The sequence below is a fragment of the Solenopsis invicta genome, chromosome 3 (assembly GCF_016802725.1).
Source record: "Solenopsis invicta isolate M01_SB chromosome 3, UNIL_Sinv_3.0, whole genome shotgun sequence".
Classification (NCBI taxonomy): domain Eukaryota; kingdom Metazoa; phylum Arthropoda; class Insecta; order Hymenoptera; family Formicidae; genus Solenopsis; species Solenopsis invicta.
In genome coordinates, this window is record NC_052666.1 from 3,767,310 (window position 1) to 3,839,398 (window position 72,089).

The window sequence follows — 72,089 nt, forward strand, 5'->3', positions numbered from 1 at the left end:
TGCGTTTCACAGGAATGGGCGATGGAGGAGCCCATTCCATATTGCCTACAAAATAATATGATTATCCTAGTTATTTTTAATTTATTGCCAGAGGCAATAGTAAGTTGACTGATTACAACAAAATATTAAAAGCGTTTGGTGCGAGTTGGCTAGTTATAACAAAATGCTGCAGGCATTCATCATACGTACATACTTTTGAAAAAACTCTGATTTCCAGTGTATATTGCTATGAATTATATGGGTGGACGCATGCGTGCGTGTGTGTGTGTGTGTGTGTGTGTGTGTGTGTGTGTGCGTACACACACATGCACACACACACACACACACACACGCAATATACATAACGGTAATTTGAATATTGCGTACAAATGTAACCATATTTATGTTCGGCGTACGTATGATTTCAGTATTATGTACATACATAATTTTCTCATAAAATGGCAATAAATGTGCTAAACATATTTTAGTCTGAGTTACATCAATCTCTTTTTCTTACATACAGCGAAAAGAGATAGCGTGTCTATGTGCAATGTATTCATATATTGCCAACACAAGTTACGTCTTAGTGTAAAATGACACTTGACGTAAGAAAAAATGGCTACAACATTGCATAATTTTATAAAATACTAGATGTCTCATTACAATTGCTCCATGTAAATATCTTGAAAAATATGAAAAAAATGGAAAGGCGTTTCAAACAAAAGTTATATGATCTCAAACGAAACATAATTGTAAAATACATTTTTGACGAAGTCTATTTTTCAAAATCACATAAAAATCTCACCTTTTTTTAAAATTATATGTATTCATTTTAATTTTTTTAGTTATTCTGCATAAGAAAAGAATTCTATAAAGGTAAAGATTTTAAAAAATCAATAATCTAATATATTAACACAAAATATTTCATAAATTACTTATTTTTATAGCCGTATATTGTTATGCACAAAATAATAAGGTGAATCAATTGTTGGAACGAAAACATAATAGCTTTGAAAAAATATAAATTTTGTACATTGTAAATTGCATAATTTTTTTAAAAGCACTGTATGACATCAATTGATTCACCTTATTATTCGGTACATAAAACATTCGATATATTTATTGAAAAATTAATAGTTTATGAGATATTTTATATTCTATAAAAATGCCAAAATAAATTATAAAATCTAAAATATTGATTTTTTGGTATTGCTATCTTTACAAATTTTTATTTAGAACAATCAGATTTAAATTATATAAAAGAATTCCTATAACCTTCATGTGGCTTTGAAAAATGGATTTCTTCAAAAATTTATTGTACTATTATTTGTCCCTCTTTAGCTCATACAACTTTTATCTGAAATGTTTTTCCGTATTTTTAATATTTTTCGAGATCATTACTTGGGGTATTTCAAATGAGACACCCTGTATCTCTAATGTACATATGTCCTATTCAATGAGAGAAACCCAACAGGCCGGACGAAAACTTTTTTCGCGCATACTCCATCTACAAGATGGCCCGAGCGTGGCTATCTAATTGTAAGTACTGATTTGGATAGTTTCTCTTGTAGAAAATATACGTAATAAATGGATTCCTCGGCGCTTGTGCTCTGCTGTTGCACACACGCAAAGCCGAGCACCTATATGTCTCGCTACGATGTTCGTTGATTGGAACACTATGATAATGCAGGAGCTCATATGATAATGGAATTAAAAATGCCGATATTGTCGACATTTTTAGTTCCACTTAGAAGATGGCGCAGGACCGTCGGAGTTCGGCCGTCACTCCAGCATCGCCTTAAAACTTGGTGAAAATTTTTTTTTTGTAAACGATTAAAGAATGACGTATGATAAATCTATTTTTGGGTGGAGAGTTTTCATGTATAAATTCGGCTACCGTTTATTACATTTTAGAGGTCTAGAAATGCCAGTTTTTTTTATACTATAACGGGTATAGTCGGATTCGTATGTGAAATTTGCCCCCACGCCAAAGTACACTTATCATACGTTAATCATTAGTTCTTTACTCTTATTATTGCGATAATAGCAAATAAAAACATAATTATTCAGTTATATTTTTTCTCAAATCTAATTCTCAAAAAATTAAAAAAAAAATTAGTAACTTTCTAGTTATTAAACTACATATTTAAAAATTGTAAAACATTTTTAAGATAGATATTTAAATTTAAAAAATTTAAGAAATTAAAAATCGTTTATTTTTAACTAGTTTCATTGAAATTATTAAGAGACTAACTTCATATTTTTCTGTTGCATCTTTCCAACATTATTTACTCAAATTTTTTAAAATGTTTTAAAAATATATTCATTTCATGCGGTACACATATTTATATTTCTTTACAACTCTTTTTGCTTAGTTTTAAATTCTCTACAATTTTTACGGCACACCGATTGTGTAACATTTTACTAATATATTGTTTCATAATTTTGTTTCAGGAAATACTACATTGGAAACATGGACTGCCAATTCATTGCGTCGTGCTGGTCTATGTGAAGATCATTTTGATCCAAGTTCCTTCAAGATAGGACCAACAAGCAAGAAAAATTTTAAAACATTGAAACGAGATGCTGTTCCAATAAAGTTTAAGGGATACTCACAACAAGAATCGGAAACAAAAAATACAGGTACAAATCAAAATTTAACATTATTAGAAATACCGGTTGAAATAGGTGTAGGAAAATTAAACAATGGCATTCAAATAATGTCAGAAAAAATTAATAATAACATTAATGTAAAAGAAATAAATGTACCAAGTAACCGATATATTAAAACGTACCAACGTGAAAAAATAATGCATTTTGGTATTTTGGATAAAGTAGAAAATTTAACATTAAAAGAAATACCGACAAAAATAGATATAGGAGAAATAAACATTGACACACAAATAGTGTCAGAAAAAATTAACAATAACGTTAGAGATAACAATAACGTAGAAGAAATAGATGTTCCGTGTAATCAATATATTAAAACGTACCAACGTGCAAAAAAGATTCATTTTGATACTTCGGATGAAGAAGAAAATTTAATGGAATGGATTAATGGGGAACCATCAGAGATAAAAGACGCGTGTAACGCGGCACCTATAATTAAAAAAACAAACATATGTAATGCAAACGAGAAATCGCAATCAGAAGTGAATATTTTAAAGCAAGAAATTGCTCGTTTGCATAAAATAATAAAACATTTAAAATATCGTTTGCGTAAACGAAAAGTTCCCAGAAAACCAACAATTAAAAGGAGCAAGAAAAGAATTCTACAAAATCTGATAGAGAAAGAAAATTTACAGCCTGTTGCACAGGCAATGATAAATTTGCAATTGCATACACCAAATGCGTCATACACGCAAGAAGAGAAAAGTCTTGCGCAACAGTTTTTTTATTATTCAGCTTCTGCGTTGCGCCGCTTACGACAGGCAGGTTGTACGTTCCCTTCTGAACGAACCATTAGAAGATGGCATGAAGAATATAATATCATGCCAGGATTTTGTGATTTTGTTTTTTTAAAACTACAAGAGAAACTTGCAGACTTGCCTGTGGAAGAGAGAGTATGTGCCCTAAAATGGGACGAAATGGCAATAAAATCTTATCAAGAATACTCACGTCATTTAGATTAAATTGACTTCAGAAGGACTTGTAGATCTTGGGCCTTTGGGAAAAAGAAACGAAAATGCTAAATGTGTTTTTGTCTTTTGCTTAGACAGTATTAACGCGCGTAACCCGTGGCGTCAACCATTGGCATATTTTCTTCCTGGAAAATGCATGAAAGCGGAAGAAATAATATATTTATTAAAAGAATGTTTAGACAGACTGAGCAATACAGATGCTGATGTACGAATTTTGACATGTGATCAAGGTTCATCAAATCAAAGTGCTTATAATCAACTAGGTGTAAGCACAGATAATCCATACTTAATTCACAAAGGAAAAAAATATTACGCGTCGTTTGATTTTCCACATTTAGTAAAACGATTAGTGAGTTTATTAAGAACACACAAATATTTATATTGCGGTAAAGAAGTTGTGGCATCTTTTAGCGATTATGAAGAAACATGGCGCATTGATAATGCTGCACAAGGAGGATCAAATTTATTATCACACATTACAGAGGCACATCTTTACCCTAATAAATTTCAATCAATGAACGTCAAAAGATCATTCCAAGTATTGAGTAATAGGTTTACAGCCGCAATGAGAACAGGGGGCTATGGAGGAGAATTGCAAAGTGATACATGGGAAGCGACGGCAAATTTTACAGAATGCATGAACAATGTAATTGATGCTTGCAATTCATACAGTTATAATATGAAGTTTGGTGGAAAACGATTAGTTTCTGATAAAAATCCTGATATTGTAAATTTGTTAAAAGAATTTGTCACATGGTGTTCGGAATGGTCGACGTCACCTGAAAAATTCTTAAAAATTCCATGTTTAAAAGGATTTATTGTGACCGTACAAGCTCTCTTAGGAATATATAATGATATAAAAATGGAAAATAAAACATTTGAACTTGCGACAGGATTGTGTAACCAAGATTCTGTTGAACACTTATTTTCAAAATTCAGACAACGTGGTGGATTTAATAATAATCCAACTGCAAGAGTAATTCGATGTAATGTAAGACACATTATATGCGTAGGATATATCCATACAAGTGACAAAGGCAATGTACAGTGTCCAGAAGCCGAGTGTCTTATTAATTCACCGACAAAGTTAATTAAGTCAATAGAGACTTTAATGACTGACAGTAATATTTCTGTACAACACGAAATCGATCCTGAGGACGAGTTACTTAATGACGATGTTAATATTCTGGAAGAATATGATAATATTAGAAATCAAAGTTTATTAAGTAGTTACGATTACAATGCTATTGCATATTTTGCTGGATACGTAGCACGGAAAAGCATTGCAGAAACTAAATGCGATAATTGTCGTAATATTATGACGAAAACGCCAATGGATGACGCCACAGCAAACGAAATATATATAGAGCTGCGAGAATTTGCAAATCCTGATGAAGATGCTCCTACAGTTACAAAGTTATTACGACCGACAAGTCTTTTTGCAAAAGTGATCGAAATTCAATTACATGCAATTGATTGTAACTGGGAACGCTATTGGGCGTCTACATCTATTTTACAAAATATTACAAAGGAATGCATAAATGTCACGAATAAAACGTATACAGAATGGTTTTATGAAAATAATTCAGGTTATAAACATCGATTAAAAGCACTGCAACTTTTAATCCGTGTAAAACTATATTCACGTACACGATACAATAATCGTGCTGAAAAAACAGACAAAGTATCCCATAAAAAAATGCAGAAATTATTGAACAAATAAAATGACGTAAAACGCAAAAATGAAAAATAAATAATTTTTATATATCTCAAAGTATTTCCTTCCATTTCTCTTTATTCTTAGTTTCTTCATAGTTTCATCATTGTAGAAAATAAATTTCTGCACGTGTATTATGAGATTGTATTTATATAACAGCTCGATAGAGTGGAATATATTTACAAATTATATTACTGTGCAGCAAGTATTATTTTCGAGTAATGTGTAAAATAAATATGTATTTTTTAATCTCGTAGAAGATCGCAATCACAATTGAAATAATTGCATAAATCTTAGATTAGCAGATGTTATCACAACATCTGCTAATAAAAGATTAATAAAAGGACAAATAAAAGATTAATGTGATCATGCTACGAAATTGTAAAATCATACATTTACTTATTACTAATGATGTAATGCAAGACGCAAAGTAAAAAAGAATGAAAGGAAATACATTAAATTCATTCTATGTTGGTAATAAATTATACATACAAGTACATACATATGTTAATATGTTGATATGTATGTATTATGTATATACATATATTATATACCGTGATTTTTACAAATCACAGTATTTAATAATAAGATACAAAAATATTTTAATACACATGTGTATTAAATATACAAAATATTTCAGAAAAACAAACACAAAAAACTGATATCATTATATCAGTTATTTCAAAGAAGTTTACATAGTAAACTTCTCTGTGATAACATCTGCTAGTCTTAGATTTATGCAATTATTTCAATTGTGATTGCGATCTTTATAACATGCTTAATAACAAAAATACCAACATTAAGTAGAATTTTATGATTTTAAAGAAATTCGTATTTCTGTAAACATGCGTTCTACGTTGAAAATAGATATATAGGTTATATTTGACAAACCAAGAGAGGGGTACGCTCTTTCTAACTTCTTACGTCTTTTTTCTCTATTTTTATATTTTAAAGAAAATACAAATTTAATTTCTAGCTGATGTTGCTTCCCATTTTTTCCCCTTCATGAGAATCACCTTGACGTGGTGAAGGGGCTCAGCTATTTAAGCTGCTAAGATTCTCATGTACGAGTATGATGCAAACATAATTTAATTCGCATGTGTGTATATCAGTTTTATGACGAATTATGTAAATTATTACAATTAAATGAATATTATTACAATTAAATCGTAACTATATTAATTTCAATTTGTGCATCATACACGTGCCGTGTGTTTGTGTGTATGTGTGTGTGCTGTGTGTGACACAAAGAATTTTTTTTTTAAAGATGAATGTAAAAGAATATTTTCTATATATATTTTATTGCATGTTAATATGTGCTTTATACTTTGTATACAAGGTGCGTATACTAATGGTGTGTATACTATGTGTATACTAGTGATAATGAGCGAGTATAAATAAAAACATGCATATTTATAATTGCAAATTCAAGATGAATTGTAACTTTACTTTTAAAAAGAAAAAAAGAAACATTTTTGAAGAGAAAGAGATTAAAATTATGTAAAAATAAACGTTACAATAAAAAATAAATACATGTAGAAAGAAACTTATTTATTTATTTTTATTTCTAACACTTTTAGCTCTATACTTAGATATCTATTTGTACTTATATCTATTCTGTATTCTGTATTCTATATTCTATTTTATTCTATACGCTTATGTACAACCTACACCTTACATCCTATCTTTTATTCTATAATTTTATGTAAAGTACAACGTAATAAAATAAATATTATATTTTTAAAATAAATTTTTTATTGTTTTCTAAGTAGATTAGTATAACAATTCAGATTTTTAAATTACAGGAACAACAGCAAACATTATACACACAAAAGCTTGCCGAAAACCTGGCAAACTTGTACGTGTATAATGCTCGCGAGTCAAAGCACTTGTCCGTCGCCGCGGTAGCGTGACGGAAAGTAAATAAAAAAGCATAGAGCTTCCAATTCAGGCACGTTAGCGTCTATCCTTTTTCGTTTACTCTCTGTCTTGCTGTATCGTGATTATGAAGAGATGACACTGGATTCTGGCCACGTACACACACACACACACACGCGCGCGCGCGTGTATACATATGATTATAATAAAAATAATTTTTTAATTACATTACATATTGTACACTGCGGGTACTGACAAGGAGAGACCACGCGGTGATCAAAGCTGATGATTTTTCACCTGTCGTCGTACGGAAAGATTGACAAAATACGTCATCACTTGGACGACGAAGTCAATGAATTTTTTTCTTTTCAAATCAAAATGTGCAACTTTACATAAAATAATTGTAAAAATCACACGGGTTTATATATATTTGTTATCATTTGCCTTAAAAAAACATTTCCAAAAAATTACTGCGTATATCATATAAATAAAATTAAATATTTTTACATATGTGAAAATGTAAGACTTATGAATAATTTGTTCAAAGTGAAATTATTCGTGATATTCTTACGTTTCTAGATGTAAACATTTTTACATAGTTTTATCTTAAATATACAGCAATTCACAGAAAAAGAATTTTTAAAGCAATGGATACCTAAAGGAAAATGTATAAGTTTTTTTAAATAGAAAAAAAAAATATATATATATAATGTATAAACTTGTTTGATTCATTATGATTACAATTATTTTGTGTAAGAATTGTACGCATATGCCATTATAACAAAATATAAGACATGTATAAAAAGTGGGCGCTTTCTGGCCTCTCTACGTCCCTGTCCAGAAATCGTCCGAAATCCTCTCTCTGAATTTTACGGCCAAAACGTAGCGCGGAAAACGAGATGGGCGAGAGGGGAGTGGAGAGGAAGGTATCCGTAGAGATAACATCGCCGCTCGCTCCGTGTTTGCCACCATGATGCTTTCTCTCTCGAACCGATGGTCTAAACAGACGACGGACAGAGACCGATTGTCCGTCTTTATCTAACTAACGCATCTCTCACTCCTGCACATAGCACGGAGGAGAACCGTAATATCGACATAGCGCTGCTGAGAACCACGAAAACGTGAACATTACCGACGTGGAAAATGGACCTTGGCTACGTAGTTCAAGGTCCATTTTTCGTGAATCACAAAGGCCCTCTCAAAACAAAGTCGCACCTAAAATCGAAGCATGACCGCTCTCAGGTTCCTCTCTGCTATTGGTGCGCGGTGGGCGGAGCTCTCGGCACGGCGTTTATGGTTCGTGGATTGGCGGGACGGCCGGGCGGCCTTGTGCGTGCCGGGAGTGATGGCGGTCTGAAAACAGCAGAACGTGTCGAGAACCTTGACCGAAACCTCGCAGCGGCGATTCTGTTTTTTTTGCGTTCCGCGGAGGAGCGGAGAAGTCCGCTGTTCGGGAGCTGGTCGGGAGTCTTCCCCTCGTCAAGGACCTTGGCGAGAGTCGGACGTCCGTGCTCGCGAGAATGCGGGAGAAGAAAGGATGAGACGGAAATGCGAAGTACCTTTGTCGTGGCCAAGACGCTTTGACCACTTGATTTTCCGTATTGTCAGGCTCAGCGGATCAGGCGGTGATGCTGGCTGACGGAAAAGGCCACTTTACCGGAGCACGCGGCCCTATAGGTATATACCTGGCGACTCCGTTCCCCTCCGTCATTTTCGGCGTTTGACGGCGGAGTCGCCGGAGTGAGAAAAACGCGCGCTCTTTCGTGTGCGCGCGCGCGATGGCTCGACACGGTTTTGCCGCGCGTAGCTTGTGGTATCTTTATAATTGGGTGCCCGAAGCACCCTCGGTTATAGCCCGACGGCTCTTTCTCCGGCTGTTGGTGACCGGGGACGATGCACATTATTTCTCGGGAATGTGCATCGTTACAGGTTGACAAAAAAAAATATTAAAGTAAACTGAACGATTTAGAACCGGTGCACATATATGGTAGTCGCATTGATTGACGCGGATATACAAGAATCAGATCCTTTCTTTTTTTTCTAACAGGCGAGTAAATGTGTATTTTTAATTCGCTTCCTGATCATTACGCTACGGATGTCAGAATTAATTTGGACTTAACAAAATGTATACTCTGTAGGCATACATATCATGTAATCCGATTTTTAAATCGCTATATATTATGATTGTAGACTTATAGGCTATCTATCATTGATTACATTTCTACACTCGTGAATAGACTTAAATTCTCAATACATCGTTTTCTTCTTATATTATTTGTATTACTGACGACTTCTGTAAAGTACCCACACGAGTACTTCGGCAAAAAAGTATGGAACAGTTTGAGCGTGTACTTGTAACGGAACACGAAAAATGTGAGAAGAGAAAGAGAGAAAGAAAGACTTGTCTCCTGATAATCTTTGCCTGATTAATACAGATGAATATCGGGTGCCTTCTGGAACATACTCTGTGTCTTTTGCAACTCTTCAAACTGCGTGAAAAGGGCATATGACCCTCCTTAATATTACGCATATAGCTTTCATTATTATTATTATTATCGCTATTAATTATAATCTATACACATAAAAAGGAGAAAGAGAAAAACATAATACATCACTACTCAAGCCACTCGTAAAAAAAATAAAAAAACTCTTCGCGCTTTTGTTACCGTCTGACCACCGTCCGTGCGCGAAGCGAGGTTGTTAGATGGCGGCCGAACAGGGACCGATCACGTCCGGAAGGAATTAGACCGCGCAAGGAATGCCGAGAAGATTTATCGCCTAGGCTGCGAAGCGTTAATCCGCCAGCTTGCACAGCTTGAGCTTGACACCGCCGGTACTGTCGATTAACTCCGCCGCCGCATAAGCGAGTATTGTGTTTTACATCCGGAGTTCCGCCACGAACTAGACATGCCAAATCCGCCCGAAATACACGTTAACCTGCCCGACGCCGAACTGACCGAGGAAAACCGCGCCAAGACGATTAATTAAATTTGGAAGTGGGGATGCCATTTCGACGGGAGGGACCCGATAACTTTTCTCGAGCGCGTCGAGAAACTCCAGAGCGCGTACGGTTTTACGGGCCTTTAGCTTCTCCGCGATCTGGCCGAGATGTTGCTCAGCAACGCGCTGTTGTGGTATCGCAACAACCGGTCCGCATGAGATGACTGGGACGCATTTGCGGAGGACTTCCGCGGCTATTACCTGTCGCGACGGTACACCGCAAAGTTACGGCGAGACATTCAATCACGCACGCAAGGTGTCGAAAAAGCATATCGTAAATACGCAACCGATATGCTCACGATGATGCGCCGCGCCGAAAGGCGGAGATTATTTGTCTGTTTTTGTTCCCTCTTAAATATTGACAATATATATTCTCTATTTGACTTTCAATGTTTCAGATCTCCAACGCTCAGTCACTTGTAAGCAGCGTTGTCAGTAACATCGAATTTACGATCGATATTTAATTTAATTTTTGGTTGTCTTTGTTTTGATTTGGAGGTGAGTCATTGCGTTAAATAATTTTGTCAATTGTTAAGATACTATGTAGAATTTTGCATATAGCTACAGAGAGAGCTTGCCATCTCCTCTATCATACACGGTAGAAAAGCTACACTTCAACTTGTGCAAATCGTGACTCAGCTGAATATCGGATCGACGATGGCTGGACAATTAATTGTTACGATTATATTATGCTAGTCGAAAAATGTGCTATGTTGAGAATGACTCCAAAGAGAGTTGAAACGTTCATATGTTTGTAAATTGACAATATAGAATAAACTTTTTCTTGTGCACACTGATAACAGCGCTGATTCTCATTAGCCTTTTTAATATTTTTCGTTTGAATCTTTTTGTAATTTAGCAAACTCTAACTTTTTTTCCATTAATTGTTGAGGTTAACATATTTTTTAGATGGTTGGATGTTATCAACAAATGTTTTGAACAAATTTTTTTCGTTTAATAAGATTTGCTGCCTGAAAAAAAAATGTATGTGTGTGTTTGTGCGTGCATGTGTGTGTGTATTGGGCCAGAATCCAGTGTCATCTCTTCATTGTCACGCTACAGCAAAACGGAAAGTAAACGAAAAAGGATAGACCCTATCAACGTGCCTAAATTTGAAGCTCTATGCTTTTTTGTTTATTTTTCGTGACGCTCTGTCGAGGCGACGGACAAGTTCTTTGACTCGCGAACCGGATTTTTGGCAAGCTTGTGTAATGTATAATGTATGGCGATTGTTCCTAACAGAGGCATACAAGGTGTGTTCAAAAAATACCGGGAATTTTCGTTTTTTGAAAGAAATATTTATTTATTCGTCTACATTAATGTTGTCGCCTTCAAAATAGTCACCATTAGATATTATGCACTTATGCCAGCGCTTCTTCCAATCCCCGAAACACTTCTCAAACTCGATCTTTGGGATAGCCTTTAGCTCTTTCAGCGATGCGCTTTTTCGTCTCCACTGGGACGATTGAGCCTTAGTTTCGACGTCATATTCGTAAATCCATGTTTCATCACCTGTTATAACACGTTTCAGTAATTGTGCATCGTCGTTGACTTCATTTAATGACTCCTGAGCAGTTTCCATTTGCCGCTGTTTTTGTTCAAAATTCAACAACTTTGGAATAAATTTTGCTGCCACGCGTTTCATACCCAAAACATTCAAAATAATGTTATGGCATGAGCCAATTGATATGCCAACATCATCAGCGACTTCTCTGATTGTGATTCGGCGATTGTTCATAACCATTTCTTTCACTTTTTCGACGTTTTCATCGGTTCTTGATGTGCTGGGGCGTCCTTGGCGTTCGTCATCTTCAACGTCTTCACGGCCATCTTGGAAACGATTATACCACTCGTAAACTCTTGTTTTACTCATAGCAGACTCACCATAGGCCTTTGTTAACATTTCACACACTTTGTTACACTTTATGTTATTTTTTACGCAAAATTTGATACAAATTCTTTGATGCATTTTTTTTCAGAAACGAAAATCGCCGAGCTCATAAAAACACGTGTAACCTTAGCGGCTGCCACAGACAAAGTAAACAATGAATACAGCTTAACATTTCAGCATACTTCAGGAGCATGTATACCAACATAAACAAAAAAAATTTGACTGTCAGACTCTCCAAACCCGCGAAATTTAAAAATTTCCGTTACTTTTTGAACACACCTCGTAAATATAACTAACTTTGTGCCGATGAAAATTGGTTTATTACTTTTTTCTGTAGTTCAACATTCAGAATAAACAATTCTTTCTTCTCTGCCCGCTCGTTTTCCAATGATTGTCAGAGTTGAGCATTGAGTTGTTCCAATTCTTAATTTTTTTATCTGCCTTCTTCATTTTTTCAACATTGTGAGGATCTTCGCAATAAGTCTGTAAATTATGAAAGAAATAAAATATATGTAGGATATATTGAAATAGTACTTTGGATATAAATATCATTCATCTCTATTTGTATATACACTCTATTTTAAATTGTACAAAGATTCAAGTTTAAGAAAGTTTTGTACATATAGTTGGAAACAGAGATGGACATTTTTTAATCACTAAATATGTAATTACTAATTACATTTTTAAAAGTAATTAAAATATTTGTAATTACTAATTACTGTTGACATTTGTAATTACAAATTTAATTAATGATTACATTGAATTTAATCACAAAAATAATAAGTATTAAAAATAATTAATTAGTATTTTTGTAATTAATACTATTGCCTGGTTGGAAAATAGAATTTCAATAATATAAAAATATATTCTACATTTACCTTCTTATTAGCGTCATTTTCATCGTCAATTGTTTTTCTCTTTTTCTGTAACTGAAAATGTTATAAACATTAGATAATTTAAATATGCCTGCAAATATTTGTAGTGATATTTACCAGTTCATATCTTTTCATCTTTACAGATACATTATTCATAGAGTTGATAAGATTTTCAGTTTCCATTACAACTTTGCCTGGAGATACTTTTTTCTGCAAGATATTTCTTAGATTTTTTTGGCGTTCCATTTCGTCTTTCCCTAATTCTCCATTTTTTGTTTTACTTGATAACTGCCGAGCATTTTCGTTTTCGATGTCTGTCGTATCTTCCATAAAATGCTTAGGAATATTTTTTTAATCTTTCTTTTGACATTCGCTCTTTAACTGTATGCAGCGTCTAAAAATTGAACGTTTGCCAATGTACGATAATAAATATTACTGAAAAAACTCGAGCTTAAGAGATCCTGGAACTCAAGTTTCTAATATTAAAATTGAGTCCAACCCAGAGAGTGTGAGCAAACATCTCTAAGATTGAAATGTTTTGCACGCACCTCTACGTTATACATACCTTCAACAAAGTGCATTCTTGCAGTCCATATTCCTCTTTCAGTTGCATTACAAATTACTTTGTATTTCTTTCTTTGTTCAATATATCCACTAAAATTTTTTAGCAAAGTTATCTCGATAACTTCTGTAATATCATGACGTGAACACAATTTTAAAAATGTAACACACGCGAATTTCATGTTTTATATTCTGAGATTTAGGTTAGTTTGAGACTTATTTCATCTTTTTAAGATTTGTGTTTCTCAATGGACACGCGTATTGAACAGAACCGAAACGGTTACTGCGGTTATACAACGCGAGTTTGAGACTTATATAGTTTATAGGTTAATGTGAGACAATTATTCTAAATTATTATAAAAACAAAATACGAAACATGATTAAAACCGATTAAGCACGATCGACACACACTGCTCATGCTAATACTGCTATTTATCTTTTTTTTTCGCAGAGCTAAAATCACTTTCACTTTGCTGTTCAGTCCAGTTCAGCCACCTTTTTGCAATTACTTTGATCGCAAAATATTTTCAAATGTTTTCCAAGCATCGGTAGCTGTACGCTGATAGGCCTGTTCTTTTTAGCATTGGATACATTCAGATACTACGCGCAGTCTCATTGAATCAGCTAGATAATAGATGAATGTGATTGGTACCTTACCTTTACATTCAACTAATCACATTCAACTGCTACTTAGCTTCTCAGTGAGCGGCCCGGTAGGGCCAGTAAAGTATTTAAATCGTTCGTGAAACTAGCGTCTTTAGTCTCCTCAAACAAAAATAGAATTATAGACATAATATATAGAGACATAACTCTTAGCAATATAATCTAATTAAATTAAAATAACTAATTGTGTGGCTACATTATAATAAAAGGATAGGTGCTAAAGTAATTTTACAAACAAAACACATTTCTTAAATAAAAAATAAATAAATTATCTATAGCTATAGTACTGCTCTCTTAGCTGTAAACCAACGTGCATGCGCGAGTGCGGGGCATTGCAGGGCATCTCTGGTATCCACTGATCTTGGTGATGTTTTTATAAGAAAAACATCATTAATATGATGGCTTTAGAGATCACAAATTTTATGCCAACAAAAGACGGGATAAATTAATCTTTGTAAATCATAAATCTTCAGGTGAGTAATTGTGTTTATGTATTGTGCATATTTTTATGTAAATATTCAATGAGTTAAAATAAATCGTGAAATTTCCAAGTAAGAGGGGAGGGTTGGAGGGATACATCATATAGTACATTTTTAATTATTATAAGTGTTTGTAAGTCCCTGCGCACAGTAGAGAAACTATTATAGATATTAGGAATAGAAATTAAAATTTTAGGATTAACTTTTTTAATGAATATATTAAACGTAACGTATAATGGATACGAACTCTAACAACACGGATCTCCCAGGGTTGTCCATGGGACGTCCATTAGACGTACGGACAATCTACCGTGCGTCCTAAAGACGTCCTTGGGACGTCCCCTAGATGAAGTGTGTTGTTAGGGAATAAACCGTATAAAACATAAGTCGCAATTACGCAGTCAAGCTTGCGCATTTTTATAACATATTTTTAAATGTAAATAACAGTTTTTGTTTTTAATTATTAACGTTAAATCAATTTTTCTTATTGTTTTAGAGCATTAGAGCCAGAAATAGCATTGCTTAACACAGAAGCACCATCTGCATCTGATATACACACACAAACGCACGCGCGCACACACACACACACACACACACACACACACACACACACACACACATATATGCCACTTATAAAGACCATCAGCCTGTTCCTGCCAATTTAAAACGAGACGTGTGGCTGGCTTGCCTCTAATATGCTACTAATTGAGATGATTAATTAAGCCAGTTTAACAAAGTTTATGATTTACTTGAGCAAAATATAATTAGCGAAGACCGTCAACAGTTGGTTAATTGGTAAGTACTCGAAAAACTATGTATATATATATATATATATATATATATATATATATATATATATATATATGTATATATAGCTACAATATTGTAGAGTCCCATGTTTACTAACAGGTTTTATCAAACATGTAGCAAAACTTGGGAACGATGATGAAGATAAAGTCTCTGTAATTTCCAATCTTGAATCTATATTAACGTTTTATTGCAAAAATAAATGTAAACGATACGAAAGAAGAAATAGATGATTTGAACTATTGTTACGTCCAGAATTCTCGAAATAAGTCTCTCGGGTCGACTGGCAGGTAGAAACTTATGGAAATGATTTGAGTGAGATAGGAAGAACGGAGAATCGAATGGGTCAGGTGAGTTAGAATGTAGGTCAGGTGTCGAGAATGATGGCCTATGACTCTCATTCAAACTCTTGCATTCGTGTAGTCCTTATTTTGCGTAAACGAATTAAATCACTTTTACGCGGGATCGGACCAAGTGCAATTTTATCGGAGCGGGAATTAGAGGTGGTAAAAATAAACGAAAATGGTTAAAATTAAAGATTACAATTTATTTTAACATAATAGAAGAAATAAACGATTACAATGATAGGTGGTGATTACTAAAATAATAATAATTAATTCATGAATAACATTTTTGTTTGCAGAGAACATATGTGATAAAAGAAAGAAAAATCTTGTGATCGGTTTAAGAAATCTTAACAAAGAATGTAATTATAAACTTAAATTCTAATTGGTTATATTTATGATTAATGAAATTTATATAAATGTGCGTGTGTGGGTGTGTATATTGTGGTCAGGGAATTTTTAGTTATTCAGGTAGTTCTTGGACCGAGTTAAAGATTTCTTCAATTCATTAGCTACTTTTTCGATTCGCTCTATTGGGATTTCGTTTACGATATTTTCTATTCTTTGTTCGGGAGTAAATGGTGAGAAGGAACGTTGGTTTTCTACGTGAGGTTCAAAGGGGGCAAGAGGGGGAAGGATGACGAAAGGGGGAAAGAGAGAATGATTCGACGGACGGATTTGTGACTGGTGGAGATGAATTGGTCGATTCGTCGGAAGTCCTTAAATTAGTTAGAGCGCTAGACAAAACAGAATTTTCTCCTCGCAGGTTTTCGGAGAGCAACAACGATACGCTAAGCTTGCGGACTTTCTTATTTTGACGATTCCGACAGTTCTTAATAGCTTTTTGCGACTTCCGCTCCGGGACTCGATTACGCACTAGAATAAATTTAAGAATTAAGGCTAGGTTCTCTCTTTAAGGTTCTCTCTTTCTAATAAAGGAAAATAAAATCTAGATTGTGACTGCTTGAAAGGAGGAAAAAGAAAGAGTTTTAATTATGAAAAGAAAGGAATTCTTTGTTTCTGATGGAAGCAACAAAAGTTGCGAATTCAATCGGATGAGCTCGATTGTATCCAGTAGAAAGTGAGGGAAATTGCGGATTCAATCGAAAGAGAGTTCAATTGTATACTGCAGGAAGTAAAAGAGAGTTATGGATTCAATCAAAAGAGCTTGATTGAATCCTGCGGAAAGTAAAGGAGAGTTGCGGATTCAATCGAAAGAGCTCGATTATATCCTGCGGAAAGTAGAAGAGAGTTGCGGATTCAATCGAAAGACCTCGATTGTATCCTGCGGAAAGTAAAGAATAGTTGCGGATTCAATCGAATAAGCACGTTTGTATTTTGCAGAAAGTAAAGAGAGTTGCGAATTTAATCGAAAGAGTTCGATTGTATCCTGCGGAAAGTAAAGAGAGTTGCGGATTCAATCGAAGGAGAGTTTGATTGTATCCTGCAGGAAGTGAAAGAGAGTTGCGGATTCAATCGAAAGAGCTCGATTGTATCTTGCAGGAAGTAAAAGAGAGTTGCGGATTCAATCGAAAGAATTCGATTGTATCCTGCGGAAAGTAAAGGAGAGTTGCGGATTCAATCGAAAGAATTCAATTGTATCCTGCGGAAAGTAAAGGAGAGTTGCGGATTCAATCGAAAGAATTCGATTGTATCCTGCGGAAAGTAAAGGAGAGTTGCGGATTCAATCGAAAGAATTCAATTGTATCCTGCGGAAAGTAAAGGAGAGTTGCGGATTCAATCGAAAAAATTCGATTGTATCCTGCGGAAAGTAAAGGAGAGTTGCGGATTCAATCGAAAGAGCTCGATTGTTTCCTGCGGAAAGTAAAGAGAGTTGCGGATTTAATCGAAAGAGCTCGATTGTATCCTGCAGGAAGTAAAAGAGAGTTGCGGATTCAATCGAAAGAGCTCTATTGTATCCTGCGGAAAGTAAACGAGATTAATAGAGGGAGGAAAGGAGGGATAGTGAAATAATACTGCACTGAAAAAAAAATATCTTAAATCCAAAAAAATTTTAATTGTTCTAAATAAATAATTTATTTGAATACTTGCAAAGACATTATTTATTTGAATATTGCAATGAATATTATGTGAGTTAAAAAAAATAAATTTAAAAATAAAGCAAAGATTTTTTCTATATGAGAATATTTCAAATTAAATTAAAATAATATTTATTTAATTAAAGAGTATCAGTATTTATTTTAAAAAGTTGTAACTCTTAATTAAAACAATTTCTATTAATTTAAAATAAGTAATAGTTTTAATGAAAAAAAATAATTTCTCTAAAAGAAAAAAATCACTTTTTATTCTAAAATATATTTATTCATTTTTAAAAATATTGATACTTATTTTAATAATTCTAGATGTTAATGTAGCAAAAAATTTTCTTTAATACAAATAAACTATTATTTTAATAACAAAACGTCTTTTTAAAATAAATAGCATTTTTTTATTAATAAATAAGTATATTTGTTTGCTTCAATAAATATATTATTAATGTTAAAAACTGTTTGTTTAATTTAAACACATAAATTTTTTCTTTTATATTATATTTTTTAAATTACTAGATAATATTCTTTGTGTTTTCATATTCGTACTATTGTCTAATGGGGTAATTTAACAAACCTAAGAGAGAACCGCCAATTGATTACGTTATTATTACAGTATGCATTATTTCGACCAATCACAGAATTATGTGATTGATCAGAGTTATTCATACTGCAATGGTCACGTGATTAGTCAGCAACTCTCTTCTAAACTTGCTAAATTACTCAATTGCAATAATACGAATTTCTAAGCATAAAAAATCTTTTTAAGTTCTCGAGATGATATTCTTATCAAAATAATGAATCAACCTTTTATATAAAATAAAGAGAACATTTGAGTTGTATAAAACATTTTATTATATTGCATACTTGTTACTAACAAAACATTTTATAATGCATATTTTGTTACTAATAAGTAACAAAAAGTATCGCAATCGTGAATTACAATACTAAAAAGTAATATTAATACAAAAAGAGGAGGAAGTAAATTATAATGAATTAAAAAACTGTACTTATATTTTATTTTAATTAAATAACAAAAAATATCAAAATTGTGAACATACAATACTAAAAAAATAATATTAATACAGAAAGAGGAGAGAGTACATTATAATGAATCTAAAAACTTTATATTTATATATTAAAGCATTCAACATATAATAGTTATAAAAAAGAAGGAATATAATATTTATTATTTGACATAATGTGAGCACTGTAAACTTTGTAATCTACGAGATTATTTTGAGCAATAAATCCCCATTCGTTATTTTCTTTTACATTATGTGCTCCATAGTTCTCGCAATAACATAAATTGATGTACTTATTAAATAAGAAAAATACATTTTTAGATTTATTAATTATAATGTACTTAATTCGACCAAAAAACTGGAGACGCATATGTTTCTATATTTATAAAATTATTGATTTCATAACGAGTTCCTTGTAATCTTGCCCATAGAACACAATAATAATCGTCAAAATGTGCTGGTAATAAAAATTTAAAATTATCATAATCATTTATAAATTTTAATTTTGAAATAGAAGACCCATGGGAAAGTCGTATTGGGAACCCTTCGTTACAAATAAATCTGTGACAAAGTTGCATTTGATGTTTCAATGATAAGGAATATGCAGGACATTTTCTAGAACTAATAATTTTACTGTATTCTTTAATTTGTTTATGCTTTGCTTCAAATCTCATTGTAGAAAAATTTTTTAAAGGTCCGAATTCACGCATAATCCTTTCATAATGTATTAAATAATGATGTTTCGGTTTAAAAGAACATTTAAAAGTCTTCAAATATAATTCTAAATATTGAGATACCAACATTGCAAAAGAGTTCATAATATCGTCAGTAATAGATTCCAGCATAGAAATATTTACTATTTTACGTAGCATCACGTATTTCCATACTGAGCTTTTAATAGGAACTAAGTCGCCTATAAATAGGTCAAGATTAAAAATTAAATAATACATTTCTGATGCGGATAGGATAATCATTCTGTTAATTATATATTCTAATTTTATAATAGGAATATTTTTATCAAATGAATGAGAAAAATTCTTAATTCTTTCATTAAGTATCTCTACAGAGAATGCTTTCTTATTACATATCAGATCATATAAAATTTTAGCAATGTCGTATCTACAAATACCCTCCAATAGATCGTGCATAGGATCTACTAATATATTTTTAGTTACGTGAAAGTTTATAATTTTATGAAAAACGCAGTTTTCTACAATTCCATGACTTTTCTCGACAAAATGTTTATTATAGTTTCCAACATTTCTTAATAAATTGCTGTTTTCAATCATTGTACTCTGCATTTCTTCTTTGGAAATGTAACATATACGACAACAGTGAGAAGAGTTAAAGCTTTTGGTAAAGCCCAGAATTGTATTGAGACCTAAGTTATTACCAACAATATGAGATAAAATAAAATAAACTTGTTTTGTCTCTCCTTCTACATTAATGGAAATTCCGTTAGTATAAAGTTCATTAATTTGGTTAATGACATAAATAAAAATTTTTTTATTTCCTAAAACTTTATGATCTTGATAATTATGTAATTGCACTAAAAAGATATTTTCCAATAAACTAGAGAATTCATTTGGTAAACTATCAATACGACAATAAACTGTACCAATTTTATTTTTATTCTTACAAGAACCCAAAAGGCTATTAATTTCTAAATCATCAAAGTAGAGTATGAGTGATAAAATAAATTTACCATTTGCATTCTTTTCAACAGACCTCCAAAAATCAGTTTGAAATATAGAAACTAAATATTCATTTTTTTTACTTTTTTCAATGTGCGACATTATTTGTTGATATACATTTGGAAACTCTAAAAATTTTTTTAGTATCAACTTTAGAGATATACTTAATTTTTTATGTTGTAGATGCGATTGATATTTTTTCTTAACTTTACCAAATGATAAAATAGAGTTTATACGTATTAATTTTGGCATAAACAAGCAATCTCTTTCTTGTAAATACTGTAATGTTTTATAATCTGATTTAAATAATTTAAAGCCATTTTTTATAATATTTAAAAAAACATCAAAATCTTTTATATCTTTAAATTTCTTAGATAAAACATCTAAACAAATAAAAATGTAATTTATTTCTATATTTTTTATTATTTCATGAATACATTTTCTATTTAAATTTCCAGTAGCATACAATTTTGTTACAAACCGAACAGAATATTCGGATACTATATTTTTGAAAAATTCAGTATTAATTTCGTCAGTATTATCAATCACATCAAATAACATTTCAGTACTAAAAAATTGCAAATTATTTTTGACATTGCATTTTGGTACATTATTTTGAAAAGTTTCAACATTAGTTTTTAATGTTCTATTATTTGTTAATGTTTCATTTTGCTTTACACAAGCATTCTGTTGAGATAATATTTTACAATGCGTATTTAAAACATGTTTCCGCAATGAATAAATATTATTAAAACTACCTATGCAGTCTTCGAAATTACATTTCACTGTAGAATTCATAAGCAACTTGTGTCTCAGTTTTATATGTAACATTAAAGTATCTATCGATGAAAATGTGTGTTCACAAAAAAAACAAAGAATCATTGTAAAAAATTAGACTACCATATAACTAGTAAATATACTTATACAAAACGAGACAATTTTTAACTTATAATAGCTTAAACTTATAGATTAAAAGTTTTACAAAAAATCTAATTTTAATAATAAAAATTTAAAAATACGTTTTAAACATTAGTACTTTTAGAGTTAATAGCTTTTTCAAAACACTTTGTTACTTTACTTAATATATACTCTATATTAGAAATTATAAAATCCCACTTTGTAGTAAAGTGATAAATACCTTTTTGGATTAGCATCCAAAGGTATTCGCTCATTATAGGATAGCTTACTTGAAAAACATGGTATATTTTGAAGCATACATCAATTGCCTCTAAAGTACTATTTGCTTTATATAAAATGTCGTCCACTTGAATGTATGTCTCTTTTACTTCGTCAAGAGAACCTAAAATGACTATATACGGTTGTAACATCAAATTTAACATTTCAGCACGTTTTCTTGCTTCTTGTCTGATTAGAATCATGTCTCCAGGAATCTAAAAATTATATTATAATATATAATAAAAATAAAACAATTTTACATAAAACTTTAATTTTTATAAAGTTTTATTAATTTTGAATTTTACTAACGCTTGCATGTTTTATCAGGCTTTCTTTGGCGTTAGCTATTGAGGGTTTATAATATTTGCCTTTATACTTCTTCAGGCCTTTTGGCGGAATTAAATGAGGAAGTAACATAAGACCTATAGCCACTTTTGTATCTAAAAAGTAACATATTTTTAAATGTATTTATATTAGCAATTTGTTTATGTTAATAATTTTATATGTGTGTATATATATATGTATATATATATATATATATATGTCCAGAGGCAGTTATCAGGACGTTTTATGAGACAAGATGGCAGTTTCCAGGACTTTTTGTGGTTTCCAGGACTGTCCCGAAATAATTTACATATCTAACGGTAGTTTTCAGGACGTCCCGAAAACTGCCATTGAACATAAAAAGATAGTGTCCTGAAATGTACCACTTCATCCATGATATATATATAAATTCTTTTGTACAATATGGTACTTTTCGGGACATTTAATAATATTAAGAAATTAATATAAACTGGTTATATATAACATAAAGCACAATATATATTTTCAAACAAGCACCTCTAGTAATAATTGTGATAAATATAAACTTTATATACATACTTTTTATTTAATATACTATCACGTAAAAACATAAGTCCTGAAAAATGCCATTTTACCAATTAGAAAATTAAAAATTATATTTCTTTTGGTGTCTATATATTTCGTCATAAATACTCTGAAATTTTATCTTGTATTACCCTATAGGATTCTACTTTTCCCAAATTTTCTAAAATATTACATAATTATATATTGACAAATGTCACATTATAGACTACGTTTACACGGCACGATTTATGCCGAAGTTATAACATCGATGTTATAACTACCAACGTTAGATGCCGTGTAAACGCTATTTTACGCCGAAGTTATAACATCGATGTAGTAACTCAAAGTCAGTTGGTAAAGAGGGTTAGAGTTATAACTTCGACGTAAAAAGGACGTGTAAACGGTCGCAATATAACGACGGTTATAATGCCAACCCATAAAAATTGAACTTTATTTTCCATTGTTTATAGAGTTGGTATTAAGTTTCCAAATCTTAATACAGAAGGCAAAGAAAATTAAAGCAAGTGAAAAAAAATAAAAACGATGGAAACCAAAAAGCGTGAAAGTTGGGAAACCGAAGAAACTCAAGCATCTAATTTTTCGTTATTTTATGTTGGTATTAATGAAAATCCTTGACTCACTTCACTCGAAAATTCTTAAGCTGCTTTAGCTTGATGGGAATAAGATAAGCCTGAACGTGTAAACGCACTTCACTTTAAGTAGGAGTTACAACATTAACGTTACTAAATCGAAGTTAGAAGCCGTGTAAACGTAGTCATAGTAGAAAAGGTCCTGAAAACTGCCTTACTGATAAAATGCAAATGTGCCGTTATCATAGAAAAGGGCCTATTTCCTTGTTATGTTGCTTATATCTAATGTTTATGTATAATTAACGCTCGCTCATTATCATGCAGTTTGAAAGGTGTAAGGTTATGAGGTTATGTCACATGGTTTAATTAATGAAATAAATGATAAAATACCAACCAATTACTAAACATGAAACAAACGTTCTGGTAACATTCGTTTTATGTTGTTTTAACATTTATTTCATTAATTAAACCATGTGACATAACTTCATAACCTTACACCTGTCAAACTGCACGAGAATGAGCGAGCGTGAATTATACATATACATTAGATATAAGCAATATGACAATGTTGTCATTACAATTGGGAGATTCCATTTAATGTTTATGTATAAATATTCAGTACTCTGAGGCTGGTAGTCATAGTCGATTTTTATTTTAAAATCACGTAAGTAATGTCTTAAGATGCTAATATGGCTTTCTGATTGGTTAATAACATCTTAAGATTGCACTTTGGATAATCTTAATAATAAGAATTGATTATGAATACCTCGTATTAGAATGTGATTTGTCAATTTTTAAGGGCTCTCTACAAATATTGCACAGTAGTATTTTTTTACAAGGGTACCGTTTATTGATTCAAAATAACCACCATAAAAGTGTTATGTGAAACAAAATATTTGTACATTAGACATATCTTCAACTTATATACAAGTTTTTATAAAATAATTCCTAAAACTATTAATAAGTAATCGCAATGGAAAATGTATTTTACGCGTAATCGCACGAAATAGTAGGAATCACTTTACATTTATGTAAAGTAACATATAAATAGTTTAATAAATCTATAACACTAAATACAGTTAATAATACGAACATCAAAATAGTTTTCGTACCTTACAACTTTTATTATCTTAACAAATTCTCGCAATAACGTACTACAAGGAGAAATAGCTGAGCTAGATCAACGGTTTAAAGTGTGTACATAACATATCAGCGCTTAAGCTTATTTTTTATTTGTTATTTATAATTCACGTGATTTTTTTCAGTAGGGTACAGCCACCTTTAGAGAATAATAAGAACGATTCTTAACATATTCAGTTTCGGATTCCAAAACATCCTCTCCGAGAAAAATTTTACTCGAAATATATAGTGCATTGAACGTATACTATATTATAACATGTACTATATTATATTATAATTATATTATATTATAATATATTATAACATATATTATATTTAGTCAAATTTTCCTCGGAGAGGATATTCTGAAATGTACTTAGGTCATTAGGCAAGAGTTTCATATAAGATACCTTTTTGTTTATTGAAATATTCATATAAAAAGCAGTGCGAAGGCATGACTACGTTCACACATCGCCATTAATAGAGTTTAGTAACATCCGTGGTTATGAAATTGGCCAATCACAGACATTCCATTCTTCAGAGGTATACTTAATATTGGCCAAAGTGATCCTGGTCACTTTTTTGGCTTGAACTTGTCCTGTAATTGGCCTGTTGCTTTCTATCTAATGGCAAATGTTTCTGCGTTTCATGAACGGTAGTCATTAAAAAAACAACGCGTTTGAAAAAATACTGCGCGCGGGATACCACTGAACGGAATTAGTACTTCAATTGTTTTTGTCCATGGGAGCCTAATTTCTGGCTAACGGCTAACTTAAAGCTTCATTGAATAATTTTATTATATTCGTACATTTCGACTGGTCTACAAGTGAAAAATGTCACAATACATATTATTATTATGTCATCATAATAAATATTATGTGACAAGCAATACATATAGAAAGTTAAACGTTAAATGTGTTGTTGATGAGAATCGCAAAGAAAAATGTATTTTACGTGTAATCGCACGAAATAGTAAATATTACTTTATATTTACGGAAAGTAATATAAATATTTTAACAAATCTATAACCCTAAATACAGATAATGAACATCAAAATAGTTTTTGTAGCTTATAACTTTTTTTATCTTAATAAATTCCCGCAATAATGTGTTAACTTGTGATTTTCGAAATAATTAAATCTGAAAATTTATTTTACAGAAAATAAAGATCACCTTATTAAAATTGCTAAAAAGTGAAACACAAATACGCTAAGAATTCTTTACAAAATGTAAAATTAGTGTCTAATGCTAAAAGTAGTAATTATTCTTATGTTAAATGCTAGCTAATATTAAATATATTAAATTCCTATTTTTTAATAAAGTGAATGAGTGTAGATTAGTGAAAGTTTATATGTATGATTTCATTTCTTGCAGATGCAATATTATCTTGTCACTAAAGAAGTACAACAGCATGTCAGTAGTGTTAATAAGCATATCAGTAGTTCGATTAACTGCATAGACTTTGAGAAGAATACGACATCTTTTGATAATAGATCTGATCACAATACAGTAAACGATGGTGAGAGTAACATTAGTAATCCTGTGATACGTACTGACTCTGATAAGATAGTATTTATCAATAACTGTGATAATAAAGATAGTAGAGAAAAGACTGGAAAGCTGAACGTAACATTTTCCATTGATATTATTATCATTTAAAAATTTACAGCCTTTGTCATTCTCATAAGACAATACATCATCAAAATTGATATTCGTAGAATTGTTGATATCGATAATATTATCTAGTATACTAAGATCATTGCCATTGCATATGTTATCATTAACGTTCATGGAATAGTTAACATCTCTCACTTCACAACTATTTGGTTCAACATTAGCTACAAAATCAATGCTAGAATTTTTCTCATTGTCCATCATGATATGATTACCATTGTTGTAGAAAGATGTATTATCAGAAATGTTTCCATTCATGGAATTTGTGGTATTAATATCATCAACCCTTTCTAAATTATTGCCCTTATCAAAGGAAAATGTTCAGATTTCCAGGCTTTTCTCTACTATCTTTATTATCACAGTTATTGATAAATGCTATATTTGATAAATGCTATGTTATCAGAGTCAGTATGTATATGGCAGTGGCAATAATTCTGAGACAGGTATTGTTATCAACGTTGACCTTATAGTTTTCTTTGACATTAACTCTAATATATTGGATGATAATAATGCTACTGCCAAAACTTCTGCGAGTTCCAGTAATAATGTTGATATGATCCTTTCTTGTGATAATGATAGAAGTGATAATATTGCATCTGCAAATACAACCAATATTTCTGAATATCTACCTTCAACATCAGAAACTACAGTTGAAACAGAAATTGTAGAATGTGAAAGAAATCATAATGTTTCTACAAATAATGATAAAAATTCTTCAGTGTCTCTGATAGACATTTCTTCTGTAAATGCATTTGGTTGTAGAGAAGAAAATTTAAGTATTCCATTTTCTCAACCTAAAGGACTTCAAAAAAAGAATTTTTGCTACTACTGCAAAAAGTTTCAAAGTAAAACTGCACGCCATTTAGAAAACGTACATAAATTGGAACCTGAAGTGCAGAAATTCATATTATTGCCAAAAGGTAATCATATTTTTAAATTCTACAGAAATTTATAAAATTTTGTTGTACATTTCTTCTAATCATTGTTAATAATGTCATAATCTTTTTTACAAAATAAACTTTTAACTCAGAAAAAAGTTAATAAATTAAAGTTTGTCTTTAAAAAATAACTAATTGCAGTTAAGAATTATAACATTAAAAATTAACTAAGTGATAACATGCTCCTACGATGGCAATGATCATAGTATAGTAGATAATATTATCGATATCAACAATTCTACGAATATCAATTTTGATGATTAGCTTATGGAAATGACAATGGCTGTAAATTATTAGATAATGATATTAATATCAATGTTATAAGTAGTCATAATTCTTATAACAATTATTTCTTAACAATGGCAGTGGCAATAATTCTGAGACAGGTAGTTATCAATGGTGACCTTATATTTCCCTTCGACATTAGCTCTAGTATATTGGATGATGATAACGCTACAGCCAAAACTTCTGCGAGTTCCAATAATAATGTTAATATGACCCTTCCTTGTGATAATGACATAAGTAAAAATATTGCTTCTGCAAATACAACAAATACTTTGGAGATGTACGCTTACAGCTTATAATAACGGACTAAAAATTTGATGCTCCTTCAACGTCGTTACTGGCGGTCCTACAGTGCCATCTCCTCTCTTAAAATTTAATTTTTCCAAAACAACTTAGCATTTCAGTAAACGTATTCAATGGCATACGTTTATTGGGATTCGATAGAATTTTCAACAGTTTCTTGATCTTACTGAGTCGACATCTGATAGAAAATAAACAAATATAAATATTATATTATTTAATTGAATTGTTAATCAGAAAAACAGTATAATACCAAAAAATATATTTCCTTTTGTAATGCTGACAATATTTATGAAAACAATTCTACACATTTGTGTTATATATATTCAAAGCTTTATAACAAATTTTTTAATATATAAATTTTTATAGATTGGACCTATTTTTTAGTAAAATAAATTTTTGAAAATTTTTTTGGTATATATGCATTTTAATATTTTAATCACAAATAATATTTGTATCTCCTTACTTCCTTCGCTGCTCATCTTGCAATCATTCTTCTCTATTTATTTGCTTAGCTGTTTGACTTTATCTCTGTAAACGTGATTTTCTTGCTGATGGCTTTGTGTTGCGCCTACACTGTCAGGATTATTTTACGATTTACTTGGAGACGGTCCATACATATAGTTCAATGTATCCAATAAACGAGCTAAGCTTGGAGCTGAAGGAGATGGATTCTGTCTCAAAAATTGATTCGGCGTAACGTTATGTGGGCTATGAAATCCAGTATTCATCATTTCACCTGGCTAAAATAAAAAAATATCAATTAGGTTATTAGGATATTACCAATAAATAAATTATTATCAATAAAAATGGTGAAAATGATCAAAAAGATTAACTAATGCTATACCTTTCTTTGAATATGGTTTAACTGCTGCTGCATCTGATCACGACCTAATTGTCCAGAGTCAATTTGACTCAATTGTTGCGGTATACGAGTACTAGTCTGTATACTGACTATTGGTCCCGTAATATGATCCTATATTTGATCTGGTAGCTGATTCTGCACCTGAAACTATGATAAAAATAAACGTATAATGCCACTCTCAACTTTCTCTTATTTTTTTCGTACATGTTCTCAAATAATATCTTTATTACATAGTATACTTTAGTAACATAATTTAGTAGTAAAAGAGCATACCTGCATATTTTGTTGTATCTGTCCAGCACCTAATTGTCCCATTTGTCCAGGCACCATTTTATTCATTTGTGGAGGAACATTTTCTGATTCATTTGAGTTAACGTGCATTGTTTGAATCTTGCCCATGTGGTGCATTCGACCATCAGATTGCAACGGTTTCATACCCATACCTGGCTATTGTTCTGCGTACCAGGCGTATTTATTGATTGCCCGGATCGTTAATTTAAACTTTGCAACGCTAACAAAATGTACAGAATGAATACAGTTTGAAGTAGTTATCACTAAGTGCATTCTTCATAACTCAAAATATTTGTGTATTTGTATGTTGAAACTTGCAGCAATACTTGTGCGCAGTAGTATTTTGAGGCACTACTAATAAAATTTGCATTATCTTTTCTTGCAAATTGGAATAAAGCAATAATGAGTATATTATTGATAGTAGATCATTTTACATGTTTGTAGCTTCCTAAAACGGTTTTGTTTATATTTTTCTCTTTCAAAACAACAGCTTTAGGAAGCTACAATCATGATCTAATATCATCAATAATATACTCACTATTGATTTATTGCAATTTACAAGAAAAGATGATGCAAATTTCATTGCATCGAAATACTACTGCGCACAATTGCGCACTAGATCTTTTTAGAAGAGTAAAGACTATAGCACCTTCCATAAAGGCGCCTTTACATGTCAAGTGTCGAGCGTCAAGCAACAGACTTCGTTTATTGGCTGCTGCTTGCCCAAAATTCAACAGCAGCCAATAAACGAAGTCTATTGCTTAACGCTCGACGCTTGGCATGTAAAGCCTGTTCTACAATAGCAGTAAACACAAGACCGTAAGGTCGTAACGTAAGAAATGAAAATTTTTCATTTGCTTACGAGCTCTTAAAACCATGCCTTACAACCTTACGGTCTTGTGTTTATGCTATTGTAGAACAGGCTTAACTGCACCTTATGTACCGTATAAATTATCCAATCACAATCAAAAATTCAAATCCGCAATTCTAAATTCTCGATTGTGATTGGCCAATTCTTGCGTTACGTCTTATGGTTACGGTTACGAAAAGTGTATGCTATAGCCTTAACCGCATTGTACTATTGAAATTAACAATATATTATTATATATAAATGAATTTACATCAAACACATTTCCTGAACGAGTAAAACCGCAGCCTGATATACATAGTTAAGAAAATACAGATTGTGTTATAAAATTATGAAAACAAATGCAATGCATTATCCCAGTTTACACTTAAAGGATTTTCTATAATAAGCCATTAAGGGCTTTCTACAATAAGTCATTATCTATTAAGGTGCGGTCAAGGAGCCGCTACTAATGTTTTGAAGCATTATTTGATTGGTCGATTTGTAAAATTCCTTGTTGTTATTGGTTAATCAAATGCTTCATAGCATTTGTATCATTCGGATTTACATTAGTCATAAACGTTAATCGAAAGAATGAACCAATTACATTCTAATGTGAGAATATTCGATTGTGATTGATCAATTCTTACGGTTTACACTAATGGCTAAAGGCTTATTGTAGAATGCCCATTAACCATAATGGCCTTTCTACAATTAGTTATTAGTTGGTATGATAAGTCATATGCTATAAGAATTGACCAATAACAGTCGAATATGAAGAGAATATTTGACTGTGGCTGCGGTCAAAGTCCCACTACAAATTATTTGAAGCGTTTGATTAACCAATCAGAACAAAGAATTTTACAAATTGGCCAATCAAAAGATGCTTCAAAGCATTTGTAGCATCGTCTTGACCGTACCCGTTGATTGATCAATTCTTACAGCTTATGACTTGTGATACCAACTAATAGCTTATTGTAGAAAGGTTTTTAGGGCTTATCCAGATAAATTTGCATAATCGCATGAACACATACATAATGGCCTTTCTACAATAAGCTATTAGTTGGTATCACAAGTCATAAGCTGTAAAAATTGATCAATCACAGACGAATATGAAGAGAATATTCGACTGTGATTGATCAATTCTTACAGCTTATGACCTGTGATACTAACTAATAGCTTATTGTAGAAAGGACATAAAGAAAATGATTGGCTGCGTTCAGCAGAGAAAATAAATCAGTAAGCGCTTAGTGATTCTTTAAGATGATTGGTTTATATATTTAGATCCTGTAAGGAACTAAGGGCAAGAACCAATCTTCTTAAAGAATCACTAAGCGCTTACTGATTTATTTTCTCTGCTGAACGCAGCCATTGATCCATTTTCTTATGTATATCTGCTTTTGGATCAACCAATTTCACTATGCATATGTTTATGCGAGTAGGAAAATTTGTCTGGATAGGCTTTAAAAATTGACTAATCACATTGAATATTCTCCTCACATTAGAATATAATTGGTTAATTCTTACGATTTACGCTTATTACTAATAGTGCGCACTGAATGCACATTCGCCGCAGGCAATTGGGCATTTCGGTTCGCACCGTCTTCGCGCGAACCGAAAGATCCAATTGCCTGCGGCGAGAGTGCACTCAGAGCGCACTAGTTTTCCCAAAGAAAAACGCTATAATAGATAACTTATTGTAGAAAGCCTTTTAAGTATAAACTAGGATAATGCATTGCATTTGTCTGCATAATTTTATAACACAACCTGTATTTTCTTAACCATGTGTATCAGGCTGCGGTTTCACTCGTTCAGGAAATGTGTTTGATGTAAATATATTTATATATAATAATATATTGTTAATTTCAGTAGTACAATGCGGTTAAGATTAGATCATGATTGTAGCTTCCTAAAGCTGTTGTTTTGAAAGAGAAAAATATAAACAAAACCGTTTTAGGAAGCTACAAACATGTAAAATGATCTACTATCAATAATATACTCATTATTGCTTTATTCCAATTTGCAAGAAAAGATAATGCAAATTTTATTAGTAGTGCCTCAAAATACTACTGCGCACAAGTATTGCTGCAAGTTTCAACATACAAATACACAAATATTTTGAGTTATGAAGAATGCACCTTAGTGATAACTACTTCAAACTGTATTCATTCTGTACATTTTGTTAGTGTTGCAAAGTTTAAATTAACGATCCGGGCAATCAATAAATACTCCTGGTACGCAGAACAATAGCCGGGAATGGGTATGAAACCGTTGCAATCTGATGGTTGAATAAACCACATGGGCAAGATTCAAACAATGCACGTTAACTCAAATGAATCAGATGGGAACAGAAAATGTTCCTCCACAAATGAATAAAATGGTGCCTGGACAAATACAACAAAATATGCAGGTATGCTCTTTTACTACTAAATTATTTTACTAAAATATACTATGTAATAAAGAAGTTATTTAAGAACATGCAAGAAAAAAATAAGAAAAAGGTGAGAGTGGCATTATATGTTTATTTTTATCATAGTTTCAGATGCAGAATCAGTTACCAGATCAAATATAGTATCATAATACGGGACCAATAGTCAGTATACAGACTAGTACACCGCAACAATTGAGTCAAATTGACTCTGGACAATTAGGTCGTGGTCAGATGCAGCAGCAGTTAAACCATATTCAAAGAAAGGTATAGCATTATTTAATCTTTTTGATCATTTTCACAATTTTTATTGATAATTTATTTATTGGTAATATCCTATTAACATAATTGATATTTTTGTTTTTAGCTGGGTGAAATGATGAATACTGGATTTCATAGCCCACATAACGTTACGCCGAATCAATTTTTGAGACAGAGTCCATCTCCTTCAGCTCCAAGCTTAGCTCGTTTATTGGATACATTAAACTATATGTATGGACCGTCTCCAAATAAATCGTAAAATAATCCTGAAAGTGTAGACTCAACACAAAGTCCTCAGCAAGAAAATCAGGTTTACAGAGATAAAGTCAAACAGCTAAGCAAATAAATAGAGAAGAATGATTGTCAAGATGAGCAGTGAAGGAAGTAAGGAGATACAAATATTATTTGTGATTAAAATATTAAAATGCATATATACCAAAAAATTTTCAAAAATTTATTTTACTGAAAAATAGGTCCAATCTATAAAAATTTATATATTAAAAAATATGTTATAAAGCTTTGAATATATATAACACAAATGTGTAGAATTGTTTTCATAAATGTTGTCAGCATTACAAAAGGAAATATATTTTTTGGTATTATATTGTTTTTCTGATTAACGATTCAAATAAATAATATAATATTTTTATTTGTTTATTTTCTGTCAGATGTCGACTCGGCAAGATCAAGAAACTGTTGAAAATTCTATCAAGTCCCAATAAACGTATGCCATTGGATATAATGCGAAGTTGTCCTGGAAAAATTAGACTTCAAGAGAGAAGATTGTAATGTAATAAGTGACGATGTTGGAGGAACATCAAATTTTCAGTCCGCTATTAGAAGCTGTTAGCGCACATTTCCAATATCTGGTTAACAATCACACATTGCAACGCACTTTTGAACCATGTTTGGTTGCCTTAGCCAGTTTTTCGACTGTTTATACCAGCATATATATTAGGTTATGGAACGATGTTAGTAATTGTCTACAATACATTACTTGAAATAATCTGAGCATATCAAATATTCTGCTAAAAATAATTAAGTATTGTATTCATATCAAAATAGTTGAAATGCCTAGTGTAAACAAAAGTAGTAAGCGGATTTAATACGGATATAGTATTTAAGTTGCATTCTAAAATTCTCTGAGTGTACTGAAAACTTATTGTTTACATTACATATATTTAGTACTCTGAGACTGGTATTCATTGTCGATTTCAAGATCACCTTATGTGATGTAAAGATGCTAATATGGCTCTGACTTGTTGATAACTTGATTTCTTTTTAGTAATATACATTAATTTTAATTTCAACTTACACTCAATTGCATAATCCAACTTGTTTTCTCAACCATAAATTGTGATATTTTACATTAAAAGTTTTAAGAATTTTATAGAAACTCTTTTATTTATTTAAATTGAAGATATAATATGTAACGTACAAATATTTTGTTTCACATAACACTTTTATGGTGGTTATTTTAAATCAATAAACGATAACCGCATTGTATTATTGAAATTAACAATATACCATCACATATAAATAAACTACATCAAACACATTTCCTAAACGAGTGAAACCGTAACCTGATACTCAAGGGCTTTCTACAATAAGCCATTAATCATTACTCATAAGCGTAAACCGTAAGAATTGATCAATCACATTCTAATGTGAGGAGAATATTCGACAACTAATTGGTCAATTCTTACGGTTTACGTTTACAACTAATAGTTAATGAGTTATTGTAGAAAGCCCTTAACATTGATGCGCGTATTAAGGGTGCATTCCATTATTCAATCAGGTTGGTATTCATAATCAATTCATTATTAAGATTATCCAAAGTGCAATCTTAAGATGTTATCAACAAATCAGAGCTGTATTAGCATCTTTACATTACATAAGGTGATCTTGAAATAAGAATCAACAATGAATATCAGCTTCAGAGTACTGAATATACATATGTAATGTAAACGATAAGTTTTCAGTACACTCAGAATTTTAGAATGCAACTTAAATACTATATCCGTATTAAATCGCTTAATACTTCGTTTACACTAGGCATTTCAACTATTTTGATATAAATACAATACTTAATTATTTTTAGCAAAATATTTGATATGCTCAGATTATTACAGCGTTTATTTCCATGAAAATTGTGCATATCTATAAAAGGAAGTGCTTCTGCAATTGAAAGGTCAAGAATATGAATATGTTTATTCTTTTTAGCTGAACTGATTGTTCTAATCTGCATTGTTCAGAATTTATCTTCCTTCTTTCAACAAGAAGAGAAAAGAATGAACTGTGAAGTAGTGCAGTCAGTTTAATTAAAAAAACAGACCTCATGTGAAATGTTACATAGTTTAATATTATAAAGTCTGTTTGCATCACAAGTCTGTTTAAATTAATACAAAGTAATCTCAATTCAACTTTCTGTGTTTTTGACAATATAATGCAATAAATGCTCTTCATGACTTGAATGCTCTTCATGACTTGATTTTTTTTTTAAATAGAGACATCACATATGACAAATAAACAATTTCATAAGTATTAAAAATATTGAACAAAACAAAAAATAACTGACAAGCATGTAACTATACATGGTAATTTAATACAACTACGCGTCCTTGCAAAGTCCGTGTTCTTGATTGAATTCTGAGACGATTTTTCCTCTACGATATTTTTGTTCGACGCTTACTTTTTGAATTGTAACATGATAAAGTTAGCGTATTACAGACCGTGAGCAAGAAGTAAGCAGAGGTTCGCTAACTATACCCTGTTATCATTCAAAAAGTAAGCATCGGACAAAAATTTCGTAGAGGAAAAATCGTCTCAAAATTCAACTAAGAACACGTCTTTACAAGAACGCGTAGTTGTACTGAGTCACCTGCACAACTGGCAAGCATATAACTATCACTGGCAATAAAAAACTGGCAAAATTAAATACGTTTAATTTTGCCAGTTATATAGTTATGTATCCATGTTTTAATTTGAGCAACAGATCGATTAACCAAACACTTATTTCTATCTTTTACTTGGACAATTTTCTTAGCAGATGGCAATTGAGAAATAGCAATTTCTTTTGCAAATTCTTTGAATATTGTATTACGTTCTTCTTCTGTCCAATGTCTTCTTTTTGTTATGCCAAATGGAGATGCTACAAAATAAAATATTATCAAAATTACATCATTCGATAATTTGAATAAAAATTATAAGCAATAACAATGTAATTTTTATTTTATACGTACTAACGTTTTGAAACTATATAAAATATCTATATAAAGTAAAAATAAAAATAAACTTACTACTACGACGTTTTTTCATCTTAGGAATATAAATTTCATCGGAATTATAATCATTATTCAAAATGGCAGACTTTTGTTGCGTTCGCCTTTTTGTTATGTTAGTTTCAAAAAATTTGCTTTCAGACTGCACTGACAAGGATTCATTTATCTCACTCTTTTCAGAATCGCTTTCTTCTCTTTCACTCGAGGAATCTTTTACTGTCTCTTCTATTATTAATAATATAGTATTGTGATAATTGTTATATAGATACCGAATGCTTATAATAAATGTACAAAAAAGGATATTCAAAGTATTTTATAAGAAAAATGCAATATAAGTATTTTATAAGAAAAATGCGGTATTCATTTATATGATGCTTGTAACATCATATAAATGAATACCCCCCAAAAATTAGTATCAAATTAATCATTTTCTCATATATACGAAAGAATATAAAATCTTCGTTAAAAAATTTAATAATATTAAACAAACATAACTAGTTTAAATGAAGATATTTTGTATAGTTTTATTTTTTTAAATTCACCTTATTTTAAATAATAATTTCCACAGATTGAAAGGAAAAGATGTTTGATAGAAAATAACAATATCGTCAAATCAAGAATTAGAATTTTTAACACTATTATTAAAACAATTACAATAATCAAATTCTAATTCAACCGGAAAGTATAATAACACAATCGAAATAATGAAATGGCAATACCGATCAACAGCAGATTTTGGTGCCCAATAATTTCAAGAAATTATTTTAACTCAGAAAAAAGTTAATAAATTAAAGTTTGTCTTTGAAAAATAACTAATTACAATTAATAATTATTTAATTAAAAATTAACTAAGTTGAAAGCTATTAATTTTTTAACGTTATTAGGTAACTTCAAATTTTTTTACTAGTTACTACCCAACCTTGTTAATATACATTATTAACATTTTGTGATTATTTTAGGCAATTTAGAAAGAAAAAAAATTATAGACACTATTAGAAAAAAAGGAAATTTCATACACAATACGGATCCTTCTTTAAACACGGGTACGTTAGTTGTTTGCCGAAGGCCTGCTGAGCAGAGTGGAAAAAGTATAAAAGACTATACGTATTGTGCAAATTGTAAAGGATGGCACGTTAAAAATAATATTAGACACAATTTTAAAGAATGTGCACATGTACCTAAAGGTAGAAATGTTCAAATTTTGGGACGTGCGGTGATAGAAAGGATTCATGAATGTGCAAGTGAAACAGTAAGAAAATTTCAAAAAATTATTGAGCACCAAGATCTGCTGTTGACCGGTATTGCCATTTCATTATTTCAATTGTGTTAAAACAATTATGTTGTGCACTTTAGATAAGTAATGTGATATTGAAATGAAAATATATTATTCAAATTAAGATTATCAAAATTTTTAAAGAATTTATATTCTTGCTTTTATATATATGTGTGTGTGTGTGTGTGTGTGTGTGTGTGTGTGTGTGTGTGTGTGTGCGCGTGTGCGTGTGCGTGTGCGTGCGTGCGTGCGTGTGTGTGTGTGATAATATTTAATACTAATTTTTTTCAATTTACAGAATAATAAAACAAATAGTAAAAATACCTGGATCATTAGCATTGGACTGTTGTGCATCTTCACCTAATGCTGCTTCCAGAAATTTGGTCATTCTAATAATTTCTACCGCTGGTATAGACTGTCGATAGTGGCGTTTGTGAATTTTTTCGTGATGCCCCATAAAGTTTGCCAAATCATCTACTTCATTTTCAGATAAATTCAACGTAATACATGTCGTAGCAATGTGTTTTCGCAATTCAGTACCTCTTAATGCATGTGGCATCTGTGCATCGCACTTTTTAGAGAAATTCCGCATAAGAACACATGCTCTTAAATATTTGAAATTGCGCTTATTGCTATAATTAGGTATTCCAAATACGTAAGGATTATTTTGAGGAACGTTTGCATCCTTTCGATATTTTAAAATTAGTTCAATGCACTGAACTATTTCCATGTCTAAAATCACAGGCACTGTGCGCCCCAATTTGCCACGAATTAAGAACCTCACATATTTATCAGCAATCTATAAACAAAATATTATATTATTTAAATTACACATTAATACATATTTCAACAAGTAAATAACATATACCTGTTTTAAATTTGTTTTTAATGTTTTATATAAATCTGAACAATTTTTTTTTGTTATGCCTTCGCGAGTATTAAAGTCTTCTATGGTAACACGTTCAATTTCTCCAGCTCTTCTCCTATTGAAAACTTGTGTGGATGTAAGTGTAACTTTTGCAAAATCCTGCCATATGTGGAACGTGAATTTCTTTTGAAGCTTTGTATATAATAATCTTCTTTGATTCGATAAATATGAATGTAACTTCTTTATATCCTCCATAGATGGTAGTGTAACTTTCTTCTGTCTTTTATGTTGCGTTATATTTTCTTCTACTATTTTGTTAATAGATGTTCCATAATCTTCTTGCAATATTTTTAAAAAATTTTCAGTTTTTTCTTGCTTTTCTTTGTCATTTGTTTTTATGTTCTCTGTTATTAATAAATTACCGATGTGTTTTAAATATGTTCCAATATTTGACGCAACTGATGGGGCACCGAATTTTTTAGTAATACAATTAAAATCAGCTACTTTATTTACTGCTTTAAGACAATCATCGTATACCGCAGGATTGTATATGTCAGAAAATTCTGTTACTATAGAGTTATATTCTTTTATTGCGATAAGAAACCGTCCTAATAATCGAAGCCTAGCACGTATCATATCTTGTTGATGTTGATGAGTGTACTTGATACATAGCTTATTTGCATATGTTATTAATAATTTATCATATCTGATACATCGTGTAACATCATCTTCCCTTAAAACTGGAAATAAAAACTTTCTTACTGTTTCACTTGCACATTCATGAATCCTTCCCATCACCGCACGTCCCAAAATTTGAACATTTCTGCCTTTGGGTACATGTGCACATTCTTTAAAATGGTGTCTAATATTATTTTTAACGTGCCATCCTTTACATTTTGCACAACACGTATAGTCTTTTATACTTTTTCCACTCTTCTCAGCAGGCCTTCGGCAAACAACTAACGTACCCGTGTTTAAAGAAGGATCCGTATTGTGTATGAAATTTCCTTTCTTTCTAATAGTTTCTATAATTTTTTTTCTTTCTAAATTGCCTAAAATAAAACACAAAATATTAATAATGTATATTAACAAGGTTGGGTAGTAACTAGTAAATAAATTAAAAGTTAACTAATGAAGTTAAAAAATTAATAGCTTTCAACTTAGTTAATTTTTAATGATATAATTCTTAATTGTAATTAGTTATTTTTTAAAGACAAACTTTAATTTATAATATTAACTTTTTTTTTAATTAAAAATTTATTTTGTAAAAAAGATTATAATAACATTATTGACAATGATAAGAAGAAATGTACAATAAAATTTTATAAATTTCTGTAGAATTTAAAAATATGATTACCTTTTGGCAATAATATGAATTTCTGCACTTCAGGTTCCAGTTTATGTACATTTTCTAAATGGCGTGCAATTTTACTTTGAAACTTTTTGCAGTAGTAGCAAAAATTCTTTTTTTGAAGTCCTTTAGGTTGAGAAAATGGAATACTTAAATTTTCTTCTCTACAACCAAATGCATTTACAGAAGAAATGTCTATCAGGGACACTGAAGAATTTTTATCATTATTTGTAGAAACATGATTTCTTTCACATTCTACAATTTCTGTTTCAACTGTAGTTTCTGATGTTGAAGGTAGATATTCAGAAATATTTGTTATATTTGTTGCAGAAGCAATATTATCACTTGTGTCATTACAAGGGAGGATCATATCAACATTATTACTGGAACTCGCAGAAGTTTTGGCAGTAGCATTATCATCATCCAATATATTAGAGTTAATGTCAAAGGGAAATATAAGGTCACCGTTGATAACAATACCTGTCTCAGAATTATTGCCACTGCCATTGAGGTTAACAAATAATTCATTGTTATCAGAATTATGACTATTTATAGCATTGATATTATTATCGTCTAAAAATTTACAGCCTTTGTCATTCCCATAAGACAATACATCATCAAAATTGATATTCGTAGAATTGTTGATATCGATAATATTATCTAGTATACTAAGATCATTGCCATTGCATATGTTATCATTAACGTTCATGGAATAGTTAACATCTCTCACTTCACAACTATTTGGTTCAACATTAGCTACAAAATCAATGCTAGAATTTTTCTCATTGTCCATCATGATATGATTACCATTGTTGTAGGAAGATGTATTATCAGAAGTGTTTCCATTCATGGAATTTGTGGCATTAATATCATCAACCCTTTCTAAATTATTGCCCTTATCAAAGGAAAATGTTACGTTCAGATTTCCTGTCTTTTCTCTATTATCTTTATTATCGCAATTATTGATAAACGCTATCTTATCAGAGTCAGTACGTATCACAGGATTACTAATGTTACTCTCACCATCGTTTACTGTATTGCATATGTTATCATTAACGTTCATGGAATAGTTAACATCTCTCACTTCACTACTATTTGGTTCAACATTAGCTATAAAATCAATGCTAGAATTTTTCTCATTGTCCATCATGATATGATTACCATTGTTGTAGGAAGATGTATTATCAGAAATGTTTCCATTCATGGAATTTGTGGCATTAATATCATCAACCCTTTCTAAATTATTGCTCCTATCAAAAGAAAATGTTACGTTCAGATTTCCAGTCTTTTCTCTATTATCTTTATTATCACAATTATTGATAAATGCTATCTTATCAGAGTCAGTACGTATCACAGGATTACTAATGTTACTCTCACCATCGTTTACTGTATTGCGATCAGATCTTTTATCAAAAGATATTGTATTCTTCTCAAAGTCTATGCAGTTAATCGAACTAGTGATATGCTTATTAACACTACTGACATGCTGTACTTCTTTAATGACTGCAAGAATCGAAATCATACATATAAATCTTTACTAATCTACACTCATTCACTTTATTAAAAAATAGAAATTTAATATTTTTAATGTTAGCTAGAATTTAACATAAAAATACTTACTACTTTTAGCATCAGTCACTAATTTTATATTTTGTAAAGCAATTCTTGGCATATTTGTGTTTAAATTTTTAGCAATTTTTATAAGTTGATATTTATTTTCTGTAAAATAAATTTTCAGGTTTAATTATTTCGAAAATCACAAGTTAACACCGGAATTATTGCCTGAATTTATTAAGATAAAAAAAGTTGTAAGGTACAAAAACTATTTTGATGTTCTTATCATTATTTGTATTTAGGATTATAGATTTGTTAAAATATTTATATTACTTTACATAAATATAAAGTGATACTTACTATTTCGTGCGATTACACGTAAAATACATTTTTCTTTGCGATTCTCGTCAACAACACATTTAACGTATAGCTCTCTTGTATTGCTTGACACATAATATTTATTATGATGACATAATAATAATGTATACTGTGACATTTTTCACTTGTAGACCAGTCAAAATGTACGAATATAATAAAATTATTCAATGAAGCTTTACGTTAGTCGTTAGCCAGGCATTAGGCTCCCATGGACAAAAACAATTGAAGTACTAATTCCGTTCAGTGGTATCCCGCGCGCGGTATTTTTTCAAACGCGGTGTTTTTTTAATGACTACCGTTCATGAAACGCAGAAAAATTTGCCGTTAGATAGAAAGCAACAGGCCAATTACAGGACAAGTTCAAGCCAAAAAAGTGACCAGGATCACTTTGACCAATATTAAGTATACCTCTGAAGAATGGAATGTCTGTGATTGGCCAATTTCATAACCATGGATGTTACTAAACTCTATTAATGGCGATGTGTAAACGTAGTCATGTCTTCGCACTGCTTTTTATATGAACATTTCAATAAACAAAAATTTATCTTATATGAAACTCTTGCCTAATGACCTAAGTTACATTTCAGAATATCCTCTCCGAGGAAAATTTGACTAAATATAATATAGTATACTTTATAATATAGTATATGCTCAATGCACTATTTCGAGTGAAATTTTTCTCGGAAAGGAAGTTTTGGTATCAAATCCAAAACTGAATATGTTCAAGAATCGTTCTTATTATTCTCTAAAAGTGGCTTACCCTACTGAAAAAAATCACGTGAATTGTAAATAACAAAAAATAAGCTTAAGCGCTGATGTTACATACATACTTTAAACCGTTGATCTAGCTAGTTATTTCTCCTTGTAGTTACTACATACGTTATTGCGGAAATTTATTAAGATAATAAAAGTTGTAAGGTACGAAAACTATTTTGATGTTCATATCATTATCTGTATTTAGGGTTATAGATTTATTAAAATATTTATATGTTACTTTACATAAATGTAAAGTGATACCTACTATTTCGTGCGATTACGCGTAAAATACATTTTCCTTTGCGATTTGTACTTATAAATAGTTTTACGAATTATTTTATAAAAACTTATATATAAGTTGAAGATATGTCTAATGTACAAATATTTTGTTTCACATAACACTTTTATGGTGGTTATTTTGAATCAACAAACGGTACCCTTGTAAAAAAAATACTACTGTGCAATATTTGTAGAGAGCCTTTAAGAATTGACAAATCATATTCTAATATGAGGTATTCATAATCAATTCTTATTATTAAGATTATTCAAAGTGCAATCTTAAGATGTTATTAACCAATCAAAAAGCCATATTAGCATCTTAAGATATTACTTAAGGTGATTTTAAAATAAGAATCGACTATGACTACCAGCCTCAGAGTACTGAATATATACAGGATGTTGAAAAAAAGTCACATATTTTGATAGCAGGTAGTATTGATCAAAACAAGAAGAAAAGATCTAATTAACATGGGTCCTAAGACTAATATTTTCAAAGATACAAGCTGTTTTGTAATTTGAGCTCTTTGTCATTTTCTTATTAGTTGTGTCATCTTCAGAATGTAATGAACAAAGGAGTAGGGGAGAGTGAGGTACAATGGGGATATCTTTTTTCTCGGAAAATCTAGTAATGGTCGCATTCAGCGATCAGACTCAACAGTCGAATGATTGCTCACTATTATTAGTGTATTCTTCTAGAGCTAAATGTCTTATTGGATGATCTAGAAGAATACCTCAACATGTTGTGTCTGCTGAACGCGTTCATTGTTATCCAACTGTTGAGTCCGCTGAATGCGACCAATCATCTTAAAATACTACCTAGCCGCTCATTGAGCGGTTGTGCTTCTGAATGCACCCAATAATCGCGAAGCGACTTGCAAAAAAGTGGTTCAGCAGATTCAACAGTTGAGTAAACGCTCGCTGTTATTTGTGTATTCTTCTAGATCTAAAGATCTGATTGGATGATCTAGAAGAATATTTCAACATGTAGAGTCTACTGAACGCGCCATATATAAAAAGATTCGATTCGAACAACGAGTTTCGGCCGGGTCTGGGATTCTTGAACAATATCGAATATGAAAATCCTATAATATATGCAACGTTAACTATAGAAATCGCATGCGATATTGTTCAAGAATAAAAGCCCGGTATAGAAACTCTTGAAAATTGTTAATGCAGTGAATTATACAACAGCGGTCATTAATGACTTCCCTAAAAAAGATATGCGTGTTCCAGGCACACGCATCGCATCTAGATGTTCATCACGCATGATTGTTGAATCTGACTTTTCAGATTGGTCAGATTTAATAATCATGCGTAATGAATACACAGATGCGATGAGTGTGTTTGAAATAGCTATAAAAATTAAATATAAGCAATGTAACAATAGCTGAGTTCCGTAAACTGCATATGCGCGCATAATATATAATACACGTAACGTGTATTACAGATAAATGTGCGCATATGTACATTAATGTTGTCATTAATGGCTGTGTTCCGTTTTTACTGGCAGTACTGTAAAATGTATAGTATATGTGACGTGAACTATAAATTTTCAGTACTGCCAGTAAAAACGGAACACAGCCAATATTCCATCTGTTTATCTATAGTTAACGCTCACTTTCATGCAGTTTTGACAGGTGTAAGGTTATGAGGATATGTCAAATGGTTTAATTAATGAAATAAATGATAAAACAATATAAAACGAACCTGAATGTTACCATAACGTTTATTTCATATTTAGGAATTGGTTGCTACCATGATCGACGTGTACTGAAACTGCTGAAAATAAGATAACATACATCATACACATATGAGTGCTCCAAATTTTCTAACTATTATGATTGCCGAAGTGTGCATGAATACTGCTAGGAAATAAAGATAATTGGGTAGAATGCACATAATTGAAGCAGTTTTTAATTCTTTTCTTTCCTCGAATGCGTCACATTTCTCAGGGATAATGTGTATCGTTTCAACAGATTTGTATTTAAATCAATGTTGTAATAACTTTATTGTTAGTCCAACATGTATTTTTAATTAACGTTTGAAACAAACATCTCATGATTAAAAGAAAGTAATAACATGATTCTAATGTCTGTAGTGTGATTAATTTTAAAAGCTGGGTGTTAGAGGTCATAGCTCTTCGCTTTCGGATACAGAAGTTTGTAAATTAATTAACCATTAAGTAAGATAAGTTGAATTTGACTGCTGTTTATTCTAATAACATTATTATAATAAAAAGGTATTCAAGATGTCATTTACCTTACTTATTAAGTAATTATGTTACACACTCCTTAATCTGAATGCAAAGAACTGAGACCTCTAACACTTAGCTTTTAAAATTAATCAGACTACAGCCATTAGAATCATATTATTACTTTCTTTTTATCATGAGATCTTTGTTTCAAACATTAATTCTTTAAAAATACACGTTGCATTGACAATAAAGCTGTTACAACATTGACTTAAAGACAGTTTTGTTGAATCGGCATACATTTTCCCAGATAAATGTGACAAACGCATTCAAGGATTGAAGGAAGTCAAAAACGTGTTTAATTATGTGCATTCGACCAATTATCTTTATTTCCTAGCATTATTCATGTACACTTCGACAATTATTTTCAGCAGTTTCAATACACGTCGATCATGGTAGCAATCAATTATTAAATATGAAATAAACGTTCTGGTAACATTCGCATTCGTTTTATATGGTTTTAACATTTATTTCATTAATTAAACAATGTGACATAACCTCATAACCTCACACCTGTCAAATTGCACGAGAATGAGCGAGCGTGAATTTTACATAAACATCAGATGTAAGCAATGTAACAATGTTGTTATTAAAATTGGGAACTTCCATCTAATGTTTATCTATAATTAATGCCTGCTCACTTTCATGCTGTTTGACAGGTGTAAGGTCATGAGGTTATGTCACATGGTTTAATTAATGAAATAAATGTTAAAACAATATAAAATGAATGAAACAGTGTTCCAACTACTAGTCGACACTTTGTAACAGTGTGTAACACTGTGTAGCACAGTGAATTACTTTTTGTTCCGTTGCAAAGCACCCATTATGTACGATACAATGGCAGTTTCCGGGACATTATTATTTCTAATAAGTTTGACGACAAAAATATTAAGTCTGATGCAATAAAGTTTTTGAAAACAATTTAAATATTAATATTATTGAAAGAATCTTACATATAATTTATCTGTAACGATCAATTTTAACATTATGTATAGTTTTTCTGATCAGTCCTGAAAACTGTTACGTATGATACAATGGCAGTTTCCGGGACATTATTATTTCTAATAAGTTTAACGACAAAAATATTAAGTCTGATGCGATAAAGTTTTTGAAAACAATGTAAATATTAATATTATTGAAAGAATCTTACAAATAATTCATCTGTAACGATCAATTTTAAAAATATTATTATGTCCCGGAAACTACTTATTATATAAAGTCAAATACCAATGAAATGGCATATTTCAGGACTTTGTCGTATTTTTGACATTAACTGATATAAAATACTTTATTTTATAATCAGAATTATCAGTTTTTCTTTCTTAATCATATTTCTATTCATGAGAAGCGATTTCGTTCGATAATAATGTAATATATACGAAATAAATAAAAGGTCCTGGAAACTGCCGATCCATATATAATTAAATTGGCAAAGAAAAGTAAGATATATATATAAAAAAATCAGGTACTATCTGATTTATATTAATGTCCTGCAAAATTTAAAACAATAAAAACAGATAGTATAAAAATGTCCCGAAAACTGCCTCTGGACATACATATATATATATATATATATATATATATATATATATATATATATAGTTTACACTTTCCAATATTTTAATTATTATTATACATACGTTTTCTAATTATACTACAAATAAATATTACAAAGGAAAAGAGAATTACCGTCTGAAATATCCTTATTTCTTAACTTTTGTAACATTAAATTTACTTCGTCATTTTTAATGTTACATGTTGAATGTTTTATTATAACGTCCACAAATTGTTGCCATATATTTAAATCCAATTTTACTTTACTTAAATTCATTGTATCAAAATCTTGAACAATTAATTGATATCCCTGTGGATGTTTCAAAACAGACCATCTATTCAGTAGATTATGCAAAGTTTTTTCTTCAAAATTGTTAATATGTTTCCGTCTGATATCAAAAGTAGCTAGCCAATGTTGGAGAACTAGTTCCCATGGAGCAACGTTTTCATCTAACCATTTCATACTGTCTTGGACTTTTTGATCTATGTCCTGTGGAGCTGTATAAAATTAAATTATATTTTAAAATTACAAACATAATTTTATTCAATCTTGCAAACTCAAACCAAATTGATAAAAAATGTAATAATTGACTGTTAAAAATTTATCATTTTTACTATACTTTATGATTTCAAAACTCGAAACGCAAGTTTTGTCAAATACATATATGTACACGTACAAATGTATTTATAAATATATATATTTTTATATACTTTGCAATATATGTATACATACAGAGATACATATATATGTTGCAAAAAACTTTTACTAAAAATGTGTTTTTGATGAAGAGAACGTATAAGTATTAATTCAAAATTTATTAGACTATTTGGACTACGGAATTTAATAAACGTTTAAACTGTATTATTACCGATTATAATTTTAAAACTAATGACAGAAAAAAAATTTTATTATTTTAAATACGCATACCATTATTTTCTTTTTCATTTTCTTCTTTTTTCAATTTAGTTTCAAACTTTTTATATAAGGTACATCGATTTCGCCACATGTTCATTAGTTTTCCACGCGCAACCATAGATTTTTTAATAACAGAATTTTTCTTTGATACGGGAGGGATATAATACGAGGTGTGTTCAAAAAGTATCGCGAATTTTGAATTTTCGCGGGTTACGTATATTCGAATTTCGATCTTTTTGTGGCGTTATGTTGGTACTCATGTCTCTCACTTATGCCGACAAGCTCGGCCATTTTGAATGTTCACTTAATTGTTGACAGCTGCTTTGCTTGCACGTGTTTTGGATCGTCTTCGATTTTTACCTATTCAAAAAAATGGATCAAAGAACCTGTATCAAATTTTGTGTGAAAAACGAAATTAAGTGCGCGGATGCATTCCGAATGTTGACTGTGGCATACGGAGAAGCTACCTTGGACCGAAGCAACGTTTATCGGTGGTACAAAATGTTCTCAGAAGGCCGAGAAGATGTGAACGACGAAGAGCGTGCCGGACGCCCGAGCACTTCAACAACAGACGAAAAAATTAATGAAGTGGAGAAAATGGTATTGGCCAATCGTCGAATCACCGTTAGAGAAGTTGCTGAGGACCTAAACATATCGATTGGCTCGTGCCATTCGATTTTTATCAATGATTTGGGCATGAGACGGGTCGCCGCGAAATTCGTACCAAAATTGCTCAATTGCGACCAAAAACAGCATCGCATGAACATTGCTAATGAGATGTTGGACTCTGTCCGCGACGACCCAAATTTGCTCCAGAGGGTCATAACTGGTGACGAATCGTGGGTTTATGGTTATGACGTGGAAACCAAAGCTCAATCATCTCAATGGAAGCTGCCGCACGAACCAAGACCGAAAAAAGCGCGCCAAGTTCGGTCGAATGTGAAAGTTTTGCTGACAGTTTTCTTCGATTGCAGGGGCGTGGTGCATCATGAGTTCTTGCCACAGGGTAGAACGGTCAATAAGGAATATTACCTGCAAGTTATGCGCAATTTGCGCGAAGCAATCCGCCAGAAACGCCCGGATTTGTGGAAGAACAAAAATTGGCTTTTGCACCACGATAACGCCCCTGCTCACACATCGTTGCTTGTGCGCGACTTTTTGGCCAAAAACAACACACTAATGATGCCGCAGCCACCGTATTCCCCAGATCTGGCCCCCTGTGACTTTTTCTTGTTCCCTAAACTGAAGAGGCCCATGAAAGGACGACGTTACGCTACGCTTGACGAGATAAAGACGGCATCGAAGGAGGAGCTGAACAAGATAAAAAAAAAATGATTTTTTGAAGTGCTTCGAAGATTGGAAAAACCGTTGGCACAAGTGTATAATATCTCATGGGGATTACTTTGAAGGGGACAAAATAGATATTCATGAATAAATAAATAATTTTTGAAAAAACACAAAATTCGCGATACTTTTTGAACACACCTCGTATGTTGTGGCTACTTCAGTCGGAAAAGTGTTAATTATGTTTTTTGATAAACATTCAGCCAAATCGTTTGTCAATCTATATAAAACAGTAGAAAGATATTAATAAGACAATGTAACAAATTAAAAAATATATTAATAAAAATAAGATAAAATATGTAAAAACATACTTTGCATTTTTGTTTTCGATGTCATTAATGATAATGTCGCACAACTTATTTCTAAAATTTTCTTGCAGTTGATTTTCTCTTTCATAATAATTTAAAATCTGTTGGCCTATTTTATATTTTAAAAGTAAGTCCTTTAAATTTATCATAGATTGTTTGAAATCATTTGTACAATTATTTTGTGGATTCTCATTACTCAAATCAGGTAAATTAATTAAAGTTTCAATTTCTTTTTCGTCATCTAGCTTCTGTTATAAAAAAAGTCAATTTTTAAAACATATTGCTTACTTGCTATAACAAAAAAATGGTATTTTTGAAAAGAAAAGAAAAGGAGAAAAGAATCTTTGAAATTCTTATTACTGCCAGAATTATATAACTGAGCTTCTAATTGAAAAAAGAAATGAGGAAAAAAAATTTTAGATAAAGTTTCATAAATCAAAAAAATTTGTATTTAAAGATTTATTTTTATCATAGATGAAAATGTAATACACTTAAAAAAAGACTCAGCACACTAATGATCTTTTATTCCACTACAATCAAATATTATGCAAAAATCGTATTTAAAGATATTTTTATGATTTTTATATTTTAATGTTTTAATGATTCAAAATGTTTAAGGTTTTTCGGAAAACCTTGTTTTTTTAGTAATGACATTGTACCAAACGAGCGATATAATTAAAACAATTCGCAACTTTTAAATATGTATTATAATTATGTAAAAAAAAAATGTTTGAAAAAAGTAAAAAACATACCATTCTTTTTTTTGTTGGCGAACTTTCGACCATTTGACGTGTAATATTGAAATGCTTTTTCCAATATGATAAAAATATTACTCTTTGACCAATAATCGGTATTAATTCAGATATTATAGCTTCTGATAAATGTTCTAATGTGTCTTTAGTAATCTTGTTTTCTAAAACAGTAAAGCATCAAAATTATTGTACTATCACACATAATATAACATCTTTTCACTTTAAAAAAATTAATTTCTTAAAAAATTTAGCATACTGTCTGTGAAAATTAAAATAAAGAAAGAATATCATTAGGAATACATTTTCCTTTAAAACGTAAAAAATAAATATTTTTTAAAGCAATATTTTTACATTTAATATAAATATAAACAATAAAAAAAGATGTTACAAAAAGCCTATTGTTGCCCTACTTGGGGAAAGGAAAAGAAACATTTCTTACAATTTTTGAATCGCAGAATTCGATAATGTTAATTAAAAATAATGGAAACACATAGACAATTTAAATCGGAAAAATGCTTGGCACCGCAATTATTCACAAGACAAAATGTAACGTAATTTTAATTAACACTATTGAATTCTTTGCTTTAAAAAGTAAAAGAAATATTTCTTTTACTTTCTCCGAGTAGGGCAAAAACAAACCTTTTCATAATGCCCTTCTTTATAAAAATATCAAATGTATTTCTTAAGTAATAGAATATTATAAGTTTTATATAATAACTTTTAAAAATAAAACATTTTATTTTATTAAAAAATATATAATAAATGTTACATTGTTACATACAAAGTAATGTTGAAAACCAAAGACGTTAATGGATATATTTTACAACATATTTATTTATTTATGTAAATATTTCTTTAGTTAGTGTTCTTTTTCTAGTTTTTTATCTACATAACTATTTCAATGAAATCATAAGATCTTTTTGTTTAATTAATTAAACCAAAAGGTTTTATAATTTTATTGAAAATATGTCCATTAACATCTAGCGTTTTCCATATGAATTTGTATGTAATAATCTAATATTTATTATATATTCTTTTAATAAACTACATATTACAAACATGATAAAACATGACAAGCGATATTAACAATTAAACAACTTACTTTCAAAATTTTCAATGAGATTTTCCAGCTTTAAATCTTTTAATATTTTTCGAGTCTCTTCATCAGCCATGTTATAGAACCTATTTATAATATAATGATATAATTACAAAAATGAGAATTTTGAGATTGATTCGTTGATTGTTGATTTGTATTGCTGAGTCAACATATTGTAAAATGCAAGAACAGTAGTTTCCTTGACGTTTGCACAGAATGTAATAAATTCAAAATGCGATCATAAATATATGTATGTTAAATTGCTCAAGTCACACTACGTTTCTAAATTTACGAAATAACAAAAAAGTCCACAAAAAGTATAACAATGGCCACGAAAGCATCGAAATTGCGAACAAAAATGTCTATCTATGCTAGCAGCCTGTCCCGACAAAAACGTATCAAGGGCCTATATGAAATATAATCAAGACGCATTAGGATTGAATGTTACTCAAATCGTAAATGTATGACTTTAATGTACTTACAGCAAAATAACGAATCTAAAATACAGGAAAATGGACTCCAAACGATGAAATAGCACGCGGTCGCGGCACCACAAGGCACACAGAACACAGAATTACAATCACGGACACGAAACACTCGTCGCGCGTGATGGCGTTTGTCTTTTGTCGCTCGCTATGTCTTAAGGATCGTACACACTAGCGCGATGTGCGACGTGTTGCGCATGGCAATATGCGATAGACGATATCCAGTGATTGCACTGGTAAAGACCGTTTCATTTAAAAAGAATAAATTGATCAATCAAAGTTGATTATGAGGAAACTAATCAATTATGATTATTCTCCTTAATTAGTCATTTTTTTAAACTAAAAGACAAAATTACTATATTTTAATAAATATTTATTTGAGTACTACTAAATGTTTAATAATACTATTAAATGTAAATATATTTATTTAGTATACTTAAGAACCATTAATTTTATTTTATTAATTTTTTATTGAATAATACTAAGTATCACGCAAATAAATTTTTCAAATATCTTTTTTTTGTGTAGAATGCAAAAGTATTATCACTAGTCGGCATAGGGTATCGTATCCAAAAATGTGTTTTTTACGGCCAATGAAGTGTACACACATAATTCAAATAAATATTTTTTTGTTTCAAATTAAAGATATTAACTACATTCGATTTCTTAATTTAAAAGATATTAAATTTACTAAAGTAATAAATAATTTCTTTGTTTTTGGCTATTTGTTTTAAAAAAACAGATTTTCTTCATTTTAATAAATATATATTTTTTTTTTAATAAATATTTTCTTATTTTTAAATATTTCATATTTGATTTTAAAAATAATGATATTTTTCTTAATTCAAAGAATAATTTCATAGATGAAATGTAACGCTTTTCTAAATAAAATAAATATTTATTTAAGTCAAAACATTTAATTTCAATGTAATGTATTTATTTAATCAAAAAAGATTTTTTTCTCAGTGTGGGTATATAAATATTTTGGAAATTGTACGTATGATGAAAAATCTTACTAGAGAGAGAATGTAGTCTTATGGAGAGCAAAATATAGTGGATATCTAAGACTTACTATTAGTTGAAATTTATGAAGGTGCGAGTAATTTGGTGTTCGGCGGAGCGGATTCAGCTTACAACGGCGGACGGCTGGTCAACAATTGGCCGGAACTTGCGATGGAACTTGTTTACTTCATTTTCACAGCTGCGCGTCAAATTTAAGTGTGATGAATACGAATCCGAACGTCACAAACTCGGACATATAATGTCAGGGAATGTGCGACGGATCGAACTGGAGTGAATTATGAATCGCGAACAACAAATGACAAAATGACTAAATGACCCAAATGACTAAAAAATGACTAAATGACTAAAAGGACTATTGACCGAAAAATGACGAAATGACTGAAAAATGACCGAAATGACCCGGAGCTCCTTCTTTTTATACCCGATTCTGCCTATGGTTCCTATGGGATTTTAATCCGCAGGTGTACTGTCTCTTATTGTTGCCCACGCGTTCTCAAAACATTCGGTTTCTAATCTGTTTTTCTTTTGGGTAATCCATCCTATCGGTTAGGTTCCTTAGAAGATAGTTACCTATTATTTGTGCGACAAGTGTTTCGTGTCGATGGGGTCAATCATCCGCGTTTCAACGCTTGCTTCCGCCAAAACCGGCACGTGTCAAGCGTAGACCAACCGTGTTGACTCGACCGGACAATTTTAGCTTATTTGCGCGGTTAAGATAGACCAATTGTTCGCGATTTTTGGCTTGGCCGCATCGATTTCGAAAAAAAAGAATTGTTACTCCGCAGGACGTAACACTATTAAGTCCATAGCCGGCAACTTAGTAAAATTTCAAGTGTAGAGTTCTGCTATCTGTTGGAGGAGGGGGGGGGAGAGAAGCTAAAAAAATTAATAAAAGCTTTATTAGCCGAATAAACAGAGTCGAAATCCCCCTTCAGTGGTTTTGTCTGAAATTTGACCCACCTTTTTGTCATTAAAGAAAACTAAGTTTCCCAAATTTTCAAGTTCCAAGCTTCTTCCTATCATCCAACCTTAAAAAAAATGTTTTTTTGGTAAATAATTTTTTTCTCTGCAAGTTTTTAATAAATTGATTTAAAATTTTAATTGGTGGTAAATATTATTCAGATCCATAACTACTAATTTTTGTTTTCCATTTTGACAGGAAATTTTAATTTTACAAGCCAAAAAGTATTTCAAATTGTAATATTTTGTCTCTCATAAGACTTGACACCTCTATATTATAATTATAGTTACATTTTCGTGCAAACTACTTCCTTGATGTTTTTCAGAATTTTTTTCCGTGAGAACATCCTTAAATACCCCAAAAACCGCTTTTTTTATCTTTTTCTGCAAATTTTCTTGATTTTTGCTTGTAAAGACTATTTTGTGGCTCTGTCCGATAACTTTTTGATTTTTCACGGTAACAGAGCTCATTATTAAGCATCAGTAACTAATAAATTAAAAATATATCACGTTTCTACTTGTTTTGGTCATTTTCGTGATTTTTTAATCTATGACTACATCGGTCATATTTTAAGCGTGATTTTTTAATCTATGACTACATCGATTCGCTTATGCAACTAGATAATTTTTGCTATTACTCATTACAATCGAAAATGCCATCAAAACTTTTTTAATCTTAACAACAATGTACTTCAATCGGTTTTCACGATACCATTCTAACAAACACAAAGTTACCATCGTATTAATGTTGTAATTTCCCACTCAGCAATGTTGCATAACACACTCGATATATTACATTTACATTGTTGATAGAGAAATTATACTAACATTTACGTAACGATGACTTTATACTTGCTGGAAATGCTTTCAGTGCATAAAATTTTTTTTCTTTCAATGTATAATAATCTAGTTTGGGAAATATCTAGTTTTTTTAAATATACAAACAAGGAATGAGTTTAAGAGCAGTACTTGGTGTTATATGCAAGGGTCAATAAACTAAAACATTACTAATTGAATATGATAAATGTTTCGACTAATTTTCATTCTTCTTTGTTATAGAAACAAATTTCAAGATCTGTAAAATTCAATAATGTTCGTCTGGTCGTACTTATGACATATCAAAATACATACTGTGTAACTAATTACCAGTGATGCAGAAATAGTTATTTAATGTTTGTCTCGGTAATTATCCAAAAGTTACCAGATTATACAAAATGTATATACAAAATGTGCATCGAATCGTATTTTTTATGTAATGGTCTCATAGAACGTTGTAAGAAGATAAAGCTTTCGGAACATCAATTTTGGTTGAAAGGCTCAAATTGCACAATTACAAATTTAACATATTTTTAAAATTTGTCTTGGAGCATTTAAAAATGCTAATATGAATCCTGAAAATATATTTTCAAAACTCATAAGTACAATAATTATTTTTCTTGTTACTTTAATTTCAAATTGACTTTAATTTACATTTTATAATATTTTGACTTGTTCAGCATTTATTTTATTTAGTTCTAATTTATTTATTTTATTAAGTTTTTATTTGCTAATATTTTAATTTTATATTTTGACAAACATAACTTGTATTTATATTAACTTATTGTCGTCTTATTTATTTATTTATTTGTTAATTTTTTAAATATGCTGAATTTGTAACTGTGCAATTTAAGCCTTTCAACCAAAATTCCAAAAATTTTCTTTTTTGTCAACTCCGAAACCAAATGTTTTCTTACAACATTCTATGAGACCAACATTACGGAATTTTATTACAGATTTTGAAATTCGTTTCTACAACAAAAAAGGACAATAATTACAAGTAGAAACGTTTATTATATTCAATTAGTAATGTTTTAGTTCATTGATCCTTGCTTATAACACCTAGTACCACTCTTAAACCCGTTCCTTGTTTGTATATTTGAAAATGAATAAAATCCTTCTTCATATGACATATTCTCTTTTTACGTAATACTGACTTTGTATTACAGGTCGAATAATTTTTAAAATTGTTAAAAAATTATTTCATAATAAAATTGCAGACAGCAAATAAATAATCTCCTTTGTTTTAAGAGCTGGACTTGATTTGAACTGTAAATGTTTAATATTTCTCAAACTAGATGTTATCCATTGAGAGGAAAAGGATTTTATGCACTGAAAACATTCCCAGCAAATACAAAGTTACCGTTATGTAAATGTTAATATATTTTCTCACTCAACAATGTAAATGTAATATATCGAGTGTGTTATGTAACATTGCTAAATGAAAAATTACAACTAACATTAATACGACGTAACTTTGTATTTACTAGAATGGCATCGTGGAAACCGATTGAAATATGTTTTTCTTGAGTTAAAAAAGTTTTGGTAGCATTTTCGATTATGATGAATAACAGCAAAAATTATCTAGTTGCATAAGCAAATTAATGTGGACATAGATTAAAAAATCAAGCTTAAAATATACGAAAATGACAAAAACAAGTAAAAATGTGATATTTTTTAAGTTATTGGTTAATGATGCTTGATGATAGACTGTTCCCGAGAAGAATAGAAAAGTTATTGGACAGAGTCACGAAATAGTCTTTACAAGCAAAAATAACCATGAAAATTAGGCAAAAAAAGTGAAAAAGCGGTTTTTGAGGTATTTAAAAGTGTTCGCATGGAAAAAAATTGTGAAAAAAATCAAGGAGGTTATTTGTACAAAAATGCAACTATCATTAAAATATAGAGGTAGCAAGTCTTATGAGAGACGAGATATTACAAGTTAAAATATTTTTTCGGCTTGTTAAATTTGAATTTCCTGTCAAAATGGAAGACACATATTCGTAGTTATGAATCTAAATAATATTTATTACCAGTTAAAATTTCACATCAATTCATTAAAAACGCGCAAAGAAAAAATTATTTACCAAAAAACATTTTTTAAAAGTTATGAATAATAGGAAGAAGCCTAAGGCCTGAAAATTTGGGAAACTTAGGATAACCTTAACGATGTCGTTATGGTATCGTTGCGTAGATTTTTTGTATCAAGTAATAGCTGCGCAATGATACCATAACAACATTGTTAAAGTTACAGAATCGATCCCTTAGTTTTCTTTAATGACAAAAGGATGGGTCAAATTTCAAACAAATCCATTGAGGAGGGATTCAACTCTCCTTATTCGGCTAGAGCCTTTCAAGTGTGGAAATTCCACACTCGGATTAATCCGAGTGTGGAGTTCTCCACATATTCCATACATAAGTTGCCGGCGATGATTAAGTCCATACGTTACTGATCGAGGTGATAAATTCAGCCAGTTTAACGAAGTTTACCTAAGCAAAATATAATTATAGGGAAGATTGTCAACAGTTGATTGGCAAGTACTTGAAAATCTATGTATCTTATAAACTTCTTAACAAAAAATAGCGAGTAAGAATGATTGATTAATTACAATAACTACTTCTGGTAGTTATATCAATAAAAAACGTATGTAAGAAGGGCATATATACCAAATTTTTTTTTAGTTCCAAAAAATTTTTTAGTTATAACACTACATTTTCATTGGATTAGCTAATACCTAGATAGCAAAATATGATAACTTAATCTAAAGCAAATCATTGCACAGATTAAATTGCTTGTTAATTGCTATTACGCTGCTATTAATGCAATGAAAATGTTTTAGTCAATTCAGTATCAATATACTGAGTTTTATTGTCAAACAAATTGAATGTAGAAAAATTATTGAAGTCTATCTGTGATAAGTAGATTACCAATAAGTTGTTTAGAACTGGCTATTATTGAAAGTTGTTTATAGCAATCTGTGAGTAATATGACAGCAACATGTGAGCAACAATTCCCATTTCTACCTTGTAATAAGTATAATACCGATAAGTTGGGAACTTAGCAGTATTATATTTTAAAAACTGTTGCTGGCAAGAACGTAATGATAAGAGGATATCTTCTTCTGTTGCTTTGCTGACAACTATGAGAATATTTGTGACAAGTTGCTGACTACTTGCAATTATTTGTTATTTGGGTACTTATCTTTTCCATTTAAAATCATTAAAGAAATAGTAACAGATTAATTAATTAAAAGTCTGTGTTTTGTGAAGTTGTTATGTGAATCGACGAGCGCGGCGATTCGCTGGCGACATCGGAATCTTTCGGGGAAGGAAAAGTAATATGCGCGGAGAGTACGTTATGAATCTCGATTTATTTTGCTCCAGAGTCAGAGAACGACTGCCCGTTCGGGCCGCAGAACAGGATTCAGTCAGGAGTTATGGAGAGGGGGCACATTGTTATAGTGTTGGAGACAAGGAGAGGTAAGATAATATTTACGAGGGAAGGACGATAAGGACGAGTGGAATAAAGATTGAGGAATGATAAACAGATGGAGATCAGGTATAGATAGACATGTGCAAAACAGATGGGAAAAGAGAAACTTCGAGATACAGAATAATGTAACAGAATATAACAGTAACTGCTAGGTTTTATCAGAACATTCCGCCCGCCTTGTCTACCCGTAGTAGACGAAAAAATTGAAACGAGAGTGCGAACGGTGAAATTAGGGTTCTTGTACGGACTCTTTGTTTTCAACTGGCAATAAACACAGCTTCACTATGGGTCGTTTAAACGTCGAGGTAGCTGTCCTTACGGTGACGACGCGAATAAGACCGTCGACTCCAGGGTGCACATGAGTAATGCGCGCGAGGGGCCACTTCGATGGAGGGAAACGTTCATCCTTGATTAGAACGAGAGAGCCCTTTTGGAAGGCATCTTGAGGCCGATGACGTTTCGAGGGAGTCTGTAATTGCTGCAAGTATTCCGATGACCATCTTTGCCAGAATGATTCCTTCATCGTTTGTAGAAGTTGCCAACGCGACAACCGATTTCTCGATACTTCTTGGAGCGAGGGCTCCGGCACGGTGGAGAGAGCCGATCCGATGATAAAATGACCTGGCGTTAGAGCGGTGAGATCTGACGGATCATCCGAGAGAGCGATTAGTGGGCGGGAATTTAAGATGGCTTCGATTTGTACTAGTAGAGTTGATAATTCCTCATAAGTGAGAGTAGCGTCACCGATAACTCGCCGCAAGTGAAATTTAACAGATTTCACGCCGGCTTCCCATTTTCCACCAAAGTGGGGGGCGGAAGGTGGATTAAATTTCCATGTTACTCCGTCACTTGTGAGGACATTGGCTAGGTGAGTCCATTCTCGGGAGGAGGCGGTGAACAGTCGCTTGAGCTCTGCGTCGGCACCGATCAGATTGGTGCCGCAGTCGCTCGTGATGGTGGAACAGATGCCTCGTCGTCCCGTGAATCGTTTGAATGCCGCGAGAAATCCTTCCGTAGAGTAATCAGTAGCGACTTCTAAATGTATTGCGGAAGTGCTAAAGCAGACGAAAATGATGAAGTATCCTTTGTAAGCTTTGGAGCCTCGTCCTCGAACGGTTTTGAGAGTCACTGGTCCGGCATAGTCGACTCCAATGTGTAAGAATGGGCGGCCCGGAATTACACGGGATGCTGGAAGTTGTCCGACCGCCTGTTGACCAGTGGTAGCCCGATGACGAGCACAGATGACACACTTGTGGATGAATGCTCTGATGGGAATGCGACCTCCGATAATCCAAAATTTTTGGCGAATCGATGATAGAGTGAGTTGCGGCCCGCCATGGAGAGTTTTTCGATGGTGATGATGAATCACGAGTGTCGTCAATCGACATTCTCGAGGCAAGATGAGGGGATGTTTTTCCGCGGGATCGAGTAAAGCGCGTAGTAGACGTCCGCGTAGTCGTAGGAGCCCGTCGGTGTCGAGAAACGGAGTTAGACGGCGTAGATCGTTTGAAATTGGTAGTGGATTCTGGCTCTTCAAGCTTTTAATTTCAGCTGAGAAGTAGGCCTGCTGCGTGCATTTGACCCATCATTTGAGTGAGGATTCTATCTCTTCCACTGTGAGAGGCTCGTGAGACGACGGTGATGTTACATCCTTCCGAAAGCGTTTAAGAGCACGCTGAACCCAAGCAGTTATTCTCAGCAGAGTCCTTAGCGACGAGTATTGATCGAGCATCCAGAGATTTTGCTCGCGATCTTTGAATGCCGTTGTGCACCGCGGGGCTCGTTCTTCGAGATCATCTGTAGATTCGTGAATAGGCGTGGAAGCCGTCCACGATATAGAGCGCGTACGTAACCAATGAGGGCCGGTCCACCACAATTCTTCTAGTTGGAGACGTTGAGGATTTACTCCGCGTGATGCGAGGTCTGCTGGGTTTTCTTTCCCGGCGACGTGATGCCACCTGGAGTTTGAGAGCTCTTGTATAAACGAGACGCGATTCCGGACGAAGTCTTTCCAACGCGATGGATGACTTTTGATCCACGTGAGTGCGACCGTTGAATCGGTCCAGAGATGAATTGGAGCTTGATTCAAGTCGAGCACTTCGCGAATTTTCTTCACTTGACGCACGAGTAGCGCAGCCGCCGAGAGTTCAAGTCGCGGTATAGTCAAACGTTTGAGAGGGGCCACCTTTGTCTTCGCACAAATCATTTTCACTTGAGCGTTCTCATTGTCATTGAGAACGCGGAGATAAACAACGGCGGCGAGAGCACTCTGCGACGCATCCGCGAAGCCGTGCACTTCCACGGCGAGATTCGATGAACTGATCCCGAACCAACGAGGGATTGAAATATGAGAGACGCCATTGAGTAGCGTGACGTAGTTAGTCCAGCGAGATTTCAGATCTTCTGGGAGTTCGTCATCCCAGTCGAGGCGGATGGCCCACAGATCTTGCATGAAAATCTTAGCGGTAACGATTATCGGCGCGATCCATCCGAGAGGGTCAAACATGCGCGCGATGAGCGACAATACCGAGCGCTTTGTAACGCGGTTATTCGAGGTTGCGAGCGACGGGGCCGAGAATATAAAATTGTCCGATTGACGTTCCCACCGCACGCCGAGAGTATGATGCATTGTATTGTCGCTCACTGATACCGTAGGCGATGATTCGCGATCACAAGTTGGAATTTCGTCGAGGAGATTTAAGTCGTTAGCGATCCACTTTTTGAGAGTAAATCCGCCCGCCGTGAGAACGTCGTTCAGCTGCGAGATTTTCCTTTTCGCTCGAGGGATGCTTTCGTCGCCGGAGAGAACATCGTCGACATATGTGTCGCGACGAAGAACTTCGGCAGCGAGCGCGTGAGTTGGCGCGGATTCTAGAGCGAGTTGCTGCAGGCAACGTAGCGCGAGATACGGAGCACTCGCGAGGCCGTATGTGACTGTACACAATGCATACTCTTGAGGCCTTTCATCGGGAGAGTTTCGCCAGAGAATTTTCTGAAGCGGCCAATCGTTCTCGTGCACGCGAATTTGCCGATACATCTTCTCGATATCGGTCGCGAATACGTATCGATGCCGGCGCCACCGGAGTAAGATATCCGCGAGATCCGTCTGCAATTTCGGTCCGATATGGAGACACTCATTTAGCGAAATTCCGAGATTCGTTTTCTGCGATCCGTTGAATACGACGCGAAGTTTAGTGGTCGTGCTGGTTTCACGCGTAACTCCGTGATGTGGGAGAAAAAACTCGCGAGCCGGAGCGCGCTCTGACGCGGCGACGGAGCGCATGTGATCGAGAACACGATACTCACGCAGGAAGTCGGTATATTGAATTTTGAGAGAGGGATTCGCTTCGAATCGCTTTTCCATTCGATGCAGCATCTTGAGTGCGATAGAGCGCGAGTCACCGAACTCACTAACACTTTTCTTGAACGGCAGGCGTACAACGAATCGACCGTTGACGTCGCGAGTATGAGTAGTCTTGAAATGCTCTTCGCACTGAGATTCTTCTGGTGACATAGATATCTGCGATGATGGCGCGAGGTCTTCTTGTTTCCAGAAGCGTTGAAGGAGCTCGAGGAGCTCATGATCGAGAGAGCACTGAAGACCAATAATGGAAGTTTCGTCTGAGGCGTTGATCTCCCGAGTGTCGTTAGAGAGAGGTCCAGATAGCACCCATCCAAGAGATGTCTTTTGAGCGATGGGTTCACCGATCTTTCCTCGACGAATGCCGTCTTCGAGAATTTGAGCGTACACATTAGCACCGAGAATGAGATCAATCTTTCCGGGCGTGGCAAAGCTTGGATCCGCGAGTTTGAGTCCCTGAATATGCGGCCACTGAGTGAATTCCACTCGCGCGGGGGGCAAGTAAGCAGTCAATCGCGGCAATACGAGAGCGTCGGTTTCGAGAGAGATAGCTTTGTTTACTTGCGAGATTACTTTGAGAGAAACTGCTCCGTTTGAGACACTTGAGCGTTGAGCACCGATTCCGATAATTGGGATCGCCGCAGCACGGCGCGAGAGTTTGAGCAGCTGCGCGACCGATTCTGAGATAAACGAGACTTCCGAGCCTTGATCGAGAAGAGCTCGCACTTCGTAGAGATCTCCGCTGGATGAAACGACATCTACGAGAGCAGTAGCCAACAAGGCTGGAGTGCGATGAATAATCCGCGATTGAGAAAGGTGATTTGATGTCACGGAGCCGAACGTGTGCTCAAGATTATCTTGAGGAGCGGCGGATTCGTGCTGATGAATACTTGCGGTATGAGTAGCTGGTGGAGATGAGGTCGACGCTGAAGTTGACGGCGACGAGCCAGACGAGGCATTTGAGGCGATAGTTGAGTCACCAGCTGGCAAGTGTAACGTGGAGTGATGTGGCTTACGGCAGAAGCGGCATCGCTTCGCGGAGCGGCATGCCTTCAGTTGATGAGGTCCGAGACAATTGAAGCACAGATTCTTCGATATGACCACTTCCCTTCGCTGGTCGAGCGTTTTCCCGAGGTATTTGGGGCATGATGAGATATAATGGCTTGATGAGCACAGCGCGCATTTTTGTTCACTCACTGCAGCGGTATGTATTCGCGCGTTACCAAAAGATCGTGACGAATTCGCTTGTTGCGGCTTTCGAGAGGTCGTCGTTCGCTCGAAGGCTTCGAGAGTGAGAATGCGACCGAGAAGGAATTTCTCGAAGTCGGCAAACGATGGGGCTTCAGATGAAGCTCCGAGCGATTTCTCCCATTCTTTAACAGATTCAACATCTAATTGACGAACTGTCATGAAAATGAGGATAAGATCCCAGTGTTGCACTGGACAACCTAACGTAGCGAGGGCTCCAATTGCTTCCTTCAGCTCGCAGAGGAGTCGCTTTACCTCGGACGAGCATTCGGACTTGGCCTTGCGAATTGAGAATAGCGCGGAGAGCTGGGCTTCTATGAGGATACGCTTATTATCGTAGCGAGCGATGAGTGTGTCCCATGCCCGAGTGAATCCATTGCTTGAGATTTCGATACTTTTTAAGAGCGTAGCCGGCTCATCAGACAGGCTCATCTTAAGATAATGGAGTTTCTCGACGGCTGATAGCTCGGCATTCGCGTTGATCATCGATGCGAAGAGGTCCTTGAAATGATGCCATTGCGAGTAATCACCGTTGAAATTCGGTAAATCGATGCGGGGCAAGCGTCGAGAATGCGATGCGGAAGACGGGTTCCAAGTGCTTCCAGATGATGTGCTCGGCGGGGTTCCACTCGCGCGGGGGGCATGTGAGCACTGCGGGGTTGGGGACTCAAAACTCTCGAGGATATTGAGCATGGTGCCCTGGGCGTCAGCAAATTGTTCTTCACACTGCCCGTGAAGATCGTCGGCAAAGTAGGCTAGCTGTAAGGTTTCTGGCGATCGCTGATTGTATAAACTGTCATGTTGGGCTTGGAATTTGTCCCAATTCGATTTCAGGATCGCGAGGCGACTTTGCACAGCACCACGGGTGGTTTTTGCCGGGCCGAGTTTGTGGAGGTTCTCGACAGCACGCGCGATAACGCCGAACAGCTCATACTGGCGATCGATGCTGTTCGTCATAGACATCTTGCAGGGTTTCGATTATAAGAGCTCTTGATTCACTGCACTCGTTGACAGTTTCACCTTGATCGGCAGCGAGAAGTCACCTTGTCCGCGTTGATGAATATTCGGCACTTTTAGGCCACGCGGTATAACTAGATGTGAGTCGCCTTGAGAGACCGAGAGATCGAGAGGCACGACAAATCACTCTTCGAGAACCACGTTAATTCCGAGGATTCCGGTAAAGAGAGAGCGCGACACGAAAACCGCGATCCGCGATCCGGCTCGAAGGACCAAAAAATGTTTTGTGAAGTTGTTATGTGAATCGACGAGCGCGGCGATTCGCTGGCGACATCGGAATCTTTCGGGGAAGGAAAAGTAATATGCGCGGAGAGTACGTTATGAATCTCGATTTATTTTGCTCCAGAGTCAGAGAACGACTGCCCGTTCGGGCCGCAGAACAGGATTCAGTCAGGAGTTATGGAGAGGGGGCACATTGTTATAGTGTTGGAGACAAGGAGAGGTAAGATAATATTTACGAGGGAAGGACGATAAGGACGAGTGGAATAAAGATTGAGGAATGATAAACAGATGGAGATCAGGTATAGATAGACATGTGCAAAACAGATGGGAAAAGAGAAACTTCGAGATACAGAATAATGTAACAGAATATAACAGTAACTGCTAGGTTTTATCAGAACAGTCTGAAATAGGGATGTATGAAAAGTATTTAAGTTTCTTAAGTAAAAGTAACTAATGTTAATTTGTTAAGCAGATTTATTAAATTTGTACTTCAATACTTATTCACCGAACAAGATAATAATTACATATATATATGTTTAAGTATAAATGTATATATATTTTAACTAAAAACTTACAATTCTTTTTTCTTTTTTATAGGCTAACATTGTAAATGTATATTATGTCGAAGCGGCGGCGGTACAATACATTTATTGAACCCGATTACGACAGGCATGAAGTGTCTTATCAAACTCATCAAAAATGGATAAAAGCTATGCAAGTAACAGATAAAAGTAAGTGATAATAAATATTTAATTTCCATTAACACATAATTAAAAAATGTAGGTCGTTACAAGTAACAAAAATGTGAGAAATATATATTTAAGTTGGTAAAATTTTTACGAAGAAAAAGATGTACAAAATTTATAATACCAAAATAAAAATATGTAACAACCTGTGTTTTGTCCGAGCGCGGACGAGCTCAGGGAAGCCAGGGCTCGAAAGAAGGTTGCCGGGTTTAATCAATTCCGAGATCGGACGTGCGTGTAATGTGTAATGACTTTATTTACGATCTAATAATGACAATATGTGCCCGCAGTTCGCGGATACACGCGGTGCATCCGCGACGGTACGGTGACGCGGTTTTACAATAAGAAGACGCGGTATTACAATAAAAAGACGCGGTATTTACAGTAAGAAGACGCGGTATTTACAGACCGGGGATCTATTTACATGCGTCCGGTCGCTCGCACTCGGCTCGCGGTCGGTGCGAGAGAGCGCACGATAGCGCGGTCTCGCTCGCGCTTGGTGTCGGTATCGTCGCGAGGATCCTACGATGTTTATGTCGTCGCCGGCCTTGTCGGTCCGCGGTGCGCGCGGGCCGGGACGCCCCACGCTAGAAGCCGCGTCGGTGTTCCGCGAATTCGCGACAGGTGTGCGGCGGGATTCCCTTAGTAGGGAATCCCCGACGTGAGTCGGTGTCGGCTGCCTCGAGAGCTCTCGATGGAGGCAGAGATATCTCTACCCCCTTGGTGGCAGTCGTTACCGTGGATGTTTGGACGGAGATGGGTTGCGGGAATCGTTGAGATCTCTCAACGGTGGCAGAGCTCGCTCTACCACTCGGATTCCCTCGGTGCCTGGAAAGCGGGATCGGAAATCGCCGAGATCTCTCGGCGGTGACAGAGCTCGCTCTACCACGCGGATTTCCTGGGTCTGGCTCGGAGGCTGGACCGGAGAAGAGTCGATCCCTCTGCGGGATCGTCCGCCTTTTATACCCCGATCTCGGAGAGTCGGGGATGTTCGAGTGGAGTTCGGTTCTTCTCGGAATACAGCATCCCCGCTGCTCCGAGATCGGTCCGGTATCGCGCTCTCGCTCGAGCGCACGCCTCTCTGTCGCTCCAACGCCAGGAGCGTGCGAATCCGTGCGCGTGCGCGCGGACTTCGGGCGTTTAACGGCGCGCTTGTCGGACCGTTCGCGTGCGTGTGTTCGAGGCGATTATCGGCGCGTAGCGCCTGTTCGTCTGTCCGGCGGGTGGTCGGCCGGACAGGGGGGCGGTTCGTGGCCCCAGGGGGAACGATGCGGAGGCGCATCGTTACAACACCCCCTTCCTAAGGAGGCCCGAATCTAGGGGCCTTGATTGAGTCGCTCGGGCTGGCGTTGCGACTTCTCCTTACAGGAGCGGAGTTGGCCGTTTCCGTTGAACTGCAGATGCCACCTGCGGTTCCCTAGCCGGGGCTTGTATTGCCGGCTGACGTGCACCGCGAAGTGCGGTACTTCGACCGTTATGCCGGGTTCTACCTCCACCGGTATTGGTGGTGGAGGCAGCGGGCCCATTACTCTGAGCGGTTCCAGAGTTGGTCTGGGTCTGGTCGGGGGCTCCCTCAACGGCGGCGGTCGCTGGGGCGGCGGCGGCGGTGACATCGTCAGCCACGTCCGTTTGGCCCTGTTGCGGCGATCGGATGGCTGCCGGAGCTGCCCGTTTCGCATGCCGGCGATTGCGGCGGAGCGTTGCGGCGGTGGTTCGGTCTCCCTGCTGGTGGAGGGTTTCGGCCGTCCGGATGACCCGTCCAATCCGGGCCGTTCGGGGTCGTAGCGCTCGACGTCGGCCTCCCCCAGGAGGTCGTCGATGGCCTGTAGTAATTCTGCGTCGCTGTGCTCCATCGCGCAGTTTCTCGCCAAGTGAGCGGTCGCTCCGAAATTTCGTCGGGTGAAGCGTTGTCCGGACGTAGATGCCTCGTGTTTTTGTTTTCTCGGTGCGCCCTTCTCAGTCGCTCTCGGTGCCGGCATCGGTGCTGTCGTTCTCGTTGTCAGGGTTCGGGGGGGGAGCCAGCTTGAGGTCCTGTATGTGGACGTGACGGTACCACTTCCCCCGGTCGTCGCGGAGATCGACGATGACTGGTGATATGATTCGCCGAATTTCGAACGGTCCAACGTACTTCGGCGCGAGTTTGGCGTTAAACGCGTCCGCGCGTCGGGAGAGGGGGTGGTCGCGCTTCCATACCCGCTCCCCGACTCTTGGTGCCCATGTCCTACGCCGTAAGTTATAATAGCGCTCCTGGCGCTGGAATGCTCGCGCTAATCGTATGCGCACAAGCTCGTACGTTTCTCGGAGTCGTTTCTGCAGCGCGCACGGCGTGTCGACGTGATCTGCGTTCGCGCGCTCCTCGGGTCGCCGTAGCTCGCGGCCGTGATTCAGGAACGCCGGCGTATGCCCGGTTGCGTCGTGGGTTGCCGTGTTGTAGGCGAACTGAAGTTCGTGTAGATGTTCGTCCCACCGCCGGTGCCGTTTCTGGACGTATTGCGCGATCATAGTCTTTACCGTGCGGTTGGTCCGCTCGACCGGGTTGCAATGCGGTGCATATGCCGGCGTTAGTCGGTGGCGGATTTGCAGGTCGCGTAGGAGCTGCGTGAGGAGCGCGGAACGGAGTTGCGTGCCGTTATCCGACAGTACTTCCTCCGGGCAGCCGTGTCGAAGAATAATCGCTTCGGTAAGCGCGCGCGTAACGTTTGCCGCGGTGGCTCGCCGGAGCGCGCGCATTTCGAGCCACTTTGTGAAACGGTCCTGCATGGTGAAGAGCCAGATATGCCCCCCCGTGGATCGTGGCAGCGGTCCTACGAGGTCGATGGCGACTTGTTGCCACGGCCTGGTTACTGCGGTCGGGTGGAGGAGGCCAGCTGGTCGCTGTTGCTCCGCCTTGTACGCGAGGCATTGCGGACATTGCCGCACGTGCCGAGCAATGTCCCGGAACATTCCCGGCCAGTAATAGCGTGCGGCGATTCGGGCTATCGTTTTCGCAATACCGAAGTGCCCCGCGGTAGGCGCGTCGTGGTAGCGGCGTAGGATCTCCTCCCGGTTTTCTTTCGGTACGCATTCTTTCCATTGCGCGTCCGGAGGGATGTCGCTCAGGTCGAGGCTATGCAATAAGTGGCGGAGCAGGCGGTCTCCTTCGATACGGTAATCCGGTACGGTCTGGGGTGCTGTGTCGACGCGTTGCCACATCCGCCGGAACCACGTGCATCGCGGTTGCGCGACGGCGTTTACATTGCTTCGGCGGGATAGCGCGTCGGCGACTTTGTTCAGGGAGCCCTTTCGGTACTGCACCTCAAAGTCATATTGCGGCAGCTCGAATGCCCACCGGCCGAGGCGGCCGGCCGGTGAGTCTAACTTCTGTAGCCATTTCAGTGACTGGTGGTCGGTAATCACCTTGAACCGATATCCCTCCAGATAGTCGCGCATCCTTCGGATGCCCCATAGCACGGCCAGGCACTCGAGTTCTGTCGCGCTATAGTTCCGCTCGGCGGAGTTCAAGGTGCGGCTGGCGTACGCGATAACTCGTTCGCCCTCCGGAAAGTACTGCGTGAGTACGGCCCCCAGCCCCGTAGCGCTTGCGTCTGTTTGCAAGACGAACTGCCTCTCAAAGTCGGGGCATGCGAGGACCGGCGCGGTAGTCAGCGTGGTCTTAAGACCTTCGAACGCCTGCTGTTCGTCTTCCCCCCACGTCCAGGGGGCGTTTTTCTTAGTTAGCGCGGTTAGCGGAGTTGCGAGGGTGGCAAAGTCTTTTATGAAGCGCCTATACCAGGAGGCGAGGCCGATGAATTGCCGTACTTGGCGCACATTTTGCGGTGTCGGCCATTTCACGATCGCGTCGGTCTTTTCAGGGTCGGTTCGTATGCCGGTGCGGTCGACCACGTGGCCCAAGTACTTGATGCGGTTTACGCAAAATTTGCACTTGTCCGGGTTTAGGCGGAGGCGAGCGTCGCGTAAGCGGCGGAATACCTCGCGAAGCGTGTCGAGGTGCTCGTCAAAAGTGCGGCTGGCGATGATGATATCGTCGAGGTAGACGAATACCTGCGGTTCTAGTTCGGGTCCCAGTACGGTATCCAGTAAGCGTTGAAAGGTAGCGGGTGCGGAGTGCAAGCCGAACGGCATTACGCGGAACTGCATCAGTCCGCGCCCCGAGACAGTAAACGCGGTAATTGGCCGGCTAGCTGCGGACAGTGGCACTTGCCAGTAGCCGCTCTCCAGATCGAGCGTGCTTAGGTATCGCGCGCCGCGTAGTTTGTCTAGGGTCGCGGGAATCTGTGGCAGCGGGTACGCGTCCGGTTCTGTGACTTCGTTAACGCGGCGGAAGTCAATGCAAAACCTATGTTTGCCGTCCTTTTTCTTTACGATTACGATCGGGGAGCTCCAAGCGCTGTGGGATGGCTCGATTACCCCCTCCCGTAGCATTCGATCGACCTCGGCGTCGATGATGGTTTGCATTGCCGGGTTACGCGGGCGGTAGCGTTGTTTGATCGGGGGCCCCCCTTTTGTCCGGATGACGTGTTCGACGCGGTCGGTGGGTCCGCGTACGTGTCGGAAGCGTTGTAGCTCCTCGGCTAGGAACGTCCGGAGGCGGGCGTCCTCCTGTGTGTCCTCCTCGGCGGAGGCCGTGATCTCCTCCGAGCGCGCGTTTCGGGCGACGTGGTTCGTCTTCAGCGGCGGCGGAGGGACCGATAGTTGCGCGCGCGCGAGCACGTCGACGCCGATGAGCGCGTCAACGTCGAGTCCGGACATTACTTGTACCCGGTGTTCGAATGTTTGCCCGCCTAGGCGAATCGGGAGGATGAAATGCTCGCGGATCGGCGTGCTCGTGCCGTCGGCCAGCCGAACTTGGCCGGTAGCTGGCCGCGCGCGGAATCCCTGGCGTACGAGGCGATCGGCCGCCTCGGGGTTGATGAATGTCGCTTCGGAACCGGAGTCGAGGAGGGCGGTGAGTCGGACTGGTCCTACGTCGAGTTGAATGTGCGGTCGCGGGGTATATTCTATGCGGAGGGCCGAGGAAGTCGCGGCGACTTCCTCGGCCCGGCTGGCGTTTCCCGGTGGCGGGTGGCAGTCCTGCGTGAAGACGCCGTCTTTGCCGCACTGGGAACAGAACTTTTTCGCGATACGGCGGCAGTCGAACCGGGTGTGTCCCCTCTGCTTGCATCGCCAGCAGCACTCGTTACGGTCGTACGCGGTCGCGGCGGCGGACGGTTTGGCCGCTTTCTGGCGTTCGGAACACTGAGCACTGATGTCCTCGTACTCTTCGGCCCGGCGGAGGAGGTCGGCAGCGCGGGATATACCGTCGCGCGGGATGTACAGTTTGTACCGCGGGTGCATGCCGTCGTAGAGTATGTCAATCTGTTCGTCGGTATCGTATCCGCCCGCGCGCCGCATCATGGTGAGCACGTCGGTCGCAAATTTGCGGTACGGCTCTTCGGTCCCCTGAGTTCGGGCTTGGATATCGCGCTTCAGTCTCGCGATGTACCGGCGCGGGAAGAAGTATTCGCGGAAGTCGGCGAGAAATTCCCCCCAAGAGTGCCAGGCCGTGCGGTTGTTTCGGTACCATAGCAGCGCCTCCCCGCGGAGCAGTTCGGGCAGTCCGCGCAGGAGTTGCTCCCCCGTGTACCCGTATTCTACTTGCAACTCCTCGATGCGTTCGAGGAAAGCAGCGGGATCTTTCCCGTCGAAATTACACCCCCATTTGCGTATCTGGTTCATCACCGCGGCAGGATCGCTACTGGCCCGCGGAGTTTCCGGCGTCTCGACCTGGATCGTGACCGGGTCTGGCATAGCTGGCGGCGGAATGTACTCGGGGTGCGACACGACGTAGTCGCGTAGACGTTGGCGTAGTTCGGCTACGCTTCCGGTCGGATTGAGGCGGAGGCTCTCTAACGTGCGGACTAGTTCGTGTCGTTGGATATTGTATATCCACGCAAGCGGCATCACCGATCTCGGAATCAATTTGCGGATGTCGGAAACGGTCCCTGTTCGGGCGCCATGTAACAACCTGTGTTTTGTCCGAGCGTGGACGAGCTCAGGGAAGCCAGGGCTCGAAAGAAGGTTGCCGGGTTTAATCAATTCCGAGATCGGACGTGCGTGTAATGTGTAATGACTTTATTTACGATCTAATAATGACAATATGTGCCCGCAGTTCGCGGATACACGCGGTGCATCCGCGACGGTACGGTGACGCGGTTTTACAATAAGAAGACGCGGTATTACAATAAAAAGACGCGGTATTTACAGTAAGAAGACGCGGTATTTACAGACCGGGGATCTATTTACATGCGTCCGGTCGCTCGCACTCGGCTCGCGGTCGGTGCGAGAGAGCGCACGATAGCGCGGTCTCGCTCGCGCTTGGTGTCGGTATCGTCGCGAGGATCCTACGATGTTTATGTCGTCGCCGGCCTTGTCGGTCCGCGGTGCGCGCGGGCCGGGACGCCCCACGCTAGAAGCCGCGTCGGTGTTCCGCGAATTCGCGACAGGTGTGCGGCGGGATTCCCTTAGTAGGGAATCCCCGACGTGAGTCGGTGTCGGCTGCCTCGAGAGCTCTCGATGGAGGCAGAGATATCTCTACCCCCTTGGTGGCAGTCGTTACCGTGGATGTTTGGACGGAGATGGGTTGCGGGAATCGTTGAGATCTCTCAACGGTGGCAGAGCTCGCTCTACCACTCGGATTCCCTCGGTGCCGGGAAAGCGGGATCGGAAATCGCCGAGATCTCTCGGCGGTGACAGAGCTCGCTCTACCACGCGGATTTCCTGGGTCTGGCTCGGAGGCTGGACCGGAGAAGAGTCGATCTCTCTGCGGGATCGTCCGCCTTTTATACCCCGATCTCGGAGAGTCGGGGATGTTCGAGTGGAGTTCGGTTCTTCTCGGAATACAGCATCCCCGCTGCTCCGAGATCGGTCCGGTATCGCGCTCTCGCTCGAGCGCACGCCTCTCTGTCGCTCCAACGCCAGGAGCGTGCGAATCCGTGCGCGTGCGCGCGGACTTCGGGCGTTTAACGGCGCGCTTGTCGGACCGTTCGCGTGCGTGTGTTCGAGGCGATTATCGGCGCGTAGCGCCTGTTCGTCTGTCCGGCGGGTGGTCGGCCGGACAGGGGGGCGGTTCGTGGCCCCAGGGGGAACGATGCGGAGGCGCATCGTTACAAATATTCGGTGTAATTCAGTTATGGAGAATAAAACGTTGTATTTTCATATTTTGCACTTTTTGTACAGCGCATTGCAAATTTTTGATATTGTCATACATTTTTAAGCATTTTGAAAGCAAATTAAAGCTTCACTGAAAATATAATAAAATATTGCTCAATTTTGTTCAAAGTTAATACTAAAGAGACCTACTTGAAAATTACAAATAAAAAAATGTTTTTACATCACTTTTCTATTTCTTATCATTTGAAAAGATGTTATAATAATAATAAATTTTATATGCAGAAATATCATCATCAATTACTGATAATGTAATTGCATCAATGGTTGAAGAAGTAAATAACGCTACTACTGTAAATCAATTAAGTGGTTTTCCAAATGCTAACGAGACAGATGTAAATGACATTGCCTCTGAGAGTTACTCGTCTTCTTCAAGTTATGAAGGCAACAATGATAATGTGCAACGATCGTTCGCGTTTTATTCATCAATTCATGAAGTAGAAGAAAGTAAGTAAAGAAACAATAACTTATGAAATGCTGATTTTTATCCATACTATTTTTGTAGTGTGTTTCGTTACCAAAGTATGTAATTGAAATTTTATTTTATCATTTTTGTTTGCAATTTTATATTTTATAAATTTTCTAATTTATTGAATTTATGAAACAGTGTAATATTTTAAATTTGATACATGTGATTTTTATTTCGTCAATTAAATAATTAAATCTGTACATGTCATATACAGTACTGAAAAAAATAATAGGCTTCAAAATTACGATAAATAACTAACATATAAAGAAAAATAAGCTTCCTGTTAAAAATAATAATAGCAATATATTGTAAATAATGTTTTTGTAGTTTACTTTATGTGATGAAATAAAGCTTTAGTGTTATTGCTTTAAATAAATATTGGACTAACTATCATTATATCGCAATTTTTTCAAAAATATAATTCCGAGAGAATACCCAGTCGACAGTTCATTATGTGTATAAAAGCTATAAGTTTCAATATCACATGTGATACTGAAACTTATAGCTTTTATATAAAATGCATTTTATATAATTATGGTAGTTACGGCAATGTATAGTTCAGAGTTAGGTGTAGTAACTAGTTGAAAGTTATGTGTTTCAAAAATAACTAGTTAAAGGTAAAAATTTAATCATTAACTAAATTACGTTAAAAGTTATTAATTTTTTAACTTTACAATTTAACTTTTTAACTTCCATAATTATAATTTATACATGAAGTTACATGTATACATAAAAATTTTTTTTCCCTGGAATGAAGAATATATTTATATTACGTGCTATGTGGGTAATAACACCTACCAAAAACGAAAAATGTAAATGGAAAGTATCTGGCCAATTTGT

General features: G+C 35.3%; 4 protein-coding genes and 2 long non-coding RNA genes across 11 annotated transcripts; 1 reads left to right on the forward strand and 5 right to left on the reverse strand.

Annotated features, from left to right (window-relative positions):
• Positions 1-18,926: 18,926 nt before the first annotated feature.
• Positions 18,927-22,139, reverse strand: LOC120357057. The gene is made up of 2 exons (XM_039446434.1): positions 22,088-22,139; positions 18,927-21,993 (listed from the first exon to the last, which is right to left on the reverse strand). Exon 2 carries the CDS (start codon positions 21,482-21,484, stop codon positions 19,250-19,252), a length of 2,235 nt encoding a protein of 744 aa, XP_039302368.1. The 5' UTR covers positions 21,485-21,993; positions 22,088-22,139; the 3' UTR covers positions 18,927-19,249.
• Positions 21,681-50,993, reverse strand: LOC113005941. Its single transcript, XM_039446995.1, has 10 exons — positions 50,686-50,993; positions 50,210-50,289; positions 49,108-49,268; positions 48,359-48,603; positions 48,189-48,267; positions 46,716-46,845; positions 45,923-46,285; positions 22,088-22,218; positions 21,790-21,993; positions 21,681-21,692 (listed from the first exon to the last, which is right to left on the reverse strand). Exons 2-10 carry the CDS (start codon positions 50,277-50,279, stop codon positions 21,681-21,683), a joined length of 1,395 nt encoding a protein of 464 aa, XP_039302929.1. The 5' UTR covers positions 50,280-50,289; positions 50,686-50,993.
• Positions 24,063-29,357, reverse strand: LOC120357058. 4 transcript variants are annotated; one of them, XR_005574244.1, is made up of 5 exons: positions 29,245-29,357; positions 28,689-29,084; positions 28,398-28,562; positions 28,017-28,293; positions 24,063-27,731 (listed from the first exon to the last, which is right to left on the reverse strand). It is a non-coding gene; the product is annotated as an uncharacterized LOC120357058 (long non-coding RNA). The 4 variants fall into 4 exon arrangements; XR_005574246.1 differs by having other exon boundaries at positions 28,689-29,057; positions 29,245-29,350; XR_005574245.1 differs by having other exon boundaries at positions 28,689-29,060; positions 29,245-29,320.
• Positions 31,141-39,492, forward strand: LOC120357059. 2 transcript variants are annotated; one of them, XR_005574248.1, is made up of 6 exons: positions 31,141-31,382; positions 31,740-31,963; positions 32,090-32,248; positions 32,349-32,626; positions 32,911-33,032; positions 39,346-39,492. It is a non-coding gene; the product is annotated as an uncharacterized LOC120357059 (long non-coding RNA). The 2 variants fall into 2 exon arrangements; XR_005574247.1 differs by lacking the exon at positions 39,346-39,492 and having other exon boundaries at positions 32,911-34,710.
• LOC120357056 lies at positions 34,972-42,450 on the reverse strand. Of its 2 annotated transcripts, none has more exons than XM_039446432.1 (6): positions 40,636-42,450; positions 39,022-40,518; positions 37,665-38,716; positions 37,121-37,595; positions 35,542-35,748; positions 34,972-35,393 (listed from the first exon to the last, which is right to left on the reverse strand). In XM_039446432.1, the coding sequence occupies exons 1-6, from the start codon at positions 40,685-40,687 to the stop codon at positions 35,176-35,178; spliced, it is 3,501 nt and encodes a 1,166-aa protein (XP_039302366.1). In that variant the 5' UTR covers positions 40,688-42,450; the 3' UTR covers positions 34,972-35,175. The 2 variants fall into 2 exon arrangements, with proteins under 2 accessions (XP_039302366.1, XP_039302367.1); XM_039446433.1 differs by lacking the exon at positions 40,636-42,450 and having other exon boundaries at positions 39,022-40,265; positions 40,393-40,526.
• A 6,216-nt stretch (positions 50,994-57,209) lies between the features above and the next one.
• Positions 57,210-62,552, reverse strand: LOC120357168. The gene is made up of 2 exons (XM_039446996.1): positions 58,629-62,552; positions 57,210-58,547 (listed from the first exon to the last, which is right to left on the reverse strand). The coding sequence occupies exons 1-2, from the start codon at positions 62,550-62,552 to the stop codon at positions 57,210-57,212; spliced, it is 5,262 nt and encodes a 1,753-aa protein (XP_039302930.1).
• Positions 62,553-72,089: the final 9,537 nt, after the last annotated feature.

Excerpts from the sequence above, each read along its gene's own strand:
- LOC120357056 (XM_039446432.1), bottom strand. The coding sequence starts at position 40,687 with ATGCCAAGAATTGCTTTACAAAATATAAAATTAGTGACTGATGCTAAA. Across the intron at positions 40,519-40,635 it reads AGTGACTGATGCTAAAAGTA|TCATTAAAGAAGTACAGCAT; the intron begins GTAAGTATTTTT and ends CGATTCTTGCAG. Across the intron at positions 37,596-37,664 it reads TAAAAACAAATTTAAAACAG|ATTGCTGATAAATATGTGAG; the intron begins GTATATGTTATT and ends TTTTGTTTATAG.
- LOC113005941 (XM_039446995.1), bottom strand. The coding sequence starts at position 50,279 with ATGGCTGATGAAGAGACTCGAAAAATATTAAAAGATTTAAAGCTGGAA. Across the intron at positions 46,286-46,715 it reads AAATGAAAAAGAAAATAATG|CTCCACAGGACATAGATCAA; the intron begins GTATGCGTATTT and ends AATTTTATACAG. Across the intron at positions 22,219-45,922 it reads AAATAAGGATATTTCAGACG|ATACAAAAGTGGCTATAGGT; the intron begins GTAATTCTCTTT and ends GTTACTTTTTAG.
- LOC120357168 (XM_039446996.1), bottom strand. The coding sequence starts at position 62,552 with ATGTCTATGACGAACAGCATCGATCGCCAGTATGAGCTGTTCGGCGTT. Across the intron at positions 58,548-58,628 it reads TTAAACGCTTTCGGAAGGAT|CAGGCCTACTTCTCAGCTGA; the intron begins GTAACATCACCG and ends AAATGCACGCAG.
- LOC120357057 (XM_039446434.1), bottom strand. The coding sequence starts at position 21,484 with ATGATTCTTTGTTTTTTTTGTGAACACACATTTTCATCGATAGATACT.